Source organism: Clarias gariepinus, chromosome 28 (assembly GCF_024256425.1).
Source record: "Clarias gariepinus isolate MV-2021 ecotype Netherlands chromosome 28, CGAR_prim_01v2, whole genome shotgun sequence".
NCBI lineage: Eukaryota > Metazoa > Chordata > Actinopteri > Siluriformes > Clariidae > Clarias > Clarias gariepinus.
The window spans coordinates 13,043,922-13,116,010 of record NC_071127.1 but is presented as its reverse complement, the minus strand read 5'-3'; the positions used below and the strand labels follow the sequence as shown (position 1 = coordinate 13,116,010).

Here is a 72,089-nt window from a genome sequence, read left to right as displayed (position 1 = left end):
CTTCTAGTTACTGGCTTAGAGAAGCATATATATTTTTTAAGTCTAAATAGGTCAAATGGAAGATAGAAAGATAGATTGATAGGTAGATAGGGAATGGTTGGGAGGATGAATGGATATTTGGCCTATATAGATAAATAGATACTGTAGGTAGATAGATAGATAGATAGATAGATAGATAAATAGATAGATAGATAGATAGATAGATGTGTAGATAGATGGGTGGAATAATCGATATATAAATTGATAGATAGATGGATAGATGGTTAGATAGATAGATAGATAGACAGATTGGAGAGTAAATGGATGAATGAATATTTAGATAGATAGATAGATCAATAGATAGATAGGTAAATGAATGGATATTTGGCTAGATAGATAGATAGATAGATAGATAGATATAGATAGATAAATAGATGGATGGATAGATAGATGGGTGGAAATGGATATATATACTCAGCAAAAAAAGAAACGTCCTCTGACTTTCAACTGTTTTTACTTTCAGTAAACTTAATGTGTAAATATTTGTATAAACACTAAAAGAGTCAATACCAAAAACTAAAAATGTTTCACAATGTGTCCCTAAATGAAGAAAGGCTCAAAATCAAAAGTACCAGTCAGTATCTGGTGTGGCCACCAGCTGCTTGAAGTACTGCAGTGCATCTCCTCCTCCTGGACTGCCTATTGCTGAGCAGTCTGAGCACTGATGGAGGGGTTGTTTGTTCCTGGTGTGACTCGGGCAGTTGTTGTGGCCATCCTGTACCTGTCACGCAGGTGTGATATTCGGATGTACCGATCCTGTGCAGGTGTTGTTACACGAGGATGATCAGCTGTCCTTCCTGTCTTAGGCGTCTCACAGTGCGGACATGGCGATTTATTGCCCTAGCCACATCAGCAGTCCTCATGCCTCCCTGCAGCATGCCTAATGCACGTTCACGCAGATGAGCAGGGACCCTGGGCATCTTTCTTTGGGTGTTTTTCACAGTCGATAGACAAGTCTCTTTAGTGTCCTGTGTTTTTAGAACTGTGACCTTAAATGCCTACTTTCTGTAAGCTGTTAAGGTCTTAACGACCATTCCACAGGTGCATGTTAATTAATTGATTATGGTTAATTGAACATGCATGGAAAACATTGTTTAAACCCTTTACAATGAAGATCTGTAAAGTTATTTGGATTTTTACAACATTATTGTTGAAATACACTGTCCTGAAAAAGGGATGTTTCTTTTTTTGCTGAGTATAGATTGATTGATTGATAGATAGATAGATAGATAGATAGATAGATAAACAGATTGGACGGTGAGTGGATGAATGAATATTTAGCTGGATAGATAGATAGATGAATGGATAGATAGATGGGTGGAAAATAGATATAGATTGATGGATGGATGGATGGATGAATAGATAGATAGATAGATAGATAGATAGATAGATGGATGGGTGGAAACATGGATATATAGATTGATAGATGAATGAATATTTGGCTAGATAGATAGATAGATAGATAGATACTGTAGATAAATAGATGGATGGATAGATGGGTGGAAAAATGGATATATAGATTGATAGATAGATGGATGTATGGATGAATGGTTAGATAGATAGATAGATAGATAGATAGACAGACAGATTGGAGGGTGAGTGGATGAATAAATACAGTGGTGTGAAAAACTATTTGCCCCCTTCCTGATTTCTTATTCTTTTGCATGTTTGTCACACTTTAATGTTTCTGCTCATCAAAAACCTTTAACTATTAGTCAAAGATAACATAATTGAACACAAAATGCAGTTTTTAAATGAAGGTTTACGTTATTAAGGGAGAAAAAAAACTCCAAATCTACATGGCCCTGTGTGAAAAAGTGATTGCCCCCCTTGTTAAAAAATAACTGTGGTTTATCACTCCTGAGTTCAATTTCTGTAGTCACCCCCAGGCCTGATTACTGCCACACCTGTTTCAATCAAGAAATCACTTAAATAGGAGCTACTTGACACAGAGAAGTAGACCAAAAGCATCTCACAAGCTTGACATCATGCCAAGATCCAAAGAAATTCAGGAACAAATGAGAACAAAAGTAATTGAGATCTATCAGTCTGATTAAGGTTATAAAGCCATTTCTAAAGCTTTGGGACTCCAGCAAACCACAGTGAGAGCCATTATCCACAAATGGCAAAAACATGGAACAGTGGTGAAGCTTCCCAGGAGTGGCCGGCCGACCAAAATTACCCCAAGAGCGCAGAGACAACTCATCCGAGACCACAAAAGACCCCAGGACAACATCTAAAGAACTGCAGGCCTCACTTGCCTCAATTAAGGTCAGTGTTCATGACTCCACCATAAGAAAGACACTGGGCAAAAACGGCCTGCATGGCAGATTTCCAAGGCGCAAACCACTTTTAAGCAAAAAGAACATTAAGGCTTGTCTCAATTTTGCTAAAAAAACATCTCAATGATTGCCAAGACTTTTGGAAAAATACCTTGTGGACCGACAAGACAAAAGTTGAACTTTTTGGAAGGTGCGTGTCCCGTTACATCTGGCGTAAAAGTAACACAGCATTTCAGAAAAAGAACATCATACCAACAGTAAAATATGGTGGTGGTAGTGTGATGGTCTGGGGTTGTTTTGCTGCTTCAGGACCTGGAAGGCTTGCTGTGATAGATGGAACCATGAATTCTACTGTCTACCAAAAAATCCTGAAGGAGAATGTCTGGCCATCTGTTCATCAACTCAAGCTGAAGCGATCTTGGGTGCTGCAGCAGGACAATGACCCAAAACACACCAATAAATCCACCTCTGAATGGCTGAAGAAAAACAAAATGAAGACTTTGGAGTGGCCTAGTCAAAGTCCTGACCTGAATCCTATTGAGATGTTGTGACATGACCTTAAAAAGGCGGTTCATGCTACAAAACCCTCAAATAAAGCTGAATTAAAATGACAATTCTGCAAAGATGAGTGGGCCAAAATTCCTCCAGAGCGCTGTAAAAGACTCGTTGCAAGTTATCGCAAACGCTTGATTGCAGTTATTGCTGCTAAGGGTGGCTCAACCAGTTATTAGGTTCAGGGGGCAATTACTTTTTCACACAGGGCCATGTAGGTTTGGATTTTCTTTCTCCCTAAATAATAAAAACCATCATTTAAAAACTGCATTTTGTGTTTACTTGTGTTATCTTTGATTAATAGTTAAATGTGTTTAATGATCAGAAACATTTTGTGTGACAAACATGCAAAAGAATAAGAAATCAGGAAGGGGGCAAATAGTTTTTCACACCACTGTATTTAGATAGATAGATAGATAAATGGGTGGTTGGGAGGATGAATGGATATTTGGCTAAATAGATAGATGGGTGGTAAATAGATATATGGATGGATGGATGGATACATGGATATATAGATTGATGGATAGATGGATGGATGAATGGTTAGATAGATAGATATATGGGTGGAAACATGGATATATAGACTGATAGATAGATGGATGAATGGTTAGATAGATAGATGGGTGAATGGATAGATAGATAGGTAGGTAGATAGATAGATAGATAGATAGATGGGTGGGTGGGTGGGTGGGAGGATGAATGGATATTTGTCTAGATGGGTGGAAAAATGGATAAATGGATGAATGGATAGATGGATGAATGGATATTTGCCTAGATAGATACATACATATGAATGAATGGGCAGATCAATGAATGAATGGATTGATATATATATATATTGATATTTGGTTTTGCATATTGTTGAATGGATTAATGGATATGTGGATGAATGGTTGTATGAATGTCCAGATGATTGATAGTTTAATAGGTAGCAGGTAGTTAGAAACACCAGTGGTTGGATGCTTGTTGACCAGAAAAACAAATTATGATCCTGACCACCGAGTCTGGTGAGCCACACACAGTGTAGCAAAATTGGCTTAGGTCTCTGGATGGGTGCATGTTGTTACACTCGCCCCAGTCAATCACTATATCACTAGCCAATCGTGAATTAGGGCAGTTCTGATGAGGTATGTAGCATGGACAGTAGTATAAAAAAGATAGGATGTATGGTTTAAACTGTCTCAAAGAAGGCCCAAGCTAACCTTTACACTTCTTGGTTGGTCTACACTTCATGTGATGGGGAAGTAGCAGGCTAGTCAGTAGGAACTATTTGCTTGCTGGTTTGCGTTTAAAACACAATGGCTGAGGTGAGCACTGAACGGAAGCAGTTGTGTCAGCGTGTAGGCGGCAGTAATTAACGGAGAAAGAAACATACATTATTAATAGTAATGGATTATTATAATAATGGGCTGCTGCGTGATCTGTCAAGTCCACCACCCAAAGCCCTTGGCATGTTGATGTACCCACTACTGAGCATCAAGAGCACTCGGCTAAGCTCAGCTCAAATAAGTTGTGATGCTGTCAAAACACAAGACTCCAGGTTGTACTTAAAGAACTTAGGCTAATACAGACTTTTTTCTTTTTCTTGTACCTTGAAGGTCATATTGACCAAAAACAAAAAAAGCACTGAGATAGCATTTAGGCTGGTTTTGCTGACACCCAAAACAAACCTGTTATGTAAATACCCTTTGTGATTGCAACATGCTTGAATAGCCAGACATTTTTCTTCCCACAGTGGGAAGAAAATGTGAAACTGAGAATGTGAACTTGTCAGAATTTTTGTGACTGGAATATGACGCTAGTCAGTGGTCAGGTAAAACACATACAGGGACAAACACTGACAAAATTTACTGACGTGCATTGAAAGGGGTTAATTTGGTCATCTCTGGTAACTGCCTGGACAGGGACGCAGTGGAGGGGTTATTTAAATCAAACTGGGACTTGTTTCTTGTGATTGAAGGCGTAAAACAGACTGATATTTACATAAGTCTTCAACCACAAGTACTGTAATGAGACTCTTAGGCGCAGTAAAACATTTAGAAAGTGGAACGTCTGATCTTTCGAAATCAATGGATAACTTGTTGCCATCCTGCTGCAGAGACACGAGTGTCTGTTGAAACTGTATACACAGTGATTTATGGACACCATTTGCACATTACAGAAACTCAGCTGGGAGATATCGCCACATCATCGAACAGTTCTGACCTCACTCCAAGCCATTTCATTTGCATTTATATTTACATTTATGGCATTGGGCAGACGCCCTTATCCAGCGACCTGTAATGCTTTGAAGGTTCTATCAATAAATATATTATTACTGCCTACGGACTAGAAGCAACATCAGTGAAACATATTTGGAAATCTTTTTAGGACAGAGAGTGTTAACCCAAATAACAGACAGGTCGGGGTTAAAGGTTGCCAGTTACTATGCATCTAGAGAATGTTAATTCCACCAACTAGTCAGAAGAGAAAACAGTCTGAAGGCATGACTTGCTTGATCTTGGTTACTGGTGAGACTGGAGGACCAAAGAGAACATGGTGCCATGCAAGTTGAAGTAAGTGGATGCTGGGCTTTGGTTTTTGGGTTTGTAGGCAAGCATCAGTGTTTTGAATTTGATACGGGCAGCTACAGGAAGCCAGTGGGGGAGAGCGGAGTATTGGGGTGGTGGTTGGGCCATTAAAGGAGTTCCTGGGAGGCCAGTGGTTTAGATGCGAAGCAGGCGGTTTGATCATGGCTCCAGTGTACGTTCTACCTTAAAAACGTTTTACCTTGATGGTCTCAAAGCACTAGTGAGCAAAAAAAAAAAAAAAAAAAACATAAATCAAAAAGTCTCCACACAAGTTTTAACTGGAGTGATGATGTTGAGGTTGAGGAACTGAAATTCCCACAACATGCTGACAATGTTTTTTTCTCCCATGCGAACAGTAATATAGATCATATTTATTAATAATAATAATTTTCAGTTGAAATCACAAGCACGTCGGTTTTAAATATAAATATGTAAATATATCTATTTTTGTGGGACTATACAGATTCAGATAGCAGCATTATATTACACCCTTAATGGACAGCGAAGTTCTATTGATGTCTCATGAGCGGAAAAGCAGAGCAGATCCTATGTCTGCTGACGTACAGTCCAGCTGGCACCTTCACACGTCTGTAGTCAGTCTCAGGACCGCCAGCGGTAGACGAGCGCTTTAGCACCTTGCATGAACTCAAAAGACCAGCTATTATTATACACGTGTTCAGTTTCCTTGCGCACAGCAGGACTGTAACTAAAACAGACAAGCAGCTTGTGTGCTGTTTGATGGGTCGCTCAGGATTTCGGCGCTGATTCAGGAGACATTTCTCCAGCCTGCTCTTTTCACTCATACAATTCCCACCTCACACAAGATCTCTTAACACAAGCCAGATGTCTCCACTGGAATAAAGTCAAGGAAGGAAAAATTTTCTCTCGGTTTTTAGCAGTGTTGGGGGATGTTACTTTTTAAAGTAACTAATTAGATTACAAAATTACTGTCATTAAAAAGTAATCAGTTACATTACAGCGTTACTTTCTGATAAAAGTAACTAGTTCGAGTACTTTTCCATTGCAGAAAATGAAAACTCCTTTGTGATTCCTCATGCATGATGATTTAGTCAAGACCTTTTTAATTATTCTACCATCATCACTCAGCGAAGTTTGGTCCATAATCTGTTAACTTCTAATACCCCTATCTCACCTACGCGGTTTTGCGCGGTGGCTGTAAGTATGGTTCATCATGATTCACCGTGAGTTTCGGCGCTGTGCTTAGGTTTCCATCTTTCCACACAACGGTCCGCTCATAGTCAAACCGCATAGGTGAGATAGGGGTATAACAGCAGGAATAACAGGGGGGCGGGTTATCGAGGGCGGGGCTTGTAGGACGACTTTCACACAATAACAGATTGGGAATGACTGCTGTCTGGCTCACGGATTGCATAAATTGTCTGAATAACGGATTACATTTTTAAAAAAGGAACTAAATAACTGAGTACTTAAATGGCGGACATAACGCGTTAGATTACTCGTTACATCAAAAAAGTCATCCAAGTACTCTAACGCATTACTTTGTAGCCTGTGTTGCATTACACCCAACACTGGTTTTCAGGAGTAAATATTCTCCCCGGTTGGAAGGTAACTGGAAACAGCTGGAGCTGGATGAAAATGAGACGACAAATCCTCCTGCTGTTTTTTTTTTTTGCACTTTCTCCGTGAGGAAAAAGTAGATACAAAACCAGCTTCTGCAGTATTCATGATGAAAGAATGAAGGGAGTATAAAGGACCACCCTGCTTGTCTTGGACTCTTCCTCGATAGGAATGCGCATTTGCACGATCAAAGCTAGGTATAAAGAGAAAGTTTATAGTGTTTATAGCCTGTTGAACTGAGAACTAGGCTCCTAAACTGTAGCGCTGTACTTAAGTTGGGGCCAAAAGTGTAGGATGTCTGTATAGTCCATTATTATCAATGTGATGGCTCATAGTCTATCCCTGACTTAAAAAAAAAAATCTGTTTCCTGTTTCTACTCATACTCACACAAAGGGTCTTAAGAGATTCAGGAGGCGGGCAGCGAACCAGACTGATTCCCACCAGATGTTCCTTTACATCCTGACTCACCCAAACAAACACTCAGATTATGGACATGAGGACACAGAGCAGAGCTGAGTGTTCTTCGTCAGGCTCCTCAACACTCATCTCATCTCTTAGTGCTGGTGCCACCAGATGTCCCTTTATATCCTCTCCTGTACAAACAGGCACTTAAAAGTGACCCCTTCCTTCCCTAGGTCTGGAAATGAGCACGGGTTACCTGGAGCTCATCAGCATTGCTGTGTAAAATGTTTGGTGGCTTTGACTTGAGATGGCTCCAGAGTTTAATGACAGATTTGTATGATAGAGGCGGGCAAAGTGGAAGTGATGTAACCAAAAACAAATACATTATTTGGAAAACTTGATAATTTTTTTTTTAATGAAGCTTGCACTAAAGTTCTACATGGCATCTGGTTAAAAAGATAGTTTAGATTTTTTAGAAGTCAGAAAAATATTGTAACTAATTTGACCCAAATTCCGCAACCCTCGTTCTGAGCAAAAATGCACTCCAACATTTAGCCAAGACTCATTTCAAGCTTCGAGCTAAATCCAGTTGGTATCTTTTAAAGTTACTGTGTATCTACTGTAGCACAAATGTAAAACTTTTCCCCGTTCTGTGGAAAGAAATGAATTAAAATAAGGAGAAGGTGGTAAAAACTTGCATTGTACTCGCATTCCGGGTGACAAACTTTACAGTTGGTGTGCAGAACAGGAAAACGTATAATGACCAACAACCACTGTTGTAAATCTTAATGTTGATTGAATGTAGACTTCTAAGCCTGAACTATCCCTTTAAGAGTGGTTGAGTGGCGTGCACTGGAACTGGGATCCTGGTAAAAAGTTGTGCGAGGGGCTGGGAGGTTTTTACTTTCATGTCCGAGTGAGCTACCAGATATAATCCCGGTGCGACAATCAAATACCACATTTATTAACATGAACATACACAGAGGCTTAGTAAATCCCTAGTGAAGTTCATGACAGCTTAAATTAAGCTACTAGAGGTATAGCACTAAGCTACTTATATTAGCCTATTAGTATTATAATCAGTAGGACATATTGCAAGTGGGTATGCAAGTGAATGGGTTTTGAAATTTCTAAGCGATGAACAGTAGCCGAGGAACAATTAGAGTCACACTTAATGCTGACAATGCTGCCATTTCTACATTTTTTGTCTTTTCACCCCAGACTGCTTCTTAAATGTATATACAGCTACAAGCATGAATATTTGGAGTAGCAAGCAGATACATATAGAAATACAAAGTGTTTTTTTGTTGACGATTACATTAAGTTTATGCAAAGAGACGATATTTGCAGTGTTGACGCATCTTTTTCACGACCTCTGTAATTCGCCTTGGCATGCTGTACCATCAGTCCTTCGTCATGCCAACAGTAAAGCATCCTGAGGCCATTCATGTGTCGGGTTGCCTCTCAGCCAAAGGAGTGGGCTCACTCATAATTTTGACTAAGAACACAACCATGAAATAAAGACTGGTACAACAACATCCTCCAAAAGCAATTTCTTCCAATCATCCAAGAACAGAAATTTTGGGTCAATGGGTTAGGAAACTTTCCAGCCCTTATTGCCATTGAGAATTTGCGGTCAATCTTCGAAAGGAGGGTGAATAAACAAAACCGACAGATTCTGACAAACTTCAAGCATTGATTATGCAAGAATGGGCTGCGCCATCAGTCAGGATGTGGCCCAAAAGTTGACTTGACTGACAGCATGCCAGGGTGGATTGCAGAGAGGTTTTGAATGAGAAGGGTCAACACTGTTATACTTCAGTACAACATAGTGACATCTGGCAAAGAGATCTAAAAACATTCTGTAGTCTGTAATGTCTGTAGATTATGGTATTGCATTACGGCCTTGTCACATCAATGGAATGCAGAACGACTTTAAAAAAAAAACACACTGTTGATCGTACAGGAGAGTCCACAACTTTTTTTTTTTTTTTACAAATACTAATTTATATACAGCAAGCAAAGCATAAAAATAAATAAACAAACATAATTATCATGGCTTTTACCATATTGTGTCCATGTTGCATGCTGTAATGTTCTTCATGCTTCATAAATCATTAATTGTACCAATGAATACATTTCTCAAGCCAAATATCTGAAATGTAGCGTCTGAAAGGCTGGCATGTATGTATATATATATATATATGTCAGATTTATGTATCCTGATCCTCACATGACTTCCTCACCTTGGTCTATCATGTCATTGCATTTCAAGACAACAACAACTTTTTAAAATTAAAATCCAAGAAACTCTGGATCTGGTTCCCGGTTTCCTCATTCTCATAACATAATATTAGCTTAATGATTTCGCAATGTTTTCCATGTACAGTAGCTTCCAAGTACTTAGCAAACTGTTACTCAGTCCACCGAAATGGAGCACATAGGATAAATTGCGATATTTAAAACGAGGTGAGAAAATGAGTGGTTGCAGTATAAACTGGTTGCTTTTTATATAGTCACGCCACCCTATAAATACAGAGAAAAAGCCAATTAAAAAGCACACGGCATATCGCGCTCGCCTGGCAAAGTGTCACGCTTTAATATTCTCAGTCGTTGCTTTGATTATGATAGGCGATGAGGTGTCCGATTTATGTGTGGAAATGATTCCTCATTCTCCCAGAACCACTCTTTTTTTCCTAGGTGGTGTATATTACAATTTAAGCCTAATAGCATTTTAAATTAAAAAGCAATGAAAATATAAAAAAGCCATTTCAGTTTAAGCAGGCTTCATGAGCATGCACGTTGCATAAGCCTTAGTGCCAAAAACAATGGATATTTCTGTAAAGCTATGTTGTTAGTTAGGAATATGGATGAGATGTGGTCTGTATCTGAAATTCAACTATTGCATTAGAATGAAAACAAACCGTGGTGTTATTCAAGAGAAAGTTAATAAAAGTTCATACTCCATTGGCACACTCAGCTGTGGATGCAACACTGGGTTGGTTGCTATGTAATTGTAATGGGAACTCCAGTGCTCGCTTTAATCACTGTTATTCACCCACACGCAACTCACACACACACGTGGCGCGGTCCCGAACAATTACTCACTGCTATGAAACTGAAAAGATAATTGAGCATACGAGGAAACACCTTTCGTCTTAAGTCATTAAAACTCAAAGCTTTACTAGCTATCATCACCTTTTTTTTTTTTTTTTTCCGCTCACTCAAGGCCTGCTTGTGATGAACGTGAATGAAACATGCCGTATTTCCAGACTTACGCTCTCTTTAAAAGCAAACATTCTTCTTCACCCACAGACTACAGGCGCTGAAAGAACATTTATCCGTTTTACATTCGCAGCGTCTGAAAGGCTGCTCTGTTTGATGCCGACTTTTTCGCTGTGTGTTGGTTACAAAACAAAGGCAGAATGGCGATGTGATTCAGAAAGCAAATCTGTTTACTGGAATTTCCTTCCTAAATGAATAGATCCGTTCATTTGGCCTGGACAATACGCCTGAGAATCATTTCATTTTCTTGCAGACAAGACATTAATAAGCTTGCGGTTTGTGGACGAATAAAAGATCTGAAAGCGTAAACATAATCCAGCTGAAAGGATAGGATGTCAGATTACATTTATGAAACGTCCATGTTGGGTAGTACGGTGTAGGTGACGTCGTTCTTTCGTGCTTGAATCTTTTCATCGGGATCAAAAGTATTTGCAAGGCTCTGTTGATATCATTTTTCATGTTATACAGTATTGTGGATTAGTGGTAAGCACTGTGGCCTTGCACCTCCAGGATCCGGGTTCGATTCCCGTCTCGCTGTCTGCGTGCAAGGTGTTTGCATGTTCTTCCCGCGCTTGGTGGGTTTCCTTCGGGTACTCTGGTTTCCTCCAACAGTCCAAAGAAATGCAGATTAGACTAAGTGGCATTCCTAAATTGGCCGTAGTCTGAAAAGGATTGGCCCGTGATGTACACCACCTCGTGCCCCCCCTGCGACCCTGTATACAGGATAAAGTGGTATAGACGATGAGTGATAATGATTATACAGTAAATGCTTTTTTATCTGTCACTGGAATATTCAAAGTGTCATAGTGAAGTCTTCATTTATCTTCGCACCCTGCTTATCCTGTACAGGGCCTGGAACCTATCCGAGAAGAAATTGTGCATGAGGCAGGGGCCAAAATAGTGCACACACTTTCACACACTATGATCGGCTTAATTAAACTGTGGAGGAAACCCAGCAAGCATGAGGAGAACATGCAAACTCCATGGAATCAAACCCTCAAACCAAGTATTACAGCAGGTGCAAGCCGACAGTGCCATAACCACTACGCCACCATGCCAATATCCCAAAAATTGTATTTCCAGTATGTGGTGGCTCAGATATAACATGCCATGAACTCACTCCAGTCTGGCGTTCAGTTCAGTTTCAGGGTTCAGTTTGAATCTTTTAATTTATTTATTTTTCTTTATTTTGTAGTTTTTTCCGGCACCTCGTGTTTTTCTTTTCGAGTGTATGCATGTGTGAACATGAACTGCACTATGGACATCAAAATCACAGTTTGTTCAACATTATCCTAGTGCAATTTGTCGCAATAGCAACTGTGCAATAAGGACTGTTTTAAATCGTGCAATTCGTGTGAAAGTGTTTGAAACCATTGCATTGTTTTTCTTTTGTATTTATACACTGTTCTGTCCCCACTTTCTATTTGCATACTTTTTCCATGCTGATGAGACAAAGAAATTTCCCCACTGTCTGTGGGACGAATTAATGCATATCTTATGTTACATTATCATACGTATACTTTTCTTTTTATCAACCTGAACACCTGGACATCTATGCAATCAGCCAATCCACTAACACAAGCAGAATGCATAAAATCACCCAGGCTCATTTCAGAAAATCCAGCACTCTCAGCTCTTATGCGCACAACATAATTCAGAAGCAGAAAAAAAAAAAAAGATCTTCATGACTTTTCCTGTTGTGTAATTGTTGCTGTCAGATGATCTGGTTTGATCCAGACTGCTGATCTCTTGGGATTTTCGCACACTACACTCTCTAGAGCTTATATGAAATGGTGTTAAAAAAAAATCCAGTAAGTGCCAGTTCTGTGGTGGTAAATGTCCTCGTGACGAGAGAGAGATTCATGAAGAATTCCCAGCAGGAACGGAGAACTAACGCAAAGAAGTGGTGAGAAGAAAAGCATCTCAAGGAAAATCAAAACTCATTAAACCTCAACTGGCCTGATTTTGGTGCAGCTTGTCACTTTCTTTTAAAAGATCACAGATGACTTTTAGCAGTAAGGCTTGCGTAAGTATTTACCCCCCTCTTGACCTGGCCCACATGATGTTTTTCTTTTCCTTTAGTTGTGCTAGACATTCAGTATGTGTCAGTGTCCTTATTCTGGATCTACAGTATTTCCACGTTTGTAAATCAGGTGACTTCTGCTCAGTGGAACTGCTGGACAGTCAGTAAACACGGGATTCCCAGTACTTTCACAATCGGATGCTCTGGCTTATCATGAGCAAGCGAGTCACATCCCCCAGGCTTCTGATAACCGTGTATGTGTGTGTGTGCACTTGCCCTCAGAAATATTGACAAGGATGCAGCGCAGGCTGCTTTAGCACTAAAGTGTAATGTTTGTTCTCAGTAATGGCTGTCGTGTGGAAATGGGTTGCATTTGCATTTGCTTCCCTTGACAGCTGTTTTCTTTGTCCTTCTGCTCTCCAGACTCTCCTTTTTTTTTGTCAGCACAGGTACTTATTCCCTGCAATTATACTCCTCCTATAGGTTTATCCACACACACACACACAGAGGGGGTGAAAAGTGCACTGGCGTGAACTGTTTTACTGAAACGGCATAAATACGTGGAACATCTTGTTATTTACTGAAAGAGAACCATGCTATCAGATAGTGGATAGAGAACGGCACAAACTAAAAGATGTGTGTGAAATAAAGCATGAGTCACCCAGAGTCACTGTTAGGGCCTGTAAGTTGATTATTTTGCTATAACAGCACATGTTGTAGCGTTTATTCCTCTTACAGTAAGCCACATATTAGAAAATAAAATATAGCCTATGCCAACACTAACACGAAAAAATGGTGCTTTATACAGTTTATGCATTTATAATAAAATTATGTTTAATACATGAATATTTCTCAGCATTAATAGTTAGTTAAGAATTATAGCAGCCTTTAACAGCCGAAAACAATGCACTGAAAAAAACAAAAACAAAAACAATGCATCGAAATAAAAAAAAAAAAAAAAAGAATATGCAAAGGTTGCTTTAGACCTCCAAGGGAAGGGGCTTGAATCTCGTCTCTGGTCGGGTTACATGTGATATCATGTGGGTTTCCTCTGGTTTCCTCCCACAGCCCAAAGACATGCGGTGCAGATGTTGATTGGCCTTTTCAAATAAGTGCCATAAGTGTATGAATGGGTTTCTGAGTGTGTGCTTGTGTCTTGCATGTACCAGGGTGTATATACCTTCTCCTTCTGTTCCAGAAGACAGTCGAGTCCATACATTTTGGAACAAAGATAACTTATTTATTCTTACCTCTGGTCACCATACTGAATTTCAAGACGTCCAGCTTTACTTCAAGGGTATTTCACAATAACATGGAATTAACCATTTAGGAAATAAATCCATTTCCATACACACACTTATTTTAAGGACTCATAAATAATGGAACAAATGCATGACAAGCAGTTGCACGGCCATGTGTTGGCTGTTCCCTTCTTACTCTATGACTATCGAGAACAAAAAAAAAAAAAAAAAGCCAGGAGGTGATTCTCAGTGTGACAGTGCTGCTGTACATTTACATTTGGTAGCTGTTCAGTCAAACTCTCGACATGAGGTATCTCAAATATGCAAGTGAAGGAGGCCATTATCAGGCTGAAAAAATAAATAAAATAAATAAACCCACGAGAGAGATAGCAAAAACATTTGGAGTGGCCAATACAACAGTTTGGAACATCCTTAAAAAAGAAGGATTTAACTGTTGGCAAGCTCAGCAACAGTGAAAGGCTTGGAGGACCACAGAAGACAATTACAGTGGATGACTTGAAAGAAAGTGGATTCTGTCCATGGTTTAAAAAAAAAAAAAAAGCTAGCCAAGTCAACAACATTCTTGAGGAGGTAGGCGTGTCATTGTCACAGTCTACAGTCAAAAGATGACTTTATGAAGTAAATACAGATGCTTCACAATTAGAGACCGATTAGACTTTGACAGATAAAGTATAGGAACAGCTCAAGATCTACAGCATACCACATCATCCGTCAAACATGATGGAGGCAGTGTTACGGCATAAGTGTGCCAATGGAACCAGGTCACTTCTGCTTATTGATGACCTGAATGCTAATAAAAGTAGCTGGATGAATTCTATACTTTCCGCTCATGCTAAGCCAAATGCTGCAAAATTGATAAGATGCCATTTCCTATTACAGATAAAAAGCCAAAACATACAGTGAGAGCTACTCAAGGCAAAGAAATGGGTCTGTACTGGGCAAGCCAACCTAGTGAAGCATGCTTTTCAATTACTGAAGGCAGAAAGATCCACAAACAAGCAGCAGCTGAAGGCAGCTCCAGGCCTGGCCCAGCATCTTGATGGAGGAACCTCAGCATTTGGTCATGTCCATGGGTTCCAGATTTTAGGGGGTTGACTGCAAAGTAATTTCATAAAAGTGTTAAAGGCAATTCCTAACTTTGTAGTTATGTTAGTTCCTTACTTTATAGTTTGTTCCATTATTTATAACCCCCTCATTTGAATAATAAAGGCGTGTGTATGAAAAGGGCTGTAATTAAAAGTGAAAGACTTCACTCGCATTTTAAGGGTTTCATTTCACTTCAATGGCAAGGAAAAAAACCCCCTGCATGTTTGTTCCAAAACTTATGGACCTGACTGTATTTGGATAATAAATTGATGTATTATTATTATTTTTTTAATTATTATTATTATGCATTCCATTGCATTCAAACAATGTTATAACTGTAAGACAATAGTGCTCGATCTGAATGTTATAAAAAGAATTTCCTGAAGTTCTGAGTTCAATATTTGTATTTATTTCTCAACACTGTTGGAGTCAAAACAATTCTTGGTAATGGACTCTTTGACCTTCCAACAAGTTGCCATGTACTCTAATACACTATAACACTACAAAAGTCTAAGATGCTTCTGTTGAGTGTTGATTATTGACTTAGGACAAAATAAAAACTATTTGAAACTTTTATTTTATACTGTACCCAGCCCTAAAGTTGTACATCTAGCAACATAGGCATGCGTAAATAAATAATGCAGGTCTACACAAGCTCGGCACGAGCAGTCGTCTTAGGTTATATGCAAACTCAGCTGCAATATACTGACCTTTACGCTGTGACATTACGGTATATAATCGTGCCGAAAAGAAGGATCCTGACCATAAACGCAGCTGAACACCGGCCTTCAGTAACCTCTGGGTTGCACAACCAGACTTTCAAATGAAAGTAAATTGTGCAAGTGAAGGAGATTAAAACCTGTGACATCAGTGGAAAAAAAAAAGCAGTGGTTGTATGCATCTACATGCTCCCTCACCCCTTTCTCAGAATGCTGCTATTTGCTTTGGGCAAATGGGCCAATTGCACAACTGTTCAAACGCCTTCTCACAACAACCTGCGGTAAACAGAGGCACGACTGAAAGCAGTACTGATTTACACACAACTTCCTTAAAGCTAATTCTCATAACTATGCTGTTTTTTTTTTTGTTGTTGTTTTATATTCTTCGCTATAGAAGCAGGTCTTCAACTTTAACTCTGCAGCAAAGAGCGAAGTCCATCAAAGCATTACATCTGCGTGAGGAAATTTATCTATGCAAGAATGTTAAGGTTGGTGCAACATTTCCATGTAAGTGGTGGTATTGCATCACACAAATCCTTAACTTGGATTTTTTTTTTCTTTCTTTCTTTCTTTCTTTCTTATCGGCATGCTGTACTTAAAGCAACAGCTCTCTCTCTCTTTCTCTTTCACATTTTCTGTCTCCCCTGTGAATGAGTGAGAGTTATGCCGAACATCCTCCAAATCTCGGCAAGGCTGCTTGTAAAATTCTTGAAAGCATAAATAGGTGGCCTGTGCATTTCAAAAGAGGATCTCGGCCTGAATTTTTCCCAAGCAGACATTTATTATTACTCATGCTGCAAGGGTGGCATGTGGGATCGCCATCTTTGGTCTCGTCCATGTGAAAATCTCGAATGCTATTAGCCCACAAAAGCCTCTTTTATCACGCATCCTGTGTGACCCGGGCGAAGCGTCTATAGACGTGAATCACAGAATGCATAAACATAAATAGCGTCGTGTTCTTGGCTGATGAGGCCACCGCGTAGCTGGCGGCAGGGGGGCGGGGGAAAGAGAGGGAAAAAAAAAAAAAAAGTGTTGTGCAATCAATGGGCTTGGCTAATTACCATGGGATTAAATAAAGGCTCCATGGCAACCTCTCTACATTTTCCAAAACAAGACTCCCTTCCCTCTATCCGCCGCTGTGACACGGCCACTTCTCCTTCTCCTCCGCTGCCAACATGATTAGGCCGCTCTATTTATTCCTGACGGCCCATGTTTGGAGCTGCGGCGGCTCTGAATGTTGCTCCGAGACGAGACGTCCCAGTAGGAGCAAACCTCTTGACACTACTAATTTCAGGCATGTACTGAATGCACAGGACGGCTTTCTCGAGTGTCTGTCCGTCAAGCATTGATGGAGTGGAAATGTTTTCTTGGTGTTTGATGGCAACCGCAGGAAGCCAGCCCGGCTGCATGTGTGGTCGTAAGAAGTTGGAAACGTGTTCCGTGCTGTTGTAGGAATCCTGTGGGATTTTCCTAATTAGTGCTCTGTTCTTCGCCAGGAGTGAAACTATTGGGCTGTCATAATAAAGACGGTGGATTAATGGATCCATTTCCCATTGCAAGGCACAGTTAGACTTCGATGTTTATAGTCAGATTTACCTCTGTTGTTGTATTTATTCAGGTGCAGGTCCCTGAGGACATGCCTGTGAGAACCTCTGGATGTAAACACATGCTCATAAGCATTTGAATGAAAACTCTTAACCGCTCATGTTTATGAAAGCTCGAGCTTGTTGAAATGCACAGGAGTAAATCAAAGTGTATAATTAGATATTATACTCCAAGAACTGTTAAATTCTGAATCTTTTTTTTTTTTTTTCCCATGGCAGTAGCTCTGGGTTGTAATTCAAACCCTCCATCCATTCATCCATTATCTACAGTATACCACTTATCCTGCGCAGGGTCACGGGATGTTTATGGAGCCTGTGCCAGGGATGGGGTGGAGTGCAAACTAATTCATACCATCGTTGTATATTAAACCTGTTGTTCTTACTAATACATTAATGTTTCTATGGCAACAACTCATTCAGACAGATTTACATAGCAGACAAGCTACATAATCTAATCTAAGCCTAATAGTAACTCATTAGAGAAAAAAATTGGTGTTGTTAAACAAACAAAAAATTATATATACCGTATGTTGATATGATATTTCTCAAGTCGATGCCTTTTTTTTTTTTATGTTTATGGAAGAAGTCCTCATCAAGTATCATAACAGTGAAGAGCTTCCCACTCTTCCAAGGAATGAATCAATTTATTGTTGTGTGAAAATAGCACCAGAGCTTCACGGTGGGCTGGATCACACCACCCCGTGGTGGATTATTTCCTTATGCGCATCATGTTTCATTTTGTACTTGATCATTAAACAGCAGCAACATTATGCTAGGAGAATTTGGGAAAAGAGACGGGGGTAGCTCAGTGTTTTTAGATGGTACTGTAGATTACTGATCAGAAGGTCATGGATTTAAACCCCAGCACCACCAAGTGGTTATTGCCAGGTCCTCAACTGCCAACTCCTCAGGACTTGCCATTAATGTTGAAATAAAATGCAAAAATTAGGCTAGCCGTGCATAGGCAGGAGGAATCTATTACATTTTATCACAATTTATCAAACCGCCACATTTAATTAATTTGGTCACATTTTGTGCATTTAATATTACAAAAGGTGTTCGAATCAAACTGGGACTTAAATGAAGAAGTAAAACTGATTGACATTTACAGAAGACTTCAAGAACAATACGATAATGAGACACAAAACACTACCTCAGAACATTCAGCGGGTGGAACGCCTGATCCTTGAAAATTGATAAATAACTTGTCGCAAACTTGCGGAAGAGACGCTTCCGTCTGTTGGAACTGTACACACAATCATTCAACAAAACACCACTCGCAGATTACAGGAACTCAGATGGGAGTTAATGCCACATCCCCGTCCAGTCCTGACCTCACTGCAAGCCATTTCCACATGTTTAGGGCATTAAAGGAGTTCCTGGGAGGCCAGCGTTTCAGACAAGAAGCAGTAATTTCAATCACGACTCTGACGTACTGAGAATTTGTTCTACCTTGATGGAATCCAAGCACTACTTAAAGACTGGGATAAGTGCATTAGTGTAGCAAGAGAATTTTTTCTGGAATTTCTTCTTGACTTTTTTTTCATTTCCATACAGAGTGCTTCCCTACAGATGCACTTTCGCTGTACAGATGTTCGAGCAACACAGGTATGCATAAATGAACCATGCAGGTCTACACAAGCTCGGCATGCCAGATGTACTGAAATGAGATCTAAACTTCGCAGCAAAACCTGGTGACTTTATACCACGACACAGGTGGTCATCTGTCTGACTGCTTCTAATGAGGGACGTGTAAAATCACCCTTTAGCAACTTCATGAAAAACGGCAGGTCTGGATTGGTGCGCTCTTGGTTTCTCCAGGCTGCGATGTCGTGCGTGTGGACTGTAAGAAGCTGTAAAACACTTGGAAAGCTGGAATTACTGCTAGAGACTTTTTATAGCCGCGCATAAATGGGTCACCTTGTTTTTACTGCGACACTAAAGCAGGAGAAAAAAACAAACAAACAATCAGGGAGAAGCGAAGCTACTGTATGTGGAAAATGATCGAGAGAGATGAAGGCTTCATTATGCACAAAATGTTAATAAACCAAAAAAGCATGGCAAATTTTTGAGTAGTGCCTGTTTCATCCTTCAGCCTGTGAGACGAGCAGGCAGCGAGCTTGAGAGCTCAGATTCTCTCGTGCTGAGGTAATCCTTTCACAGGCCGTTGTCACCTTTTCATTATCTTGCAATTTTCGAACCTTATTTAGGCTTTAACCGAGATATCCAGACTTTTCTTCGGACTAAAATTTCTTGCACAGCCCTTTATTTCCTTGGTAGGAAATTTCTGAGATATGCTGAATATTATGTGTGTCTTAATTTGCCCGGCGCCCCAGTGAGATTGAGGAAGCATGAGGAATCTGTGTGTTAAACAAACTTTGACACCACACACAAGGACACACTTTTAAGCTGGTGGTGTGGAGCATATGAGGTCACAGCTGACACAGACAGGTGCCTAGTTTGTCTTTTACACTGCCAGTGCTCTTATGACCTCGAGGCCTCTCTGACAGATCATATTAGATAAGCCCTTACGCAACAGTTCTTTGCTTTAGCCACGATGCCTTTTGGAGGCTGATGTCGAAATCATTAGCAAAAAAAAAACAGCCTTTGCGTGACAACAAGAGCATGAGAACAACCCTGGGTTACATGCCGAGCGTCTCCACGTTGGTTAATTGTTTTTATTGCGTAACCAAAAAAATGTACCTAGAATTAACTTATAGGTTTTTTTATATCGTGTCTGGGAGGTATAAAAAAAAATGCTAACTAAAAAAGAAGAATTAAACCCTCAGAGCTAAGCTTTCTGTGACATTAGCTCTATTCAGAAATAATAATAATATTAATAATAATAATGATGATGGTAATAATAAGAAGACAAACTCGAGCTCGTTTTCTCTTTCTCTCTATATCTGTCTCCGCCATTAGCATGGCTAGTGAGTCACATGGACACACCCTGCCGATGCCGCCACTGTTCTATGAAACCACAGAGCTCTTTCCCATTAAGGCTTCTGTAAAGATGAGTCAGAGGGTGAGGAAGGAATCCCTGCCTTCAACCCTATTGACCTAACTGAAAGCCATTGAAACGGATGGAAGTCATTCACGCAGGTGCGTCTGTCACAAAAGCCTTAAATAATACCTTGAAAGTCCTTCAAAGAGAAAAACATCGGAGCTGCAAGCGTCTATAGATGCATTCGGTCGTCAGTGTTATTTTGAATATACCTCGGATAAAGAGTACACGTAGCTCATTACTACAAGAGAATAAAAAAAAAAAAGAAAAAAAAAAGAAAACGTGACATTAATGCAGTATTATATTTAGTGCTTTGGAATTGTTAAGAATATAACAGATAATATACAGTATGAATAAATATGATATGAATATATAATTTTTTAAAAATATATTTTTAACTCAGCTAAAAGAATAAAGCACATGGGATACGACCTAATGTTAATATTAATGCTATTATACTGTATTCATTATCAAGTTCTTTTTTGTTTTACACTTTGTTCAGGTGTAATCTGAGTCCGAGCAGAACAAGAACAAGCAGTGTAGTTGAATCTCACGTCTTGCCTCCATGCCTCCAGCGACCCTGAACAGGATAAGCGGTATAACGAATGAGCAAGATTAAGTGAATCTAATGCTTTCTTTCAGTCAAAAGGTCAGGAATAATAATAATAATAAAAAAAAACTCCAGTAAACATCTTGAACATTACTGTACCCAAGTGTAATTAGGAGGGTGTGTGTGGAATTTAGTTTACAGTTGAAGCGACCCAAGGCTGATCGAGCATCACAAGGGTTGGTCGTCTTCTTCAGGTTGTTTATGATTTGTAATTCACACACAAACCCCGAAAGAGCTGTTTTTACCCCCTACTAGTGCCCCCTAAAGGTTATACAGGGTAGGCAAATATTTAATTTATTTATTTTTTTGCTAATTATATAACAAATAAATTGATTATTTTTCTCAGGACGAAACCCGGAGCACACATTTACAAACACATGCTGTTACAACACGTGCTCAGCTGGAATCCGGTTGGCCAAAAGGCGATGATTCATTTTTCTATTCCAAAAGCAGGTATGACAGAAGCGCTTAGTTGTTTGTTTCGTATGTTATTGTTGCTATAGTAACAGCTCAATTACGGTGACTTATATGACAGATGCTGTTGATAATAAAGGCTAGTTGGAAAAGGAATTTCTTTTTTCTTTCTTTTTGTATCGTGTTAAGCAACAAAGGAACGATGAAGTTTTTTTGTCATTTACGTAAGGAGCTTTCAGCGTAGAAGAGTGTTTACTCAGTAGCTCTGCATCACGCCATCATGTCTCAGGTGATTTATTAGTTTTTTTTGTTCCTATAAGACTCCATGTTGTCCAATCACACATGAGCAAGCATTGTTCGTTTTCATCACTCTGCATTTGTTTCTATATCAAATAACGGCTTTTGTTTGAGCGAGTGAGTCACTATAGTTTGCAGTTTGGGCTCCAAAATACAGGCAGGACGAAAAAAACAAACAAACAAACAAAAAAAAAACCTTGATAAAAAGGTCGGAGTCATGCCTGCTTTTGATCAATCATCACACGAGACTCAGTAATAATTAGCAGAGGGTTGATAATTATATTATATTAGAACAATATTTTATCATAATACGCATCTCCTGACTGTCTCCACCAGTCTGTCCACTGACCACCTGTCTCCATACACTGCATCCGGTCAGGCTGGATCGACTGGCCGAGTTACAGTGAGTCATTCGGTTGATTTCCATCTCTCTATCACACACACACACACAGCGCCACTGACTCACAAAATCGAAGACTGGCCTCTCTGTCTCCATGTCCTTGTCTCAGATGAGGGTTTGGACATGCATATTTTATTCACGCTCCTGACTTAAAGATGAGCCTGCAGCAGCACGCTACATTATGGAGAATGTCAAGATACGGCACATTATATGCACACGCAGCCCACAGCAGTATGTATATATGTGTGTGAGAGAGAGAGGGAAGGGCAGGAGGGAGAGAGCTGATCCTCATTTCACTCTGCCTGACTCATTCATGACTGACACGAACACCATAAAGAATGGTGACGCAGAGCTCGGGGTGGGTCAGACCGACCTGAAGACTAGCCTATCAAGTGACAACAGGTCACAGTGATAATTCATAAAATTATACAGATACAGAATCGAAAATAATTCTCGGGACCCATTTGGAAAGAAGAAGGCTGGGAACAATACACCTTAGAGAAAGTAGAGAAGTAGATTCATCTCCTTCATATTTGTATGACTGTTGATCAAAAAGTCATCGCTTATTTTTTAAAGTTTAAAGGTTCCTTCACATGCCATTAACAGGAATGTACATATTTTAAATGGGGAACATTCTTAGGCAGGGGTGGGTCAGTGGTTTAGGTGCTGAAAGGTCCCAGGTTCAAACCCCAGTACCACCATGTTGTCACTGTTGGGCCCCTGAGACGTTAAGGGTTACAACATGGTGGTACTGGGGTTTGAACCTGGGACCTTCCAGCACCTAAACCACTGACCCACCCCTGCCTAAGAATGTTTGAAACCCTGAGCAAGGTTCTTAACCCTCAACTTCTCAGGGGCCCAACAGTGACAACATGGTGGTACTGGGGTTTGAACCATGTTGTCACTGTTGGGCCCCTGAGCAAGGCCCTTAACCCTCAACTGCTCAGATATATAATGAGATACATATAAGAGAATCTGCCAAATGAAACTATATTTTCCAGGAGCGTCAATAATTGTGGCACTTTTTTTTTTGGTTAAAAATAAACCGAATATACCTTTTTTTTTGTTTTTCTCTGAATTATTTTTTTTCAATTAAAGATTGGATTTTTCTTTTTTTTTTATTGCGAAAGTAGACTACTTCTCCAAAAAGGTAGAGGTTTCTAATCCTTTTCCCCTCACTAATCTTTACAATGGTTAACAATAATAATTCTGAAGGGTACCGTAGACAAGCTGAGTTGAGTCTTTAAGAAAACGAAGTGACTCCCTTGCCCCCCCCACTTGTCAGCTGTCCAGTTTTGTTGATCCACGAGTGTCTTATGTAGGCATAACGTCTTCTGCTTACGTCCACATGTGTTGCTCAGAAATGATTTATTTTCAACATAAGTTCCCCAATGCATACACTGTATAATTACATCATTGGGTATAATGGTGTCACTAATAAAGTAATAAAGTGGCCAGTGCGTGTATGGTGCCCTGCAAAAGTATTAACACCCCTTGACCGTTTCCACATTTTGTCACAGTACAATCACACATTTTGTGGTAAATGTGTTTTATTGGGATTTTATGTGATCGATCAACACAAAGCGGCGCATAATCAGAGGAGCAGCTCAGGTGGGAGAATCTGTCCACAGCACAACTATTAGTCGCGCACTCCTTAAACCTGGCCTATTTGGAAAAGTGTCAAGAAGAAAGCCATCTGAGATATATATAAATATATATATATTTTTACAACCTAACCCCTGTACTTTAAACTTTATCCCTGACCTGGCAGTTGGTTCGACTGGATTTTTAGTTAGGGGTATTACACTTTTTGTAAAAAATGTAGAAACCCCTTTATCGCTTTCCTTCCACTTCACAATTACGTGACACTTTGTTTTGGGCTATCACATAAAAATCCCAATATAATACATTTACGTTTGTGCTTGTAAACCGTGGGAAAACGTGGGAAATTTTAAGGGGTATAAATACTTTTGCAAGGCACGGTATGTTTTATAGAACTTCTAGGAACTTCTGCAGCGTCATTTTGGTCTTCGTTTTCTGCTCTGCACACTTATTGTGCAAGGTTTGATTTTACACCATTGAGCAATCGTTCAGAAATAACACAACAGGGGTTTATTTGGTCATGTATTAAAAGTTTTAAATCGATACGGTGAATTAACACTGCACTCAGAAACAAACACTGTTGGCACTGAAGTGTGAAAACAACAATATAAAACGTTACAAAAAGCAATTGTTTACATTATACTAATAATAAAGCTAATAATTACTGCTGGTTAATTAAGGACACATTAGATGGCTGTGCGATGGAAACATATTAGTTACAACACTGTTTAAAAAGAAGAAATACTATGGCACAAGAAGCAGTTGAGCAGGTAAATTATTTCTCATCGTCTGTAACTTCCTCCAAATCGTCGTCGTCATCATCATCATCATCATCGTCGTCGTCGTCATCATCATCATCATCTTCCTCCTCCTCCTCTTCTTCCTTTTTCTGTCCTTTCCTTGACTGTTTCAGAAACAAGCAGTTTAGCGCTGTTATTTCAGTGTAACAAGACTGACACATGACACTGAATCATCAAGCAAAAATTTGCAAGGTGTTTGTCATGTCTTTATGATATCATGTGAAAGAAACGAAGCATTCGACACGAGCAACGAATTTCCCCTTTAAGGAAACTCCCGAGTTTCAAGGAACTCTGTGTGAAAATGTTGGTCTGCTCATATTACACCTCACTGCACTGGCTACCTTTTTAACCTGGACTGCGTTCAACACTTGCTTTCTAATCTAGTTTACCCTTTTTTTGTTGTTATGAGCTGATTCATACCACTTTCACAATTTCAGGACTTGTACTACTTCAGCAGATTTACAATGCACTCTCAAGCACAGATCATGCTTTTTTTTTTCTTCTTTCTCTCTCTAACTATATTCACTTGACTGCGATCCAAGCAAGTTTTTTGCAGTTTACAGTTTAGCCTGATTTTTGATGAAGCTTTCATCCAAAGCCACGTACAGTTGGGACAGGAAGCAACTGAGCTATTGCACGCCTGAGGGCCTAACTCAAAGTGACAGCTTGATGGTGCTGGGATTTAAACTCCTGACCTTAAGATCAGGAGCACAGACTGCCTCCTGTCATTGCTTTCAAACTCTGTGTGTGTGTGTGCTTTTTCCAAAACTACAACCAAGTATCATATACTGTACATTGTTAGGTTAGATTTTTCATTTCAAGTGTACTAAACAGTAGCAGACCCCCAATTAAATTAAAAAGGTATGGTATATACACGAGGCACACCACAGCAGCATGACTTTAGAGTGCTATAGACTGTGATCAGGCCCTTTCCTTTTGATTATTTAAATGTTTCTGGGGTAACACGCTGATATCAGAAGCACACCTTGTAGCTGATTCAGGGATTTCGCCAAAAAATGTTTGCAAAAAAGCCTTGATTGACCAGGACACTCACTATGGTATCGGAACAACTAGTAGGAAAAAAAACCCTCACATAACTGTGGTTCTACAAAAATATAATGTTTCTTTGTCATGCTGAGTAATTTCCAGAGAAAGATGGCAGTATAATGGTGGTATTTGTTGCAAATACTGTATCCCACATCACTGCATGGTTTGCTTGGAAATTTGGATATACAGTATATTCCCAAAGAACATTACCAAGGGCGATGTGTAATCTGGGGTTCACAAGAACCAAGATTATATTTCTATTAGATTTACACAGAACACGATAGTTGGTTCTATTCAATCTAAATACACACTGCCCGACTACCAAAAAATAAAAAGGCGGGGTACACCCTGGACAGGGTATCAATCCATACCAAACCACAAAGCTATTCCCCATTAGTTACAAATATTCTTAATTGTTTTTGGTCCTTAGTGCAGGCCAATAATTTTACCTTTCTGAAGTTGTGACTTATTTTTTGGGGGGGCCGGAGAATGTATTGAAATTCAGTGTCTCTGATTCTTTGAAAATTCTAGTATCAAGATTAACAATGTCCTATAACGTCTACTGAACACTGTGGGCAGACTGGATCAGAAAGACTAGACATTAGCATCCCTTTTTGAAAGCACAAATATTTCACTGTTTATCATTGTATGAGATGTAATGAGATGATTATTGGTGAATTTCAGTTAGAGAACTGATAGAAACACTGTGCAAGAGCAGTTAGAAAAAGAAATTTACTCGCAGAAACAGAAATGCTAGAAGCTCTAATTGCTGAGCAAAGAAGCAGGAAGCTCTATAGCAGAAAAAAATAAGTGGTTTATGAGAAGCAATCCAGTAATTAAGTAGTTGTAATCAGCAATAAAGTGATATAACATGCTTTAAACCTTGAGTAACATTTGATGATGGTGATATTTACTTGTATAACACTCACCTGCAAGGTCCCTGATTTACTCATGGACGTCCCGGTCTGATTTAAGGACGTTTTGGAATTGGCACGAACAATGTCTATGCGTGACTTATAGTCAGGGGGATGCAGGGTGCTCCTGAAAACCTGCCAACAGATAAATTATGGTTTATATACTGTATATAAAGCTTTATCATACCCGATCGGTTGTGTGAGCAAACCTTGCATGGACAGGATATGTAGATATTCATATATTCACCATGGGCATATATTTCAGGTTTTTATGTACAGAGATGCCATATGTTTAAGTGATTACATTACCGTGTTTGATGTTGTCACGTAGTTAGTACCTACCACACACTGACTCGATTGATAGAAGTGGCATATTAATAATTAAATATAACAAACACGATGTTACAGATTGTTAATATAAGCAGCAAGGATAATTTATTTTCCATTAAAGACTTAATATTAGTACAACAAGTGGGAGAACCTGAAGCATTGTTGGTTTTAACAACCATGGTTCGGTTATTTCAGGAACTTTATACATAACTCTCTAGAATTCTTATCCAACTGTTTAGGAAAACATAAAACTTCAAGTGAGCAGAACTTCTGTGAGTGAATTCAGACAAGTCAAGAAGAAACTAACAGACTGGTTTAAACTGACAGGAAGGCTGTGTTAACTCGAATAATCACTCTTTATAACCATGCTGAGCAAAAAAGCATAAATAAATAGATAGATAAATTTGGTTGATTTCACACTGATTGCCACTAATTGGGTAGAAGTCTTCCTAATTCCCAAAATGCACAGCGAGTGTGTGTGTTTGTGTATATTGTTTTTATTATTTTTTTAAAGAATTCACTCTTGCCCACAGAAGTTCTGCTTACTTTAATTTTAATTTTATGTTTATCGAAACAGTTGGATATGAATTCCAAAGACGGTTATGTATGAAGTTCCTGAAATAACCAAACTTAAAACCAACGCCCATGCTACAGGTTGTCACACTCATTGTACTTATTGTTGTTAGTGGTCTTAATGGCCGTTCTTTGAAAAACAAAATATCCCTGATGCTTATATAAACAATCTGCAACATCATGTTTGTTATATTTAATTATTAATATGCCACGACCTGTAATAATCTATCAATCGAGTCATCTATCAATAAAAACCTGAAACATATGCCCCTTGAATTATAAAATTTAATTATACCAAATCTACATATCCTATGCACGAAAGGTTTCCTATATATATATATATATATATATATATATATATATATATCACAGGCACTTTATATAACACCCTGTGTCACTTTATTAACCTCTGTTAAATATTATTGAGAGTCAGGCTATAAAATATACAGTAGTGTACACGTGCACACCCTTCGTATATTTCAAAACATGTGGTCATACTTAAAACGTGCCTACTCAACCCTAGGTGACCTAGGTGAATATTATAAGTTTCAGTCTTCACCCGGATAATAATAATAATAATAATTTATGATGTCTAACTGTAAGAAAAGCCAACGTTAGATTACTAGTTTAGAAACTGGTGATTACACTATTAGTCATTTACTTAGCTGTATGACGGCAAGTTCCGCTTTCCTCTTAAACCACTTTCAGGATTATATTAATATCACTACAGTGCCAATATTATATTTTCCATTCCACTACAGCTTGTGGTTGACATGCTAAGTGCATGAGGTCTGGGTACAGATTTTCCTGGTCGCAATATGAACTGGGTAGCGTGCAACCTTAAAACCTTAAAAACACTGATCGCATCTCAGAAAGCCCTGCTTTTCAATAAAAAATGATAACTGCCAACTGTAAGATAAGTTTGGTAAAAAGATAACCCTTAACAATACAGGTCTGTCCTTATCTTGAACTGAAGCAAGCTCTGAATTTTTTTTTTTTTTTTTTTTTTTTTTTTTTTACTGCCATTGCAACAGTGCTGACTGGTTTTGGTTTTGACTCACGTTACAAAAATCCTCATACCGAAGCCATTATTCTTGAGTTTGGTTTCAGTGCCAAAAACAGCAGGACAAACTAGATACCTGCCAACTAGATGCTATAAAGATAATACAGAGGATATACGGTTTTATTGTATAGGACTTAAATGGATGCGTTTCTAAAAACAGAGCCGGGTTACACATAATCTCCTGATTCATAGGCTATTTAAGGGAAGCTAATAACGTGTCGAGCCCTAGAACAAAACATAAATCATAAATTGCGTCCTATTAACCATTCATCACGTGTAGAGGCAATTATGTTATAGCCTGCACGTGCATGTATGTTGAGAGGAAGGAGCCATTTGGGATTTTGCCCTCTGGCTTGACAAAACACCACAACCGTAGAAACAGCCATAAGAAGGTTTGATGTCATTGATGTTGTTATAAAGATATGTGCATTACAATCAGGTCTTAATGATTTTGGAGACGTTTTTTGAAACGGCTTTGAAAGCCTGAAAATTACAGCCTGGGGATGCTGCCAAAATGGCCACTATGTAGACAGCCTTGATTACGCTTTATTCAACTCAATTCACCTCCAAATTCAATTCGAAGGAGTAAAGCTGCCAGTTCCTGTTAAGGCTAACAAACACAGCATCTTGAGAGTCGTAACATTTCAACAGTCCAAATCAAGAATACATAAACACCACAATTTACCAATAAAAAAAAAAATTAAAAAAAGCTCACACACTCCCAAGAGTAATGGTGAGCATGTTTTATTAAATTATTTTCAAACTGAGAAATGGCTGGGAAATGTATTTGAGGAAACAGGACCACTACTTGTCATTTATTGAGGTGTACAGCCGGTGAGTGGGGATGGGAATCACCAGGGACTAACCCGGTACAATATCATCATGATACCTAGGTGCTGATTTGACATGTATTGTGATTCTGTAAGTATCCCTTTTTTATTTTTAGATTCTGCTACCACACAGGATGCTGTGTTTCTTTCTAATATGTAAATAGTTTAGAGCCACCTATAGGGTCCTCAGGGAACTGCAACATTTTACCACCTTAAATGAAAACATATGCCAACAATTGAATGTTTGGACACACCTTTTAATTCTAAGATCTCTCCTGATTTAAATTTCTTTCTACATTGTAAAACAATGCTCAAGGAGTCCAAAATGTGCAATAATTTCCTCTGAACAGTTGCTGTTGAGATGTATCTGCTACTTGTGCTCTGCAAAGCCTTCATAACGGCTCTAATCTAAGGTGCAGTTTATTAGTGATCTTGAGGCTGGGAACTCTAAACCTCTGGTCTTGCTTTCCTGGGAAGGTCAGTTTCATCTGAGCTGAGAGCCAGTTTCATCATGGTGCTTGATAGATTTTGCAAATGCACTTAACAATACTGTTCTTGCAAGAACTATTCCAGAACAGCTGACCTTTACTGTACGCCTTAAAACATTGCTGGCTCGGTGATAGGTTTCTTGCCAGCCATGAGGAAGGCCTGGGATTTACCCTATCTCCCAAATGCCCAAACCCCAGCCACTGGATGTAGCGGGATCCCAAGCCTGTATAAAATAGTGGCAAAAAGGGCATGTACAAGTTGTGCTGCGGATCAGATGGTCCGCTTTGGTGACCAGGAGCAGCCGAAAGACTAACAACAAAATGTAATTTTTTTTCTTGGAAAAGTGCACATTGCATTTCTAGGGTTAAAATACAAACAAACAAACCAACCACAATGAATACTAAATAATTATTCTTAGTATCCTTATGCAAGTCAATCTGAATTAAGAGTAATACCTCTAGATCAGCTTCATCGTCCACATTTTGGATGTTCTGATAGGCAGTAGTGTACACCTCCAACGCTTTGGCGTGAAATGCCATCTCCACAGTCACAAACTCCCCAAATATTTTCTGCAAAGAGGAAAAGTCGGCCGTATCTTTTATCTGCAGAACAAATCTATTCAAAAACATATCACTGTGTTTTTCATTCGGATCAAAGTAAATCAACTATGCAGTAAACCTGAGGAATTTGGATGCACTGTAAGACTACCATAGTGTACTATTTGATGGTCTTTATATTACCTATGCAGTGTTTACTCTGCCACACAAGCCCAAAGCCAAACAGATGCATCCTCATGCTTAATCCTTGAGTCTTAAATTTTTTTTTATAAATTTATTCTCCAAACATACCTTCATTAATTGTTAATGTTCTACTTCATCGATCCATAGCAGCTGTTTTCAAAATGCCTTTCAAAAAAATTATGCTTTGTATATTTTAGATAATGATTTTTAATAGGATGACATGAGTAAGCCTTCCTTCTGATGACTCTTCCATTCAGATCATGTTTGGGCTTTGATAACTTTTATGGCTTGTCTTGTATGCATCATTGTCAGTTAATTTTTAAAGACTTTTTTAAAGAATCAGTCATCTGCTAAGAAGGGTAACTGGTGGCTAGAGTTGAAAAAGACACAACTTAAGCAACGAAAATACAGAATATATAAGAAGCGCTGATATTATCATTTGAATTGGACATACACTACTACACTTAGGAGGTGTGTTTCCTTTTTTTTTTGTAAGAATAGCAAGTTATAGCTAGAATAGTAAGGCTGTTGCATTATTGTCATAAGCTTATGCAATGTCACAACATTTTTGTCCAGACGCATTAATTACAAGATCTTTCCAAGATCTTGTATTGAAAGATCTTGTATGGAAGAGTTGGACTGATATGTAAATAAATGCCTTCTCCAACACATCCCAAAGATTCTCTGCGGTGGCCAATCCATGTGTGAAAATAATGTCTCTCACTCCCTGAATCACTCTTTCACAATTTGGGCCTGATGCATCCTGGCATTGTTATCTTTTATCTTGGAATATGGCTGTGCCATTAGGGGGGGGGGGGACCATTATAGAAAACCTGCTTATTCAGTAAATTCAGGTAGTCAGCTGACCTCACTTTTTGGGTTCATAACATTGCTTAACCTAGAACTGAGCACCTAAAACCACCCCAGATCATAACACTTCCTTCAGAGGCTTGTATGGTAGGCACTAGTCATGATGGGTATATCTTTTCACTTGCCTCTCTTCTTACCCTAAAGCGCCCATCCCTCTGGAACACGGTAAATTTAGCCTCATCAGCCCACATGCCCTTTTTTGTCCTATGCTCCACAGTCCATTGAAGACTTTTTTATATTAGCCTCACTGATTAGTCCTTAAGGCTAAACACAGCTGTTTAGTCCCAGTCCCTTGAGTTCTGTTTACATTGTGCATGTGGAAATGCTCTTAATTTCACTATTAAACATAACTGTGAGTTATATATATATATATATATATATATATATATATATATATATTTATAAAATTATTATTTTTTTAATTATTTTTTTATTTTACTAAGCGACCACATTTCATCCTGAAGATGATGTGCCACCATAATCCTTCCAGGTTTATTATTCATGCATTGTACAACTATTAAAACAATTTTAATGCAATCTCCTTAGTTGTTTTCTTTGCTTGATGCTGGACAACAATTCTGAAATAGAGAGTCATATATTTGCCATGATCACAGGATATGTCATCTGATGTGGTGGTTTAATAAGAAATGACAAGCTACTCACTGCATCAATTAGGGTTTAATAACTTGTTGCCAGCAGAACCATATTAATCACTGCAGTAATCATCTAATGGAAGACACTTAATTATTTGCCTAGTTAAATCTAAGTGGTTCAATTTATTTTTTTTGTCTGGGCTTTGTAAAGTATATACACTGTATGTAGTGTGTCCTTTTTTTTTTTTTTTACTGGTCGCGAATGCCATCATGTATTTAGATACTGTACATGCCCAATTCCATTAAGGATTTCTTAAACAGAAAGTAAGTTCAGGTGATGCATTTCTGCATAGTACAAGCCACATTTATATGAATCTCTTTTTTTTTTAATCGAATGTCAAATACAAAAAATCCAGTTCCTAGTTTTGTATCCCACCATAGAGCTGTAGAACATTACGACGCAACCCTTTTCACCCGCTAGACAGAAAAATTGTGCAATCTCAGTAACCTTGATATCTCGGATCTTCTGCCTTTCAAAGAGGTCTATTGTCTCCTCGAGTTGGCGAGTCGTGCGTGTGGCGTCCATCGTGGCTCGCTGCAGCTCGCTCTCAGCCTGTCACGACACAACTGACAGTCACGAAGCAGAACTAACTGTTCACTCATGCAGTCTGTTCTCGTGTCAGAAAAAAAAAAAATTCAGTCCAGTTCTGAGCTCACTACCAAATGCATTGTAATTGTTTACAGTTATTCTGCACAACTGGAATACACTCAGCTCCGATGTAAAGGCCCACCTGTGACTGTGAAGAAGCTGTTAAGGAAATCACTCTATAGGAAAAAACTGTGATAATCAGGCAACTTTGCTAATCAAAGCTAACTTTCATTAATAAAAAAATCCCTAATGCCTCGACTACTCTGCGTTAACATGTTCAAGCCATGGTTTTGCATGCTCGAAAGAATCAAATACTTACTCACTTATCTTCTATACCGCTTTATCCTGAATTCAGGGTTGCGGGGGCCTGAAGCCTATCCCAGGAGGCTTAGGGCATGAGGCAGGGTACACCCTGGACAGGATGCCAATTCATCGCAGGGCACACACATACACACACTTACACATTCATTCACACACTACAGGCAATTTGGGAACGCCAATTAGCCTTACCTGCATATGTTTGGACTGTGGGAGGAAACCGGAGTACCCGGAGGAAACCCACCAAGCACAGGGAGAACATGCAAACTCCATGCACACAGAGACGGGAATCGAGCCTGGCTGGGAATCGAACCCGGACCCTGGAGGTGCAAGGCGACAGTGCTAACCACTATACCACCGTGCCGCCAGAATCGAATACTAAAGAACTAAAATGCTAAAGAAGACATTAACATCAATGCTTTGCGTTGGATATTTCTATGTTATATTATGTCATAAATTATATAGTATTTTTTTTTTTTTTTTTATGAAAGCGGTGTCATCTGGTGAATTTATGAAGAAAAAAAATGCAGAACCGTGCTCTCTTCTCTGTGAAATAACTAGCAAAAATAACAAGTGAGAAGTGAAATGTTGAAACTGTGAGTTTCGATCGATGATGCATAAACATTTCAAAATGAAAGCATTCAGGCTACACCGCAATTGCGTGGAAATTGAAATCATTTTAAGCTGACGTTGACTTTGGTCTTGTATTACTCACTGTTTTATGGAAGTGTTTGTAGGGTTAATCCAGTATAATATTTATAAGTTATTGATTGTAACGTCTGCGGTTCAAGCCCCAGGTTAACTCTGTCTGCTTCAGGGGCGCCGTCTAATGGCTGACCCCGTGTCCTGACCCCGCGCTCTGACCCCAGCCTACTAACAAAGAGCTGGGATGTGCAAAGAAAAAAAGTGTGTAATGCATAATGTCTGTGCAGTAATGAATATGTGACGAATATGTCCTATCCCTAGGTGCGTTTTTAAATCGGTTAAAATGGGAATAATTTCATTAGAAGAATGTGCCTGTTTTCCTCTAACAAACCAATCCACCTTTGAGTATTCCACAATATTAATCGCATGACCTGGTGCAGAACAAGCCTGAACCTGCGGCATTTGTTCTTATGCAGTAAAACAGATTGAAAAAAAAAAGAAGAAGCAGAAAGGAAGGATACAATGATCTGTCTGTCGGAGGGGTTCCTCTGTCTCGTTCTCTCCAGCTGCTGCATCTGCTTCGCCTCTCGGTTCCTGGCGGTCTGAGTAAGTTTCAGGTCCTCCTGTGGGTTCAAGGAAAGTGTGAGGAACAAAAATGTGACGAAAGACGACGTTGCTTTACATTCCTGACGACCCAAGAATAAAACAACACAAAAAGAAATTACTTTAAACTTCTCAACTAACAAAAGATGCACTTAAGCAGCTAGTTAAAAAAAAAAAAAAAGTAACTATGACATGATCATGATCACACAAAAATAACACATACTATGCAAAAGAAACCAGGAACAATGAATAATCTACAAGTTATCAGACGTTATGAGTAATAAGCATCTAAAATAACCTTATTATTTTTAAGTAAAGTACAGTAATGTCTAAGCGTCCGAAGCAATCAAGGGCTCTAAACCTTACACTTACATCATGCTGAGCGCCATCACAGAAGCACATTATTGTGCACCTCGATGAAGCTTTTTAATATCATATAATAGCAGAAAACTACTAGGAATTTGGGAAATATGAATATCAATCAGAGTGCACACATTATTATCACAAAAAAAAAAAAAAAATCCATTACCCTAAATGTGAAATGTGTACAAAAGAATCTTGTCAAGCCACACACACACACACACACTAAAAGAATGTGTTTAAGATATTAAGACAGCTGAGGCCTTTAATAGGATAAAATCTGCTAATAAATGTTCATTTATAAAGCGTATACACCCTTTAAAATTAAACCAACAAAAGGTAAAATGTCACAATAATAAAAAAAAAAGACAACACTGATTTGTCAGTAATGCAGACTTTGCCATAAATATCAATAATGTATAATCATCTTCCACCACTCTTTACTAAATCCTTGCAGGTTTGACGTTGCTTGCGAATTACCGGGAATGATGCTGGTTACTTGGGTTTCATAACCTAGTTTCATACGGTGGGAGACAGGAAGTCCCTACTGTATACCAAACCCTACAGATTTGCATAAAGAGAAGGTCAATCAATTCCATCCTTCTGTCATCCATATTACTTATCCTATGTAGCGTTCCGGAGGGGGGTTAAAGCTTATCCGAGGTAACACACATGCACACATTTGCGAACTGGAAATGCCAATTCACCTACACAGCATGTCTTTGGACCCACAGAGCGGAGGAGGAATTCGCACCCCCTATCCGGAACGTATTCGTGACGGTGCTAACCACAAAGCCTCTGCGCCGCCCAGGTCAACAGATTGATTCCGCTAATTTAATATTACGACCTTAAGTACAGAATTCAAGATTCAAGGTCACCTCATGCACTCCATGCTTATTGCCAAAGCAATTATTTTCGGTCAAAGTGAAACTAGCAGAAAGGAAGCACACGTTTCCCTTCACAGACGAGTTGCTTTGGTGGGGTCTGATATCTGCAGGTCCTGAAACTCAAAAAGGTCATGTCCCACCATGAGAACTTGTTATCCATGCGATGTCGGGACCCAACGATCTGATGCAGCCGGTGCCAGATGGGCAATGTCTTTTGTCATAAGTGTCGTACTCTTGTCTCATGAGACAGGCAGGAGACATCTGCTGGAGGTTTGAGAAAACAACTCTCCCCGCGCATAAGTGCTGTATGAGACAGTGTTTCCTGAAAATATGGAAATCTGTTCTGACATGCTGGTTTTCCTGATTGTAAACCTTGATTCTCTTTCATTGAGGGATTCTTTGGCTGCTGAGGCAGTGTTCACCCGTCCAGCACAGAAGCTTGTGTTAACGGCACCTGGTGCTATCTGTAAACCAGGTAGCCGAAAGGTTGTCGTACTTTCCCCCTTTAAAGTAGGATCCAATTCAGTGAATCACCTGCATGTCCTTGGACTGTAAGAGGAAACCCACCAACATGCAAACTCCATGCACCCAAGGTGGGAACCCTTAACCCTGGAGGTGCGAGGCCACAGTGCTAACTACTACATCGTTGTTCCAGTTTAATCAAAATTTTCTAGTTACTGGCATGTTGAAACAATCTCAGTACATGGCAGTACAAGATGACTAAGAATAGTAGATGCTGTACAGTTAGAGATGGATGATGAGTTGTTGCACTTCAAGGACTGCGCAGCGAGCAGTGCATGGTACGGTGAGAAAAACCAACCAGCCATGCTAAAGACTTTAGAGACTGCAATGTTTAGCCATTCTGAGGGAGAAGCCGAGGAAAGAATCTTCTCTAAATTAAAACTTAAACATTCATAGCAGTGCTGTTTGTTTGGTTGATCTGATAATCCGATTAAAATCCTTGCCAACTTAAGGGAAACAAATATTTAATATTTATATCCCTGATGTTTTTGATGGTGTGGTCAAAACCCTCATTTGAGGAACAAAGAACAAAAAACAAACATCTATAGTTAAAAGTCAAGTCAGACTTTTATGCTAAAAATATATGCAGTGTTTCCTGCACATAAAGTAAACTTGGGTAGGCCCAAGTATTTATATGCCCTCCCTTTTTAAAAATCTGTTCGGGAGAATGATGCTATCCACGATTGATTAACCGGGGTACTGACAGACAGTAAACACAGCGGATTCCAGCTACCTTAAAAAAAAAGGGAAAAAAATTCTCTGCAGAGAACCACAGTTGCACACGGTTTATGGGCTTAAAAAAACCCTCCTAAAACCAACACAGCATTATTTGTGCATTAGCATAACCGAAAAAATTTTTTGGTAAAAAACATCTGCATATACAGAAGTCCAGCCGGTGTGTTTCGATGAGGGAGACTGTGCATGTGTTTCTGGTATGTCGCATAGAACCTATGGAAGTTATCACTTCTTGTAAATGTACAAATTTTACAGTTGGCAGAATATGGGAATGACATTGAATGTTGGAGGTTTCATGGCTAAATTTGAACAGCCTGGTGGCCAAGCTTCACTGATTGCTCTTACTGATGGAATTTGCAGTGTGTAAAGGTTTAATTAGCAGAGCATTAGAACAGTTTTGCTTAAAATATTGCTATTAACTCTGATATGTCACCCATAATTAAACATTATGGGAGACATATCAGAGTTCAAAGATGACAAATTGTTGGTGCTCGTCTCGCTGGTGCATCTGTGACCAAGACAGGAAGTCTTTGTGATCTATCAAGAGCCAAGGTATCCAGGTTAATGTCAGCGTATCACCAAGAAGGACGAACCACATCCAACAGGAGTAACTGTGGACGCAAGAGGAACCTGTCTGAAAGGGATGTCCGGGTGCTAAACCGGATTGTATCCAAAAAACATAAAACCACAGCAGCCCAACTCACTGCAGAATTATATGTGCACCTTATCTCTTCTGATTTCACCAAAACTGTTCGGCGGGAGCTCCACAGGGTCAATGTTCATGGCCGGGCTGCTATAGCCAACATTTGGTCACTTGTGCCAATGCCGAACATTGGTTTCAATGGTGCCAGCAGCGAAAATCTTGGGCTGTGGACAATGTGAAACATTTATTGTTCTCTGATAAGTCCACCTTCACTCTATTTCTCCTATCCGGGAGAGTTACGGTGTGGAAAAGCCCCAAAGGAGCGTACCACCCAGAGTGAAGCATGGGGATGGATCAGTTATGGTTTGGGCTGCAATATCATTGCATTCCCCAGACCCAAAACTTGTGCTAGATGGGCGCACCACTGCCAAGGACTACCGAACCATTCTGGAGGACCATGTGCATCCAGTGGTTCAAACATTGTATCCTAAAGGCTGTGCCGTGTATGAGGATGATTATGCACCAATACACAAAGCAGGACTGGTGACAGAGTGGTTTAATAAACATGAAAGCGAAGTGAACATCTCCAAGTTGAACCAGGGCCTGCACAGTCACCAAAACGAAAATATTATTGAGACACTTTGGGGTGTTTTGGAGGAGGAAACGTTTCCTCCACCAGCATCACGTAGTGACCTGGCCACTATTCTGCAAGAAAAATGGTTTAAAATCCCTCTGGCCACCGTGCAGGACTTGTATCTGTCATTCCCAAGACGAACAAATGCTGTATTGGCCTCAAAAGGAGGCCCTACACCATACTAAAGAATTACTGTGGTCTAAAACCAGGCATTTCAATCCAAATCATCCACTTTGGTATCTGTGTATATGTTTGCGTTGATTTCACTTCAAGGAATACACCTCTCAATAAGGTGAAAAAAAGGAAAATAAATGCAGCTAGAATAAACTGATAAACTCAGCAAAACTTGTTTACACTCAGAGTGTACTGTGCAATAAAAGCTACTCGTGACATACACCGTTTTTCAAGACGAAAATATAAAAGCAAAGAGATTACAAATAAACAAGCATTACATAATAAAAGATCAATACCCTGTATGATTATGGGTTCTATTTTGTTTTAAAGCTAAGTGTTCTAGTCTGATAACATTACCTCACACAGTTGAACAGCCCTGTTCTGCGTGTTTGATGTAATACTGCCCTCGTGTGATCGGTTTGAGTAAAAGGCACAGAGGTGTCGGATGTGATCTATGATGTAAATGAAAGGTTACAGATGATCACACAAAACCAAACATACCCTTTTCAGTTTCACGATAGTACCGTAGGCTTTCAGGGGCTCAACCACTTTGGCATCAAGTCTCTCCACCTGCGAGCAATGATTACACACAGAATAAAAAGACTTACTTTCTAAGGAGTTTCAGCACAATAAAACATAGTAAATAATTATCACCATCCTTCATACAAATTATTTAAAAGACAAATATATAATGAGTAACATGCATTTGCAAGTGTTTAATAAAAAAAAAATGGGGGGGGGGGGGTTCCCACCGATTTTCTCCCTAATTTACATTTACCGTTTACATTTTGAAACTTATCTATTTTGCTTTACTTATTTTTATTTTATTATTTGCCTTGTGCAGGTCAATATTTAACTTTTTAAAAAATACATTTTCAAGAAATTTTCTGCTTTACGCAACAAAAGGCAAAAATATATATTTATAGACAATTGAGATATTTATAATATATTTATATCATGATCTTTGAGATTCTATAATCATGAATTAGTATCATGATAATATCGTACCATGTGGTCCTAGGTGAGTCGCATCTCTACTACTACACAGTTTCGTCGGTCATCATTTAAATTCTGGATTTGACTCTATAAATATAATGTAACTAAATAATATAATGAACTCACCTGGGCTTGTCTGTAGTCCTGAACTTTGGCAAGCTGATCTGCAAAATTCTTCAGTCCGTTTTTCAGGTGGGGTGTCTCCATGTCTGCGTACAGGCTGATCTCTCGGACTAAGAGATCGGCCTTGTCTCGGACCCGTGCTGTTTTACGTACGTACGCCGCAAAAAGCTGGCAGAGCTCCCCGAAATGTTTCTCCACATGCGTGATGCTCTCCTGAATCTGCCTGGTCTGGGTGTCTCTTTAATAAGCAACAAAACAGCATTGTGCTAATTGCATGTCATAGATATCAAGATTTACTAGGAATAGTAAAAAGTTGTAAGTTGGATTTTTGCATTAACAGTATAGAGGGGGAAAAATCTATTCAGTTATGATAATTTCTTGTTTGGCGATTCATGTACCGCCACACTGACTTTTGTTGTTGGTCTTTCGGCTGCTCCCAGCAAGGGGTCGCCACAGCGGAATACCCAGTCCCCACTACAACTTGGAACTAGCCACAGGTTTTACACCGGATGCCCTTCCTGATGCAACCCTCCCATTTTATCCGGCCTCAGGACCAGCACTGCATCCAGTGGCTGGGGTTTGGGCACTGGCTGGGAATCGAACCCGGGCCTTCCGCATGGCAAACGAAACACCTACCACTGAGCCACCAGTGCCCCAAACTGACTCTAAAATCTAAAATTATTTTTACATTTATAATAGATCAGAATTGGCTGGTTTTCAGATCTACTGGCTTTGACCAAAAATGACTTTTTTCTCCAAACTCTGTAAGCGAATTTGTCACAAACTCACTCGTTATACACACTTACACCAGTCTAAAAAAAAAGCAAGTCGAAAGTTGTGTGCATTAGAAGCCCGACGCACTCGCAGCCACTTGACCCGCAACAGACTGTTCACGCTCACTGTTGAGTTGAGTTTTGGGACTTTGGAGGCATTTGTGGCGGTAACACGTCACTGTTTTTTTATAATCGTACATGTGGTACACTCTCATCATCTATAACGCTTTATCCCGTATCTATGCTAGGAGACTTAGGGCATGAGGCGTGGTACACCCTGGACAGGGTGCAAACCCATCACCGGGCAAACACACTATGGGCAATTCGAGAACACCGAAAACAAGCATGGTTAGAACACCCAAACTCCTTGCACACGGAGACGGGACTCGAACCCAGACCCTAGAGATGCAAGGCGACAGTGCTAACCACTAAGCCACCGTGCCACCTACGCTGGTAGGAGTGAATAGTTTGCTTAGTTTGTTTATAAATAATAATTATTGTGAATGACAAAGAAATACTGGTCAGTTAAATACTGAACTCTTGTATTTGAAGTTATTTTGTATTGGTTAAATGCTGTGCTTGGTTTTTAAGTGAGAAAACTCATGTTATAACAAACGGACTGCATTTATTATAATATTTATTGTGAAACGTTTTAAAACATGTTTAAAACTATGACAAAATTGGGAAAAAAATTTATTTCGATATTTATAAAATCACAATTTGAATGGAATTGGCACAGAGGTAATATGGTATCGGGAGGTGACTTGTGATCGCATCCCTAATTCACAATGACATCTAAGAGGACTGAACTTAATGGTGAATCTATTGTTTTTTATTTATGTATTTTCCCTGGTTTCAACTAGTTTTATCTTCAGCTGATAAAACTGTTTATCCTGATGTAAAATATATAATAACTGATATAAAACTATAGATACAAAGCAAACTAGTTAAGGCCAGCCTAAACAAAAGTCTGCTAAGACTAAAACTAAACCAAAACCCAAAGTGGTATGTTATCTGATTCGTTTTACAGGATTACCGGCTAACTAGCTAACAAACATTAGCCACCTAGCAAAAAAAAACAAAAAAAAAAAACAGCAGTATTTACCTTGCGCGTGCATCCGGGGTACGACTCATCATAACGCAAAACGAACGACTCGCTAATCTGTAATCTAATGATAACAAGAAGAAGACTTTAGAATTGAAAAAAAAAATTCTATTTAATGTAGTGTTTTAAGGTATTTAGCGTTAGCTTTAGCTTATTGGCTAGGCAGCGAAATATTCGAGAAAAGCGTGCGCCGTTTCCATGGAGTCGCGCGAGCACTTCCGGCGGAAGCTGGTCGCTCAGTTTAGTGACGTAAGAGTCTGGGATGGTGATTATTACAAAAATAAAAGTGTTTTAGATATGTTTTAGATGACAACACGTTTTTTAAAATAAAAAGTCCACAAACACCCTAAAATTTTTTGGTTTGTTTAAACAGTGGGCATTGTTGCAAAGCAGCTTCACAAAACCCAGAAGGTAAAATTAGGAAATGAATATGAAATATGTGAGGATATATGTCGGTCTTTTGGCTGCTTTCATTATGGGGTCGCCACAACAACAACCTGGCGCAGGTTTTTACGGTTTTTACACTTTTACTGCCCTTCCTTATATATATTAAAAAAAACTCCCATTTTATCTGAGCTTGAGACCGATATTGTATCCAGTGGCTGGGGTTTGGGCATTAAACACAAAGCAGATAAGAAACCTACCACTGAATTATCAGACTGTTCCGATGAGCAAGCGGAGGACGAGAGTGGCAAGGAAAAACTCCCTGAGATAACAATAGAAAGAAATCATGAGAGGAACACTGAGAGAACCCTTGAGAGAATCAACAGTGAACCCATCCTCATTTGGATGATATCAGATAGCAGGGATTGATCTTCAGTTGTACTGTGTGCTAAAGGCCCGGAAGTTCAGTATAACCGGAAAATTGCATAAGTGACACAGTTTTGAATTCTTTGCTCAGTCACATTTGTATTGGTTAAAATGAACTAAAATTCAGTTCCTCATATTTATCTTTGTTTATTATCAGCAAAGAGAACATATTTAAGATTTTGACCAAGTGCATATAAAAACAACCATTAACATATCAGTGATAGTCGGGAAGATTAATTGAGAGTCGGGAAGGCAGCTTCCAAAAATCTTTCCAGTTCACCATAATATTCTACATCCATGGGTCCCCTAGATCTGCTCCTTTACGTAATACATATCTCTTTACAAAATGCTTGGCTAAGAAAATAGATTTTAGGCCTAGACTTAAACACTGAGACTATGTCTGAGTCCCGAACATCAATTGGAAAGCTATTCCACAACTTTGGGGCTTTATAAGAAAAAAGCAAAAAAAAAAAAAAAGTAAGTGCAATTCCCTAAGTGTTTTTTTATACTACAGCAAATTGCCTGCTTTTGTTTTTTATTAAACAAAAACATACAGTACTTTAAAAAAAAATTAATTCATAATTACATTCAATGTTGTATGGGTGTCTACATAGTGTACTTCTTGCTCTCATAGCTCCGCCCCTCATTCACACTCTGCGCCTGCGCATAAACCCGGTGTTTACTACTTGTGCTGCCTTGTTGGAAATAGTTATTGTGCTAGTACAAAATGATGGCATTGATCTTAAAAGGCATACACTTATGATGTATATACCTACAGTATGATATGCCTTTAAAAAAAAAGTATTCTTACAATGAACTGCAAGAGTGTGTTATACTTTGTGTCGTGAAGTCTTCACAGCTTTAAAAGGTCTCCTGGACCTAAAGAAAGTGCCCTCTATATGCCCTCTTTTTCTCTATGACGCTAAGGATGCTCTGCAATCATTGAAAGCAAACCATGTATTTGCCTTTCATTTTGAACACAGTAAGTGCTCATGGCATCTGCCTTTGACTTGCAATTAAAAACTGCCTAAATAAATAAATAAATGCTGTGATGTATACGGTACTGTGTATCGACATTTACCATAAAAATACACAGATACATACTGTGCAAAAGTCTCGAGCCCCCTCATTTCTTCATATTTAATAAAATAAAATGGAGATTCAATTAATGAAATGGAAACAAATGATTCACTTTGACAATTTGCAAAGATCCATTTTATGTAACAACCTCAGCAGCAGCCTCATTTCCCCTCTCATCTGTTCCAAACACAAATCATTTAGCATAACCAGTACACTAATCTGATTTTCAATGGTTATGATGTTTCATTTCCAACACAGCTAGGAGAAATTAATGTATATTGTCGAACGTTTTCCATGGCAATGCTTTATGAAACTATCTGTGTATCTATTAGTGACGTCCACAGTGAACAATTTGTGTCCTCATTTATATCAGTCTGCTAATGTACACTGACTGTACATGGGTGGTAGACCATCTCTGCCATCTGGTGAATTATTTATCTAGTTTGCTTATTACTTTTCTAATACATGTATGACCAAAGCATGTTTAAAGGTTTCTGCATGCCAACTTGACTGCCCTGTAGGATTAGTAATGTTAAGCTCACATACAGTACAAACGTCTACCAGCATTTACTACACCCGCATACAGTACACACCCTAATCCGAAATAAATAAATAAATTAATAAATAAATAAATCTGCATGTATGCTGAGTCTGTTTTGCGGCTCGAATATGATTTTTCACAACTCATCCTCTGATGCTTCTCCTCGGCCACTTTTACAGGCTCTGTAACATTGCCAGAACACGTTGACATTAATGGGAATTCACTGTGACGCGCTGTTTCAAATGCATGAATGTCACCAGCTGCTCTGTCTGTCTCTGTGGAGGATGTCCAAAAACCTTAATTATCCTGCTTAATCATCCATGGAATTGAAACAGGGGAGATTCCTCTGCAGCAGATTGTATAAAACACAGCTATTCGGTTTTTCTGGAATGCCATTTATGGGGCAAATTTGCACACTTGATAAATACAGATTTATTTTCATAGCTATTAGTAATAATGTTTGGGACATGTTTACTAAAATTATAGGGTGATCAGGGACGTAATAGTCATAATGTAATGCACAAATAAAAAAATTGTTATAAATGATAAATATAGCAAGTAGTTGGATATACAGTATGCTGTATAAATTGCTTGACATTTACAGTATATGCAGCATTATATATATATATATATATATATATATATATATATATATATATATATATATATATATATATATAAAACTACAGTGTGTTATGGAATGAAATGCCACTGGGTGGCAATCTGCCTCTTTTTATTAGATCTTCAACTATTTTTTTTTTCCCCCACTGAAGTTCTACTTTAAATTGTATATTGTATTGTTCTTTTTAACTATACTGTATTCATCAGAAATGACCATGTAATATCTCAAAATTATAGAAATTGCTTTCGTGCATAGTTTTGAGAGTTACCAATGGGATCCTGGAAATGTAATAGATTAAAAATGAAGTATAAAGATGAAGATGTTTTTCAAAAATGAAATAGTAAATTTTATGTCCGGTAGTCAATGCAGATTTTATTATTCTTTGCCAAATTTTTTTAATCTAAATACAGATATTGATAAGCAGATATGACTACACTTTAAATTAAAACAGTGATAATTTTTCCCTTTTATTTTCCTTCATCCCACTGCCGAGGACTGATGCATTATTTGTCTGGTGCATAAATTTATTTTGTTAGAGTGTGTCTTCCTGGAGTCTGACTTTCTTAAAGAACAGATGGTGTTATTACAAAAACACCAATTAGCAGGAAGCGCGTCGCATCCGTGCGGCTCTTCCGAGCTTTGTTTTGGTGGCCGTCTGCGCCTCGCTGACAGATTTCATCTCTCGCAGAACAGATCGGGAGTGACATATGTCAGCAGGTCCAGTGAGAGCTACCAAGGCCGGTGAGCATCTCTCCTCTTGCCTGCAGGTGAGAAACCTCAACAGTGTCGCAGCCCATGAGGGCCCTGAGGCCATCTCCTGCTCGGCAGTGGCAGCTCAGCGATTAAGACTCTCACATGGGACTGAAAGGTTGTGAGTTTAAATCCCAAATCTGTCAAACACTGAAGGGGCCTTTAGCAAGGCCCTGGACCCTCAACAGTTCAGCTTTCATACTCTGCCTCATTTACTCGAGCTGGGAGTGTCTGCCAAATTAGGTTTTACAAATTACACAGAGGTGTAATAGCCTTGTTTTGATAGTCCACATGTCTGGAATGTCTGGATATGATTATAATCGTTATTCAATCTCTTGCACTGTGCTGTATTTAAGTTCAATAATCTAAGTTTAATATATCTGTGAAGAATCTTCAGACCTGGCTTATGCCAGTATCTAACCTCATTTCCTGAGAAGACGGTTCATAAAATTAAAATAACTAACGTGTGGAGTTGATGCCTCAAAGGTTGTCATGTTTTCGTTTTTTTTCTTTCCTAGCGTCAAGTTTCAGGACAGAAGTATGCTTATTGGTGTTGTGTCTTGATCATCCCTTGCCTTTAAGCATGAGAAAACAATTACATTTACGGTATTTGATAGACACCCTTATCCAAAGTGTCTTACATTTTATTTAATTATACATCTGAGTAGTTGAGGGTTTAGAGCCTTGCTGAAGCGCCCAACAAGGGCAACTTGGTGGTGCTGGGGTTTGAACCTGTGACCTTCCGATCAGCAGTCTAGCGCCTTAACCATATACGGTTTAAACCATATATACTGTCTATATATACAGTGTACATATATATAGTGTCTATATATATATATATATATATATATATATATATATATATATATATATATATATATATAAAGCCACATACAGTATATATACAGTAAATATAGCAGTCTAACGCCTTAAACATATACAGTATAAAGCATATATACTACAACCATGTACATTCTGTGTATATACTTTATATATAGCAGACTAAAATAATGCAGACTGTCCTTTAAGACAGGAAGATTAAGTATGCTATGTTGTATAACTATGTATTATGTGTACAGTATGTACTATACACTAAGGCTTATTGGCAATGAAAATCAATCACTAAAGGTTTTATTGTATTCAGTATATCACATTTATTGGCTATAAGACTGAACATAAAATATAGCTTAATATAGCTAAAATAAATAAATAATAAAATAAAAACTGTGAAGTTGAAAAAACGACATGAAGCAGAAATGACAATACAGTAGTGACAGAAATTTTTATTTTTTATTCGCCATGCATAAGAACTATTAAGATAAAATCGTGATATTTGAATGTTGTGTAATTTTCATGCTTTCAATTACCTTTAAAATGAATGCATTACCATTCTGTACATTGTGATACATAACAGACGAGTATTTTGATCACGGCTCATATGCGACATACAATATTGTATTAATGCCTGATATGATTATTGTCTCCAATTATGATGCCGTAATCTCAGATCTGTCTGCAAGTGTAAGAATACTCCACGCTGTTCATTTGAATCATCTTGTCTTCCTTAAGACCCTCTCACTCCTTTAATACTTGATCATTACGTTACTATTTATTATTAATCTCAATAACCACACTTCAGCATTCTTTCTGTCATATTAGTGTATTTACCATTAATGCATCTCAGAGTGGGAAATGTTGCCAGACAGCTATTACCCAGACACAGATACATCTGAGTACATCTTTAATGCACATTAACCTCACAACATCTATCGCTTCCCCAGAGAGGCTGTTCTGGACCTCATCCAGCATTATGCATCACGCCGCAGACTGCAGATGACTTCAGACACACGCTTTATTCTTTTCTTTCAGGTTCGGCTCTACGGCCTGTTCGAAACGTCTTGCGTTCATGTTATTTCAGTTTATGAGAGACAATATATGAGTGTTGCAATGGACTGGTCTTTCAAATAATGGAACACAAAGGAGGTTTTAAGGTCTGTTACACTCCCTGCATGGGTTTATTTGCATTCGCACCTGTGCACACACCTGGCATCCAAAAACAAGATTCATGTCCTTATACAACAGTGTAGTTGAATTCTTGTTTATCTGATTAGTAATTATTAATGCACTCATTTTATTATGGTTTCTATTCTACCAGGTCTTTCGGAGAAACTTTACGCCCAACTAAATCTCTGGTTAACAATAAACAAAATTTAAAGTTGAAATGTTTTCTGATCTTTTTCTGATGTGTTTTTGTTCTTTTTACCTTAAAAGGAAGAACATCAAATGCAACTAGAAATTAATAAATAGCACAATGTATTTAATGTGAACAAATTACTGTTATATGAATGGCGTTCAAGTCAAACTGAGACTTGTGATTACATTTCTAGTAAATGAAGACCCGATGAGCCCACTGCAGTAATTACCATAGACATTCATCAAGGTGGAACGCTTGATCTTAGAAAAGCGATGGATAACTTGCTGAAGAGACGAATCTGTAATAATTACCATATCCCCCATACAGTCATGACCTCGCTTGAAGCCATTTCCATATGTTTGGGCTATTAAAGGAGTTCCTGGTAGGCTAGTGTTTCATTAGTGTTTCAGGCATTACATAGAGAAATAAAGGGAGTTTTACTCTTGTTCTGTTAAGGTGTGTTAAATTAACACGAACTCTGGTGTGGTGTGAATGCTCCCCACCAAGCAAGCCAACTTAGATCACTTGAAAAGGTGGGTATTACTTCCAATTAAACAGTATGTAAACAAACCAAGCCTGCTGTTCTACTGTAGTATGATCCTATAATGATGACTGTACCTCTAGGACTGTACTCAGTATCTGTGCCATTAAATGTAAAAGAGGCAGCGCTTGGATAGGTAGAGAGTGAGTAGAAGTCCTAGTTACATGTACGTCATGCACATTAGTTCGCACGGCACTCGGATGTGTTTTGTAAGCTGCGAGATAAAAAAAAAACCTAACATCATTAATAAATTTATTATTACCAAATTAAATGTTAAATTTAATGAGCTGTCAAGGACATTGGCTACTGACAGCGCACGTGATCGTTTTAAATAACAATAGCATTTGCGAACATACGACAGTACAGACAGAATAGTCTGATGAAATGTTATAAGTTTTTGACTGCTCTCGTTATTGAACACAGCCCTGCTGTACTGTCACACATGGTCCTGTGCTTTCGTACCAGGCAGTCAGTCACTGGATCAGAAAAAATCGCTGCTGGCCTTTAATTTATTATAGATTTATTTGTTATGGGGGATGGTGGCTCCTGGCAACCGTCTGGATGAAAGCTAGTCGCAAAATAAAAACATTGGACGCATCGGAGACCGTTCCATTCGCCGTCTGGATCCGTGGTTGTGTTCTCAGTGGATACATTTTTATAAAATCGTCATGAGTTTTCAGCTGTTAGATGGATAGATGTCCAATCCACATGATTTCTGTTGTGTCTCTCGGTCTATGTCTCTCGGTCTATGCCAGAGTGAACGCTTGAGGATCATTTAATGGTTTTGATCCAAACCAAGAGAAACGTACTATAAGTGTGAGCACACCCTTTCGCAAAAGTCTCAATTTGACTTGTATTAAAAAGTAGGGTAACATTTTTACAATAAAATGTGGATTAATTTCTGATTCCTTCATCAACCCGTGGTATTTTATTCGTTATAAAAAAAAACTCCTGTATCTCTTAAAACGCAGAACATTTTAGCCATTTAAAAAAAATTACCATATACATACATACTGTACTGTAGGGCTCAGGATTGTGCAGTATAGAGTGACATATCCTTCTTTTAAGCAAAACCTACTGTAGGCAATATGATAAACTACATTTGAGTACATTTTAACCAACTATACAAACACGTGGTTTGTATACAAAAAGTGGTTACATAGGCAAAAAATTAATATGGATAACTTTATTTCATATTATTGTCATTCCCGGGCACAGAGTTGTGCCATTTGACTTTTAAAGATTAAAAAATGATAACTGCATTATGTAAAAACAAAAACAAACAAGAAAGTGTGCGCTGATGGAATGGAACAGTGTAACACAGACGTTGCTGGTGAAGCCGTGTAAAAGTGCTGAAGGACTGTGTTTTCCTGAGTCGAATTTCAAGGCGTCATTTCTCCTACATTTCACCATAGCCTTGCAAGAACTGTCCTTATGTCATCAATATGCAAATAAGCAAAATGGTTAAGAGCGGAGACGCAGATCCCCGAAGTGCATTCATTAGAAACTGTTAGCATAATTGATTCCCAGGCCTGCCATAAAACTGTTCACTTTGTGAGTCGCTCTAGTCCTATGAGAATGCACGGAGAGGTCACTAATAAAACAGAATAAATCACTGAGTAGCTTTATTGGCCAGTCGATGGTGTTTTTCCCTTGAGACACACACACACACACACACACACATATACATACAGCAATATTCTGCTGTGCATGTTATAATGATGTGACAAAAAAAAATAAAAAATCCGTAACCTTGAATCTTTACGCTTTGTTTCATAAACCTGATTAGAGCAGTATTGCTTTTCTCATTTTGCGTCCTATATTTCCATATTACGTGTACATCAGTCAATTTAGATGTGTTTGTGATTCCTACTTTGTATGCATTGTTTGTAAGATATTTCATTCAACACACATCATGGCGAGGTACAATAGATAAATCATCTGAAAGAGCGATATAACAATTCTCATTATATCACAATATCTGTTTGTGAGATTGACTATAAATGACACACTGTATATTCATTCCCTGATTGTGCAAGTGTTGCGTTATTTAATTAGAGAAACGGTTATAATACTTTTAAACTAGCCTTATTAAGACTATGTTTTAGCTGGCATGTTAAGGGGAATCATTTCTTAACATCATTATTAGAGTAGTTTTATTTCATTAAGAATATTTTTTAAAGAATGTATTTGGCTTCAATATGAAATAAGACACATTAATAAGACGCTTTGTGCGACTGTAAAGGTACAAAATAAATTCATAAATTAAAAAATAAATTCACACATATAAAAGTTAAGTTTTGCTTTCCAAATGTGCACAACATGCTGAAAGATCGATATTAAGCAAATTTATACGAAGCGTGTAAAATAGCATGATGTCCCTCTATCATTAAACAGTGTTCATGCTACTTTACGTCTCTTTCTTGCACAATCTGTTATTGTTCGCCTGCACAGAGTCAGCCATGCTTCTTTATCAAATACTATAGTGATCCCTGGTCACTTGATGTGTGTGTGTGTGTGTATATATATATATGCTCTAAAATGACTTGAACCATGCATACACATATGAGAGGTGTTCAAGTCAAACTGGGACTAGGTGGCCCCTTTTTTTTTGAGCAGTATATATACCAGAATATATCATAAACTGCATATTAACTGTTTTTTTTTTTTTTTTTTTTGGAGGGATTTGGCACGTTACACTATTTAAAAAATGTTAACTAAATATTGTTAATACTGTTATTATAATAATAATAATAATAATAATAATAATAATAATAATTATTATTATTATTATTATTTTAAAAGAGTCTTTTGTGACTCTTTGAGGGAAAACGTAAGCCGAACACATTTTAAGTTCTTAACATTAATTTACAGTAAATACTATATATTTACTATGTATACATTATATACTGTATAATACTTTATTATAGAACTATACCTGTTTTTCTGGTAACAATTCACTCAATAGTGAATCAATTAAAAATAAATCTGGTGTCACCTGGTGAAAAATTACTTGTGTCACCAGTTTTATTATTTTATTATCCACTATTATTATTATTATTATTATTATTATTATTATTTGATTGGATCTGCCATCAACACAGCGGATCCGGAATTTTTTTTATTTATATTTCTCCATTCTATTTAAATAATTTAACTAACCAGTAGACCTATGCTGAAGTAAACACCACCTCCATTATCAACAATCTAAATTTGTGGCTTTACCTGGCTAGCAACATAGCTTACCCAAATACTGGTGTAGTTTTAGTAGCTTGCTTGGTAGATTAGCTAGCTAGCTTAAATTAATTCATACATGTTTCTAGCTACATAGTTGGCTAACTCAAAGTTGTAGCATCATTTAGATATACAGCAGAACCTCAGCTAAGCTAATTCATTCTGGAGGCGAGTTTTGAGAAGAACATTTGTATTGGAATCTGAATTTTAACATGAGAAATAAAGTAAATGCAGATAATCTGTTCCAGCCACCCAAACAATCAAAACATTTAGAAAAACATATATAAAATATAAAATAAATAGACATTAAACCATACTTCATCCTAATTTATGATTCTAAAATGTGTGAAAAATCATGTAGCGTTTTAGCGCCAAAGCCAACGTTGGTATCGAACACAACAAGCAATAAGTATCAAACACAGAATTTAAGAAAGACCTGGCTAACTAGCCTACTAGCTAATGTAGTGGGTAGCTAATGAGTAGCTAATGGCTTGCATGCATGGGATACAGGATCATGTTGTTTACTTTGTAGCAGTTAAACGCTTAAATGAAAGTAAGTAGTTGGAAATTGAAATATTTAAAATTACGCATGATTTAATACTACTTCGTTTTATTGAACTGCATACTCCAGTACTGTAACAAACGTACACGTGATTTCTGACTTTATACCCCGTTTACCATCAAGGTCTAGAAAATGGACCATGTTTTCCATTAAGGTCTGTGACGTCTACATAACACCGTGTTTATTGTGTGAAATAATTAATAAAGCTTCCAGCTGCTGTAGACGCTGAAAGCACTTTTAAAAAATCCATACACAACCACTCAACGCTCATTAAATACCCATTATATTTAAAAACACGTATTTAAAGGCGATGCTTAACTTGTTCATGATGGCTTTCTTAATGTAAGGCTCATTCTTTAGAACCTCATCAAGATGTTATAGCATGAGATAATATTATGTTTTATTAATACATTTAGGTAAAAAAAAAATTATGTTATTAAATGGCATTTTTTTTCTCTTCCTAGGGTTAAGGTCAGAAAGCACATGAGGCTTTCAACGTTTTTTTTTTTTTTGTCTACGTCTTTAATAGAGCATGTATAACATGTACGTGTCATCTCATTAACAATTTATCATGCAGTGGAAAAGCTGAGCTAAAAGCAGATGTGTGTGTGTGTTTTTTGCTTGCGTCCATTGAGAGCAAGTGCAAGATGATATGTGTGTATGTATGCATGTGTGTGTGTGTGTGTGTGTGTGTGTGTGTGTGGAGGAAGGGGGGTTATGGGTGGATGGTCCCACTGAAGCCCATCCTTTATTTTCTAATTAATCCTCCAGTTTCTGTGCAGCACCTCTGCGCAGACTGGAAGGGGAAATTCATGATGTATTGCCGCTTCGCAAAAAATAAAAACGGATCCATCAACCTCCACCAGCCATAACCCAGATGGCCAGAAAATTGGCTTTGCGTACAGCCGTGGATTCAGGCATGAATATTAATAGAAGACAGATGTAAACGCATATTAATGCCCTTTTGCTTTTAGCACTGCCTGAAATTATAATGCAGCCACTTAGGAGTGGGGTGAAGTTGCACCCGATGAAGCCATTCACCTCTAACAAGATGTCGACTTATTGGTTTGTGTGTGTGCGTCTGAAATGTTGAGTGCTTTTAGACAGCGGCATTGCTTATCTGTATTCGTAGCACAGGTTGCATTCATAAAGGTGAAGGAACAACTGCCGAAGGAACAAGTAAACCGGCAAGCACATGGAAACTAGCTGCTGTGTTTTTGTATTATCCGAGTCCTGTTTTGTGTCTGAATCATGCTAACACGTGCATGCTTTCGGTTCTAAGCCGGCCTGCCTGCAGTTAATTAACCGACTCAACATGTGTGAAATTGCTTTGAGACATCCAGTTTTCTCAAGTGATCAACTCAAAAACAGAAAGGGGACGACGATATTCTTCGGCATGGAGTAATCAGTATTGTTCAGGGGGAGATATTTGAGATAGCTGTTCAGCCATTAGAGTTGTCGATTGCGCCACAAGATGGCACTTCAGTTCCCTTTTTTGGGAAAAAAAAAGCTCTTTTCATCAAGCACAACTGCTGAAGGATTTTGGTGCATTTCGTGAGAAACATATGCTTCAATTTGGTTTTATGGCACAGGATTATCATAGTGATTAAAGCTGATCTTTTTGTCTATAAATTCGGTTTATGTTGTAATGATACTAGAAGAGTCAATTAAGCATGTGCACCTTAAGCCTGGTTTACAGGTTTTGGTCAGATTTCGCTGTCACAGGCAAATGTTGTTGGTGGTCTTTCGGCTGCTCCTGTCAAAGGATCGCCCACAGCGGGCCACCCGAACCGCACAACAACTTGGCACAGGTTTTTACGCTGGATGCCCTTCCTGATGCAACCCTGCCATTTTATGCGGGCTTGAAACCGGCACTGCATCCAGTGGCTGGGGTTTGGGCATTGGCTGGGAATTGAACCCGCATGGCAGGTGAGAAACCTACCAGTGAATCACCAACAGCATTGGCATCGTTATCACAGGCTAAGGGACAAAATTCTTAGACTGCGTTTATATTGGCACTGCAAGCAAAAAAATAAAAATAGAAACAGTGATTCAAAGTTCTGGTGTTTCAGACTTCTCCAATAGGAGGATGGCATAGGGTTATGCAAAACAAACAAGGTAGGGACAATGGAATGGTATAAGATGGTATAGAATTCTGCTGAGGTTTAATTCTGCTACTCTCAACCCGGCGTAGCAAATAATAATCTTAAAAGACCAGTCTAGCATTAAACCTCTAAAGCTTTCGTGAAATCCCAGGACGGCACGTAAGTTGGCGCCGACCGTTTTCTTCCTCACTTGTAGGTCACTTTGCATAAAACTATCTGCCATATGAATAACTGTGGATGTCTGTGTTGGCTGTTGTTTATAACCATTACACCAGCACATTATTAAAATGGCTCTGCAATTCCCCGAGCAGAGAGTATGCTTCGGAGCTGTTGAACTGGAACACATCTCCTCTTTGCACTGGTGTGCCAGTATGATGAACTGAAGGCCTTAAATAAAGAAGGGTGCTAAATTAAGCCCCATAAATGTCGGCAGGCTCAGCCATGATGGGCGACGGTGGCGATAGGACTAAATTATCATGTTAATTTAATTCCCACCCTCAAATGAACTAGAAGGCCCAATAAAGGTCAATTAAGCAACTAGCCTCCCATTTCTTTAGCAGTTTTATGACCATATCTACATTATGGCTCTCATGCAGTTAATGGGGTTCCAGAAATAATCTTTTGGACGGGCTCTTTCAGGCTCACAGTGTGTGAATTAATCATAGACGGAACAGTAACATGTATCTCACATGTTGAACAATCTTGTCCTCTTTGAAGGTGTATATAGATTAATGTCAGGACTAACTCGCACATTCTGTAATGCCAACCCAGGTATTATCAGTTACTGTATAGTAAGCTGGCACTGTTTATTAAAGAAGCCATTAAAATTAAAACTTGAAAACATTGGTTTGTGTCATATGTTAATTTTTAGTTTATTATAAAGAGCAGATGCTTTTGTAAAACTTTAAAAACTTTACATAAAAATTTAACATTAAAGTAAAATTAATTTTACACTGACACAGATTTCAACTTATGCTAGGTAATTAACCTGGTGGAAGTCTAGCGCAGGTCTGCACATACCAGGTATGTTCCACTCAAACCAGGACTTTTGATTTCACAAAATAACAAAATAAGGTTATAAAAGAGAAAAAAACAACAACACCTTTATTTCTCTACATATTTCCAGCATGTATCCCAGTTGTTAACTATCACTTGGATACCATCAAGGTAGAAAGCTTTTTCACTTAGCACTTTTTTACACTGGCCTCCCAGGAATTCCGTTAATAGCCCAAACATGCAGAAGCGAGGTCAGAACTGTACCGGGGATGTGGCATTAACTCCCAACTGAGTTCCTGTAATGTCCAAGTGGGGTTCCAGCTGCTACAGTTCCCACAGACAGATGTGTCTGTTCTGCAAGTTGGAGACAAGTTATCCATCGATTTTCAAGGATCAGGCGTTCCACTCACTGAAGATACATGGGAACAACTGCTTGGGCTCCGAGCCACCTCAGTCGGGATCAGCCCCCACGGCTTTCTTTAAAACTTTTGCACTATTAAAATGATTTATTGCGGCTAAGAGTCTCATCAAAGTCGGTTTCATGCCTTCATTTACAAGAAATTCCATCACTAGTCCCAGTTTGACCTCCTGTATTTTCATCGCTTGCTTATTACACAGGAAGTGAAATGCATGATCAGTATAGTTCATTAAAAGCTGTGCAACAGACCAAACTCGGGAATTGATTGAAGATCAATAAGCAGACGCGTTTTATTAGAAAATCCAAGCCAAAACATGAGACAATGCTTAAAATGGTGAAATCAAAAAACATGATTATGATCAAACATGTACAATTATATAATCAAGATGATGAATAAAAGACATTTAAAAGGCAGGAAGCAGAACTTAGTCAACCCAGGAAATGGCAAGAATTTGCAAATTTAGGCTCAAACTGTTGATTTTATGTAATCAGGAAGAGAACTGAATGTGCTGGTGGGGCGGGGTAATGTCCTGGGCTGATGTTACAGGGTTGGTTCTGGTCCTGAAATGATTTACATGCTTTTGCTGTAATATAAAGCACCACTTACAAAGGGAACAAATTCCAACAGCATCCATACATACAGTACATGATGCTACCACCACCATGTTCATGCAAAGTCGAAAGGCAGAAACATACCTTTATCCGGACTTTCCCCAGTTAATCACTGTGATGCTGAGCATCCTATACATCTAAGGACAATTTAATCCAGAAAAATCTTTAAAATAAATAAATAAATAAATAAATAACTTTGTAGCAGCATAATTTTCATTGTGCAAATTGCTAGAGGCATACACACAGTACCATTTTTAACTTTTGTACTTTATCTTCTTGAACATACTGTAATTAATAAATATTATATAAAGTGTAAGGTACAAAAAAATGTACTTACAATGACTTCGGGTTATGCTTAAATTGATAAAAGTACCAAAGCAGAACAATGAACTTTTTTTTTTTTTTTTACCTGGTTAAAGTGTAATAGATCTATTTGTAGCCTATTTTCATACTGTATGTACTGCTTTTACTGAATGTGCCTTTGGGGAAACTAGATATGTATTGATTTACCTTTTTTCCTTTTTTTGTCATTGCTGCTTCACTTGCGTATCGACATGCCGTGATTCCGAGAGGTTCATGAATAATACATTTGGTAGCTGTCAGTTGAATCAAGATAAATTAATTTAAAGATTTAATTAGTGCTGACCCTTTGTTTACTGTCAATCTGTATCCTACAATCGCGTTGTTATGTGAGACCCCATCCTTCATAGCCTGTACCTTGTTGAAATGCTTGCCGTGACATTTGCACGCGCTCAGTACAATTATCTCAAAGTAGTATTGGCATGACGGTGTACTTACGGCGACACGTGTCTATGATATTGGTTTAAAAATGGAAGATAAGAAAAAAGAGATTGAGTGGACTTGTAATGGTGATGTCATTCCGGTGAAATGTTTAACTCACCAGAGATCAGTGTCTGACCCCTTTGCCACATAATTCAGCTTTTAACATGCAGTCTTCTATATGTGTGGCTCATACAGTAGATATGTGGACTTTACCTATGCATTGCCTCCTAGCGGACAAATAGCTGTGGTGGTGATATTGCATCCTTGCTCACACTAAAACACGCCACATCTGGACAATGTCTGGATAAATTACATGACTGAATGGGTCAGTGACCCACATTTTCTCACGACTACTTCTTTTTTTTTTTTCTCCCCCAGAATATGACAGAGCAGATGCTCCAGGAACAGATGTTCCGAAGCTGGAATGATTTTAAATGATAGTTGAATTGCAAGCTGACAGTACAAACACAACACAGACATTATTTATGCTTTGCTTTCCCAGGCCCTTTGCTTCGCTTTTATTTTACTCTAGAAATCATTGACACAACGTTCACATTCGCAAAAGGCCTTTGGTCTTTAAGACTCCAGATTGCAGACATTAATGACTGAATGGCCTGCCATGCCACTGGCCAAATACTGGGCATGCACAGTGGAGCTAGCCAGTGACCAGCCTGGCACAGACATCAGCAAAGATGGCTGGCTCATAAAGGCAATCTGTCTCAGGCTCCCATAATGACCATCTGTCATTCCCCAGAATCAATAGAAATGACAAACGAGGAGCAGAAGCCCTGCTGACAGGTGGAGTGTGTAGTCCTGAACCACACTTTCCATAGCCAGTGAGTGTGTATGGCAAATGGGAATGGAATGGCATGTAAAGTTATTTAGTAGGATAATCACACGACATAGTGTAATGGTTTTTGGTGTATGATTACAACTTTGCAATTTTAAAACCGGCATCATTTAGCGTTATATGACAACAGTAGGGTAAGTATTGTTAAGGCTTGTGTAACATAAGTGCCAATCATTTCAACATATTTCCCTGTACTGAAATTAAAACCCCAGAAAACACTTCAACTTTAAATGCACATGCACATTTTATGTCATTTTAAGTCTTCTGGAAATGTCAACTGTTTTAGAAATGTCAAACGGTTTAAAGCACTGTGCTTTGCAATATACAATCAGGTCGATAATTATTTGGAGAAAAAAATAAATATATATATTTTTGGTCTCTGTACACCACAACAGTAGATTAGAGATGAAGCAATCAAGACGTCTTTCAGGTTTAATGCAAGAGGTGTAACGGAAATATTGAATTAACTGTTTAGAAATTACAGCCATATATATATATATATATATTTCAATTTTTACAGGCTCAAAAGTATTTGGACAACCGACTAATTTATTTAATGGTCAGTCGTGACCAGAGGTGGTGGGTAACTTATTATTTATACCTCATTACCCTACTTAAGTACATATTTCATGTCTCTAAACATAAGTAGTATCGTTAGAGAACACTTTTACTCTGCTCAAATGTACAGCAAATAGCTGTACTTTTACTTAATTTCATTTCTGCATGACATTGTGATACCTAACCACAGTGGTGTGTAGAGTCTTTGAAGTGGGAATTTCATTACCTGCTGACTTTGATATGTAACTGTGTGTCTTGCCTTTCCTTCGAGACACATATAAAATGTAACAGGTGTGTGAAATCAGAAGCGGAGCTGATTGCAGACAGGGATGAAAACAGTACGTTCACAATTGGGAAGGGGAGAACGAGAAAGAGAGTAAGTGAGAGATCTTTTTTTTTTACTATGAAGATGGCTACTGTAAACTTATACAAACTTTTAATACATACTTAAGTGAATTTGAAGGTGAGTGCTTTTACTTTTACACAAGTGCACAAGTAAATAGAGGACGCTAAGGAATCTCAACTTTCACTCAAGTACAGGATTTGTGTTCTTTGCCCACTTCTGGTTGTTGCCTGATAATAGTTCTTTCAGAAAAAACAACTGTGTTGATTCCAAATGTTGAATTTGTATTTGGCAGCTGCTTGTGGGAATATGCAAAAGAAAGACACTGCAAGTGTAGGAAGCCGTGAAAAACAAAAAAGTTAGACCTGTCAGAGAGATAACAGAAACTTTAGAAGAGGCCGAATCAAAAATTTGACGCAGTCTTAAATAGAAAAAGAATGGTGATCTCAGCAACACCCAATGGTCTTGAAGACCACAGAAGTCAACTGAAGTGAACAAAGAATTTTCTACTTGTTGAAGAAAACAAAAATTGCACTTCACAACGCCACACAAAGTCAGGAGCACTCTGAAAGAGGTAGGCGTATCATTGATAAGCTCAACCATCAAGAGGTGCTTTCATAAAAATAAATACAGATGGTTCACTTGAAGATGCAAACCACTGGTAACATCCAACAACAAGTTAACTAAAACTTAACAAAAAAAAATCTCTAAAAATACTGCCAAGTTCTGCTACAAGGTTACTTTTACCAGAATGATTAAAAAAGAAGAATATGGAGAAAGAAAAGTAGGGCTCATGCTCCAAAGCACAGGTAGTCCCCAACTTACGAAGGAGTTTTGTTTCAGAAGCACGTTTGTATGTTCGATTTGTTCTTAAGTCAGACAAAGTGAATCTTATGTCTTTGGCATAATTATACAATGTAAAACATATCAGTCCACTCGACTAAATTTGTCCGCCTTCCCCCAAACTGCCATCATGAAATGATGTAAATACCATAATCACGCCTAAGGCAATGAATCTCACAGTTTAATGTAATTGTCTTTACGGCTTTAAATCATTTTGTCTCAGAGCTGTTTTCCACTGTATTGGACTGTTCCAGAAATTAGTATTAGTATTGTTCAACATCCGGACAGTCATTTTCTATCATCATGCTTCTAGCCTGATTCACTGAAACTGGAAAGCTTAGTGGTGTTTACTGATGACCTACCTGCTGACAAAAGTAGCTGGATGGATTCTTAAGCATATAGAGTGGATTTTATTCAGTTAAGTGTTGCAAAACATTGCTTCACAATACAGAGGAATAATGACAGAAAAAAAACCTGTTACAAAAGCAACACCAAAGAATGTTTTCAACGGCCCTAAGTCAGTCACCCGACCTCACTGCAACCGAACATGCATTTCTCTTACTGAAGGCAAAACGAAATGCAGGAAGACCCACTAACAATCATCAACTAAAGGCGGCTGCAGTTAAAGGCCTGGTGAGGGAGCTCAAGGGGGGTAATTCAGCATCATGTGATTATCCATGGATTGCAGACTTTAGTCAGTCCTTGAGTGCAAAGTTTTTGTTTATCACTCACTCATTGTCAATACTGCTTTATCCTGTATTCAGGGTCTCAGAGGGCCTGAATCCTATTCCCCGAGACTTAAGGAGACAGGGTGCCAATCCATCGCAGGGCACACACACTAGTGATCGGTCATTCATGAACGAATCTTTAACATGATTTAGATGAACGAGTCGTCTCGGAGAGTGATTCGTTCATTTTCTATTGGGCGCGCATGCGCAAAACATCGCAAATCCATATGTTAAATACAGAAAACAGTATTGAATGATTCTCAGCAATGAGTCTTCATGTCTCGAGTCGAGAGCCCATAGACGCTATGCAGTGCAGTACACACGAAACAGAATTGAACGATTGTGCTAGTGAGTCTTCGAATTCGTTCTTTTGACACGTGACTCCCATAGGCGCTACGCGGTGCAATAGATTAAAAAGAACGAACAACTCAGATTGGAAGATATGAGAGGTGAGCTGCTCATTCTGTTTATTATAATATGTCCTTGGTTGCATTGTAATATTTTCATAACTGGAAATATAGCCAAAATTTGTGTATGTAGATGTATTGGGGGTATTATTATGGAAAACGCAACATTTTAATTTATTTCTGATCAAAAGAACGAAATGACTCAAAAAAAGATTCGTTCATTTTGATTTTCAAAGAACCGAGTCACTAAAATGATTCGAACTTCCTATCACTAACACACACATATACTCACATACTACGGGCAATTTGGGAACTGCAGGTCTTTGGAAGAAAACCGGAGTACCCGGAGGAAACCCACCAAGCACGGGGGAGAAAATGCAAACTCCATGCACACAGAGACGGGGATCGAGTCTGGTCGGAAATCGAGCCCAGACCCTGGAGGTGAAGGGCGACAGTACTAACCACTACACCACCAAAAAAACCTAAATGTTCTATCCTGATTCTTGACTTATGTATGCTATTTGGACACGATCAGAATTCTTATTCTTACTTAGCGATGCTGGATTTCAGAAATATATTATCACATGCAGCCTGGATAGGTGTAGAAGGAGACTTGTGGTGAACTGTGTAAACCAAGGATGCTGATGTGCAATCATGTGAGGATTTTCAAAGCACAACCTTTAAGACTGTGGGATTAGGGTCTGCAAGCGTGCTCGGGGATCCTAAACACCACTGAATGTGCAGTGCTGAGAAATGAGGCGTGTTTGATCCTAATAAGGAAAAGACACATAAAGATCACGTCGTTCACATGCTAGTGTGACAGTACAGATAGTTAAGGCTTCACTTTGTGTATTTCATACCTTTTTTTCATGTGTAGACTTTATTGTGGCATGCAAATGGTGTTTTTTCTTTTTTCCTTTTTTATTTTTTACATATCATTCTTTATTCCTATCATTAATTTACTTTCAAATGTTTAGTTTTCACATTAAATTTCATTCACATGTCTGTTATTTTTACATTTTTGCTTAGGATTCATTAATTTTCATGTGATTTTATATAATATGTTTATTTTAATGTGCAATTTTTGTGCAAATATTTTTTTCACTAAAAATAATTTTCAGATTTTAAAATTACACAGTTTGTGTTTTTTTTTGTCTGATTATCCTATACTTTTTGCATTTTCTGATCAGATTATTTTAACGTGTGACTTATTCTATAGCAGAAGTTTTATTTTTTCATTATTTTAATTGTTAAATGTATTTTTTTTTAGATTTGTTACACATTCTTAATCTTTTTTTAATCTGTCTTATACAAAACAATATGTTTTATATATCAGTTTTTCACATGTAGTCTATACCTGGTTTTAGTTCTTGCTCACTTTCTAGTCTTTCAACACTGAAAAGTGTTAATATGTATAGATACGTGTTTTATCTTACCTCAGATCCAGACAATATGTAACTGTTTTTTACTTATTGTGAAGAGCTGGATAGACATAAACACACACACACACACACACACACACACACACACACACACACACACACACACACACACACAAACACACCTGTGCATACTGTGCACTCGTGCAACAGACATCCGGACGAATGCCCCTGCACCTCTGTGCGAAAACACACACGCGGTGGGATTGTGATTGCTTGAAAACAGCACCTGCTCCTCCATTTGAAAACTATTTAGGGAGGCATCAAACTCTATCAGAGCAGGTCTGATTGCGGCCAGCTCTTCACAATCCTCCAATCACTCAGGGAGTCAATTAGCCCCCAGACTGCAGGCCTCCTCAGCTGCGCTCTCGCGGCGCGAGAGGGAATCCATTCAGCACTGCCGAGCAACACCTGAGGCCCCCCTGGCCTTCCTCCCTCTCTCCTCTTCATCCTCCCTAAACAGCTAATGGTGGAGCTCCAAGGGCAAACAGTACTTGAAGGCATTCAATTCACCCCCATTGTCCTTCTTTACTCCAGTCCACCAGGAAAAGCTTCACGAAAAAGCCATTTAGTCAAAAAAAAAAATAAAAATACACACCAGCTGAGTGGAAGAGAAGCTTTGAGTACCCCTTGTGATATTGTTAATACGTCCCTGGGTTTGTTTGCCTTGGATCCATGCACTCTGTGTGTATGACTCTCTGTATGGGGAGTTGGGTAAAGAGAGACAGAAAAAGAGAGATAGAGACAGGGAGACGGTGAGAGAGCGAGCTCTGCCACAATTTGCCGTTTCTTTGGGTGAGTCTGTGCGTGCAATCAGTTATTTATTCAGGCCTCTTTTGAAATAATCGAGTTGACACATCTGTCAGACGGCAGCAGGAGGAATGCTAAAAGGTCACGGCGAAAGATACCAGCTGCTGCAGACGAACCTTTCCTGCCTCCAAATAGCACAGTCATTACGCCCCAACAGATGGGGTCCCGGAGCTTTCATTTCGCTTTCCAGGTACGATAAACGCGACCGGCGAGGTCAGCTCGAGTTGTTCAGCTCACCCACAGCCGACTGCCGCAGTCCCACACCGGGGCAGAAGAGAAAAGGGAACCTGTTGTGCCTGGAGCTTAGCTAATTAGTGTGATGCTTTGCCTTGTGAACAGTCAGGCCCAGGACTGAATCCAAGCACATGTGTGATTGGTAATTATTTTATTCTGAAAAAAGAAAAAAAAAAGCATTAGATAAAGAGCTGGGAAGCAGAGAAACTGGTGACATATGAAAGACATTTAGCAAATGCCTTGGGCTGTGCCTTAGGACAGGATCACATGAATATTAGAAGGATCTGTAGAAATAAAATCATCTTTGATATGCGTTGGCATATTCTCATATTCTGTTTTACATCAATGACAGCATATGGCCGTCATAATCATGTTGAATCTGCACGAAATATAGAAACTGTGTATTTTCTTTTTTGAGATTCATGAAAGTCTTTAGTGGCCTCAGTGCATTTCAGCTTCAACAAAGCAAAGTGTTTCATCTATCGTTTTTTTTTTTTTAGATATATATATATACTGTATGCATTAGTATGTTCAGCATATAAGAATATGAAATGGTTTTATGCAGCCAACAGTGTCCAGGGCGTTTAAAATTAATAGCAGGCTTTGACCTCGGCGCTGGCTGTTACGGTCTTATGAGCGAAAAAGCCAAGTCAAATGCCTTGTAAGTGATATCTTACACAATCAACCAATAAAATGGAATGTAATTGTGTCTCTCTGATGAGCCAGCCAGTGTGTTGACAACTTTATGCGTCCTCTGGAATCTATTTAACACAACACGTTCTTATCTTCAAGTCTGTCTGGCTTGCCGTTTCTCTCACTGGCTTTCCATATGTGTCTTTTTTTTAAACATATATTTTCTTCAACATTGTTAAGATTAGGTTTAACACAGGAAAATTCCCAGAGAACATGGGAGATGGTAGACATGCGGAATTTGTCATGTTGTTTTCTTGTTGTTGAAACCTTGACAAGTGGTAGACTCAGAACCTGTTTTATTTCCTGGTATACACTGATCAGCCATAACACCACAACACAAAAAATATATTTTTTAGTATTATGCCAACTGGGGCCTTGGGACGTGACCCCACAGGATCTCTGGTGGCGTGCTGTGGTGTCTGACACCAGGACGTTGGCAGTTGATCCTTTGGGTGCTGTGGGTTGCAGGGTGGGCCTCCATGGATTGGGCTTGTTTGTGAATGCTTGATTGGATTGGGATCTGGAGAGTTTGGAGCCTGGCTCAGCAACATTGGGCTCTTTGCCTGCTGAGCCCCATGCATGGCAGGCTGTGGTGCATGAGGTGTTTAGGTGCTATCTATCATGACCTGCATCAACTTTTTTTTTTGCAATTTGTGCTACATTGGCTTTTAGACAGGTTGGCTTTTGGTCCCGGTTAAGCATAGGTGAGCATTGAGTGCCCATGGTCCTGTCTCCAGTTTACTGGTTTATAATTAATGATACATTTTAATATGTTAATGTTATAGTCTGTTTAGAGATTTTCAATCATTTATTTGTCCTAATTAATCACCTTATCCCAGCTGGACAGGTACAGATCCTGAGCCTATCCTAAGAACATGGGGAACGAGGTGAGAATGAGACACCAGTCCATCACAGGAGACCAAACACTTAAGTGCAATTCAGAGTCACCAATCTAAACATACATGGTTTTGGAGGTAGGAGGACACCCGGGAATCTGCAGGAAACCCATCAGGTACACCTGAACAGCAAGGGACTTGGTTATTTCCCAAGGCTGGTTCTTTCCTTCTTGTTTAATGCCGGTAGTAATATTATTATATATTACATAGTAGTGGCATGGTGGCTTAGTGTTTAGCACTGTCGCCTTGAACCTCCAGGTCCTGGGTTCAAATTTCACATCAGGTCTATGTGCATGGAGTTTGCATGGTGCTTGGAGGGTTTCCTCCGGGTTTTCCGGTTTCCTCCCACAGTCCAAAAACATGCAAATTAGACTAATAGGTGTCTCTAAATTGCCGTAGTGTGTCAATGTTGATTGGAAGTCCTACAACCTTGTAAAAATAGAAATGAATACAATGGTCACCATTGGCCTCCACTGTCCCTACAGAGGTTCCTAGAGGGACGGATGGATGTCTACAGTGGTGAGAAATTCACCAACTCAAATAAAATTCAGACTCGTCCACATAAAGCCTTAAACAAATTAAGTGAAAGAGACTGTGGGATCTGTAACAGGTATCTGCGAATGAAACTAAACCAGCTTGTAGCAGCAACACATCACTTCCCACTCCGGAACATCTGTGCATGCTTCCAACTGCAAAAATATAAATGTATTCATTTAAGGGTTCAGACAGTGACAGATATTTAAAGCTTTTCTCTATAGCAGGCTAATTTGGTTTAATTTATTTTGCAATAATACATATCCTGTCTATAATTTAGTTGTTTTGGGGTTTTCTTATGTTTGTTTAAATCAGTATCACTTTCAAATAATATTTAGAATGATGTCAAATTTTATAATGATATAGTTGTAAAGAAATCGTACTAATATGTTTAAGCCATACGTGTGTTAAATGATTCAGTAGTAATATCTGTTATGTTTTTATAAGCTATTAATGTTTGCATAGATACTAATAAAAAAATAAGGCAATTACTTTAAATGCATAGGTAAACCTTTAACTCTAGTAAAAGCTGATGTTAAAAATACATTTTAATGTCAAAAACAATTTATTGGTCAATACAACACCAGTTGTAATATTCCTTAATGGAAGCGGGGCAAACGATGATAAATTATTCATAAAGGTTTATGCATATTTTAAAATATCCAGAGCAACATTACGAATCCTAGTGACTTCTAATATATCACAAGCTTGGAGAATAAAAAAGCTCTTATCTCCAGTTGGCCTTATCCAGGAGTTCATTTGTCACACACATATGTGATCCATTAACCTGAGTTCGTGGTAGATGATGCATGTGAGGTGGTTCTGCAAGTGTGTTTCTTTAGATATATCTCATCATTGGTTAAAGGAAATATTAAAAACAGACTTTAAGAAAAATTTGGGGACTATAAGAATGCTTGATATGCTTACCTGCATGAATTTTTTATGCTTTTATATCATTTCTTCATATTAAATTTAATTACATTTTGTAAATAAATATTTATCTTGCAACAGACTGTGCTTAAAAACAGGATATTTATTTAACAACTTAAGCAGCAACCTCATTTCCCCTCTCCATAATCTTCACTTGTTTCTCACTGGATCATGCGTTAAGTTAGATGGTTTTTATGTTTGAATGATTCATACACCATTGTGCAACTTAACAAATTAAACATATATTTTTTAAACTGATCGGGAAGAGGGACTGCACTGAAATTGAGAGAGAAAAAACTTGCAAAAAATTGGAGGTAGAAAAGAAAAAAAAGTCCTTGTGGAAGCCTGGAAAACTATTCTTCAAAACAACATAAAAAATACAAGAAAGTCTGTTACTGTACCTTTGAAAAAAATGTATTCTCCTACACTCATGCTATTATGACTTGAACATAGTTTTTGTAATACTATCAAAGGCTATTTTAAGGAACACATAAACATAAAGGGTCAGCATTGCCACCTCATAGCTCCAGGGAGTGTCACTGTCTTTGTTAAGTTCATCATGGTCTTCTTGTTTTCATCTAGGTTTCCTGCAGGCTTTCTTGTTCCTCCCACTGTCCAAGAACATCCATGTAGGTGGATTTGCTACACTTCATTGCCTCAAGGTGTGAGTGGGTATATGTGTGTTGTTGTGTGTGCGTGGATGGTGCCCTGCAATAGCTTGGAATCCTACCTGGGAGGAATATTCTCGCCTTATTCCGGGACTCATTGTGATCTTGACCTGAATATGACGACATTAGGAATGCACTGCAATATACTGTACATTATAAACATGACCTTCATAGGAACCTTCATGATGGTGTTCTTATTTTTGTCATAAAAAACAGCCACAAACAAAAACTTGTAACAAAAATCAATTGATCAATCACTTAATTGATTGATTTTATAATGTTCCTTACCGAATTAATCCTTAGTAACCACATTATCCTGGTCACAAATACATTCAGGATCTGTGCAGCTGTGCAGAATGCATGCACACATATTATAAGATGCGTTCAAGTCAAACCGGGACTTCTAATCTCATGAGCAGGAAAATGAAGGCATAAAACTAATTAGCATTTACAGAAGGTGAGTGCACATGGGGTGACAAATTGACTCTCTGCCTTTGAGCAGCACAGGATCTGCTGTAAGTTTTTTTTCTATATGGAAGGCCAGGATGTCAGTTCATAGGTCTGATGTACCGAGAAAACTTTCTAGCCAAGCACTAGTGAAACACTGGGATAATGAGTAATAATACATTTATAATTTTTTTTTTTTTAAGAAATAAAAGTAGGTTTTACTCTTATAACTGTGTTTTGTCATTCTGCACAATCAAAAGTCCTGGTTTGATTTGAACGCCCCTTGTACATGTATGTACATACATTTAGGGGTGGTGGTATGTCAGAGGCTCCCCTCACCTCTGAGACAGAGCACTAAGCATAACACATCCGACCTAGTTTACGAGCTGAGCCGGGGCCATGCCGGCCTACAGATTTATGACGCTTTACATATTAGCCTCAAGCTGGAAGTGGACTGGATAATGAACGTGACGGACAAGCAGCTGGCAACGGAGAAAGAAAAGCGCTGTGTTTACTGCATTAATGGAATTAACAGACTGGAAAATGGTTTCTGGATTCAATTAACAGTTATTCGCTAGCACTTTTACTAACAGTCGACAGGACAGGGGAGGTGGGACAGGATGCATGTTTATATCAAGGCAATAATTTCTTAAAGAACTTTCTGAAGGGCTACCATGTTGTTGTTTTTCGCTCATAAGTCTCTTTTACACATGCTTTAACTTCAACTTCGCATTTGATATACTGTATAAACCAATACACGCAATTTGGAAAACGCCAATTAACTAACCTAATCTGCATGTCTTTGGACTTTGGAAGGAAACCAGAATACCCAGAGGAAACCCACCAAGCACACAGATCCTAGGCAGGGAATTGAACCTGGGCCCTAGAGATGCAAGGCAACAGTGATACCCATTACACCACCATGCTGCCCTACAGTATATTACTGTACAAGTATGAAACAATAATGTTTTTTTTACAGTCTGGTTTTAGGGTATCTATACTGTATTTTTCATCCACCTACTATATTTCTCACTTTTACTTTCTTACATTTCCAGAGACATTTTCCCCACCTACTTGCTACATTTTTAAACATCACTACATCTCTCTTCAATCATAATTTTGTAAAGTCACAAGGTGACATTTTTAGCATTGGACAGCTCCAAGGAGCTCCAACTCCTACCTAATCTACACTATAAAAGCTGTGAGAATGAGAATAAGACTTAATCACTGTAATCTCCCTGCTGCTACAAGCACTATTGTGACAGCTAACGGTTAGCATTCAGCTAGGACTTATAATTGGGGGTCTAATTGTGCTAGCAAACATTTAAGAAATTGTTGTTAGTCAGGCTTAGCTAATTCCTAAGCTCTGAATTCTTAGCTAGTTATAAGTATTCAGCTAGTTACATTAACATTAATCATGAGGTTAGCATTAAAGCTACTGTATTATTAGCTAGGTAAGTTTAGCTAACAGTGGTTACTTGGTGACTGAGGTGCTAATATACCATCAATAGCATAATTGTTTGTGAGATTTGAGTCAGATGTCTTTCTTTTGTGAATCATTATTTTATTTTCTCTTTACTTTTTTTTTTTTAAGAAAATTTAAGTTTGTATTTTTTTTATTTAACCTAAGTGATGAATTTGAAGTTTTAGAATGTTTAACAGATTTTATTTAGATTTAAATTTAATTTAATACTCCCAAAAAAGTAGCATGTAGCAGTTTATGCTAACACTAAAACACACATCCTTCTCTGCATGCCTGTCAGTATCTGAGTCGCCTGCAGATGAATAGATGTGGTTTGTCAGATATTAGATCTGTGTGCCCTCAGTCCTAACCAGCGATCACTACCGGTTAAAGTTTTAAGCTTGTCACCTCATCAGTCCCCTAAAACACTGTTTGTTTTCCCCCAGCTGCAATGCTGTCTGTCTCTCTTTACTCTGACCCCATGATAGCATGTGACAGTCCTGTGTAACTTCTGGAATCAGCTTTTAAAGCTTTTTAAAAAAGGGTTTACAGTAGTGTGCATGATGTGACCGGATGATTGAAGAGGTCTCTGGCCTCTGTCGCACACTTTATTACAGCTTGGCCCTGGATTGTTTATGGCTTTGTTCCTGTGCTCTGCTCTTTCCCCACTGGCGGTGCTCTGACAGGGATCCTCACTGCTCGGCCACTTCCGTTCGACACAAACTCATAAATCTTCCCATGAAATAGTGTCGAGTGCACTGGAAAATGGTCCCTCTGAATGGACTAATGTGTATGAATTCACACTAATGTGTGTCAGTGGAGGCCTCTGTGTGTGCCTGTCTTTGTGTGGTAGGACACGGGCACTGACTTATTTTAAGTACTGCTGTTGAGTTTCAAGCAAGGGTCAAATGACAGGCAAATAACTTTAAAAGAACTCTCTAAACAAGAACGATTATCAAGGGTCAATTTCACAAAAAGCAGAACTAAATTTATTGATTGAGATGCATGCTAAAATTTAAAGGGATAGACAGAATAATGATAAAATCAATAGAAAAAAAGATTTATGACTGTACAATAACAGTGGTGTCAAAAGTATTCACATTCATTACTTGAGTAGAAGTATAGATACTACTAAATAATACTACTAAAAAGACTTCTTTAGAAGTTGAAGTATCAACTCAAGCTTTTTACTCTAGTAAAAGTGTAAAAGTACTGGTTTCAAAACTACTTAAAGTATAAAAGTAAAAGTAACGTAAGGGGGAAAAGCATTAAGGATAAAAGCTTAGGCTGTGCCACGGGCCTATATACTGCACTAACACGTCATAAAAAAAAGAAAAATGTGTTGTTTTTTTGTTGTATTTTTTAACGGCCGTAGTGATTTGGGATACTGTATATGGCAATTGAAAAGAATGCATTTTAGTACAATGCAAATTCATTAAAGACCCGTATATGTGTACTACTGAGCATTAACATGTTTTATGAAGAAGAAGATATGATAACTAGTTGCCTATAAGTATTTTAATGGTGCAAAAAGTTCAACTTTAGAGGCGTGTCATCGGTAACCTTTATTGGAAAGTAAATGTCATCCAAGCTTAGCTGCAGGAATCTGTGAGGCAACATACAAGAAAATTAGTGTACCCAGGGCAGGCTTAGTAACAATTACTCCTGTATGGTTGTTTACAATAAACATTAGTGCTGTCAGAATGAATGATTAATCCAAGTGATTAATCAAAAAAAAAGTTATATATATATATATATATATATCTTATTCCTGTTACCTTCCTGGTGCTGTTACCTTCCTCGCTGGTGCTTGGTTGTGACATTTCGCTCGAATCTTGAGTCTCTATCACGGACATCTTCGTCTACTTATCACAACCTTATCAACCGAAAAAGCTATTTTATTCAAACGTCCTTGCTGGAGTGTGTGACGTGACGTCATGTGCAGGTGCGGTGGATCACGTACCAACCAATAGGGTGTCGGAATGGTATGTTTATACTTCTCATTCAACCACAATCAAATTTGCGTCATCCGGATGGAGCAATTTATCCAGATGTTTTTTTGTTTGTTTGTTTTTTAAATGACAAGCTGAAATAAAATAGGAGTAACAAGGGTATTTTTAAAATGTAAGGAGTAGAAAGTACAGATAATTGCCTGAAAATGTAAGGAGTAGAAGTAAAAAGTCGGCTGAAAAATAATTACTCCAGTAAAGTATAGATACGCAAAATTTCTACTTAAGTAAGGTAACAAAGTATTTGTACTTTGTTACTTGAGACCTCTGTACAATAAACAGGCAAACACATTAGGATAAATCAACAATGGGTAATTCGGTACCTGATTGAATTTTTATTTAAGTGTTAATTTTTAATAAGTATTAATACTTATTTAACTTTCCCACACTTCGGCATGTTACAACCACAAGTGTAAATGTATTTTATTGGGATTTTATGTAATACTGTAGAAGGTGGCACACAATTGTGAAGTGCTTTGACAATAATATTGGTTTTATAAAGGGGTGATAAAGGGGGCTACAGTAAATACAAATGCACAGCACACTTCTGATTTTTGTTTGTAAAAAATGTAGAAAAACCTGTATTATTTTCCTTTCACTTTACAATTATGTGGCACTTTTGTGTTGGTCTATCACATGAAATCCAATTCGAATATATTCACGTTTGTGGTTGTAATGTGACAAAATGTGAAAGTTCAAGGCGTATGAATACTTTTACAAGCCACGGTATGCCATGTCTGTTGATTGTTTTGCCTTTTTCATGACTTTTCTATCTTATTTTATTGTAAACCTTTACAAGATTGCCCTGCAAACACTAACTTTTTGTCTGAGGCCTGTTTTCTGGTGTTGACCCATATATCTTTTCTCAATTTTTTTTAATTATGGGTTATTTCTATTTAACTTTGCCTTAGTGTTTGAGGCCCTGCTGGGCCCTCTGATTATAATTATCATATTTTTTTCCTATGAAGCTCAAATTTAAATTAAGTTTATGTACTTGCTTCCTGCCTCTCACTGCATGTTATTGATATACATAAATTTAACACAAAAAAAGCTCTTTTATTACTAAATTTACAGGTCAAAATTTTCATAAATTAAGTCATTGCATAAAGCAAAAAAATCACAAAGGCATAAAAATGCGGATTTAGAGGCGTCTACATGGTAAAGGGTAAAACAATACTGCTGAATCTTACTTTTAGCTTGTATGACTGAATAATGGATGTCTGCTACTGTACATGTGTATCATGACAATTGACATTCAATCTCACGGTACTTCTAGTAGTCATGTGACATACAGTGCACTCAGAACCAGACTCGTAGTTTTAATATCATGAGGAGTAGGGCCAGGGGTAGCTCAGTGGTTAAGGCTCTGGACTACTGTTCGGAAGATCCCAGGTTCAAACCCCACAACTACCAAGTTGCCACTGTTGGGCCCTTGAGCAAGGTCTTAACCCTCAACTGCTTAGATGTATAATGAGATAAAAATGTAAGTCGCTCTGGATAAGAAAAATGTAAATGAGTAGAGTCGTTTTTAACTTTCATTTTTAGTCCCTTTACGTGACTTGTTTCAGAAATAAGGAAAAAAAACTAAAGCCATGAACCGGTGAGAAAGAGGTGCAGATGATCAGGCCTGTGATTAGGATACTGGTGATGCTGAATGCTGAGTGGATGCAACAGAGGAGAGGGGAAATGAGGCTGCTGCTAAGGATGTTACATCAACAACTAATTTGTATTTTTGTTATATGGGACAAAAATATACAGTTGAAAAGTATCACCTACTGTAGAATGCCTTTGAAAAAAATGAAAAAGGCCTTTTTAGGCATAAA

The 72,089-nt window shown here is 38.4% G+C and overlaps 1 protein-coding gene across 1 annotated transcript; it reads right to left on the bottom strand.

The window, feature by feature from the left end:
• Positions 1-24,143: 24,143 nt before the first annotated feature.
• On the bottom strand, positions 24,144-41,359 carry cibar1 (CBY1 interacting BAR domain containing 1). The gene is made up of 9 exons (XM_053489775.1): positions 41,168-41,359; positions 39,293-39,527; positions 38,672-38,740; positions 34,134-34,235; positions 32,792-32,797; positions 32,509-32,613; positions 30,253-30,366; positions 26,528-26,647; positions 24,144-24,655 (listed from the first exon to the last, which is right to left on the bottom strand). Exons 1-9 carry the CDS (start codon positions 41,197-41,199, stop codon positions 24,527-24,529), a joined length of 912 nt encoding a protein of 303 aa, XP_053345750.1. The 5' UTR covers positions 41,200-41,359; the 3' UTR covers positions 24,144-24,526.
• Between the last annotated feature and the right edge of the window lie 30,730 nt (positions 41,360-72,089).

What these genes read in the sequence shown, in the direction of transcription:
- cibar1 (XM_053489775.1), bottom strand. Translation starts at nt 41,199, where the DNA reads ATGATGAGTCGTACCCCGGATGCACGCGCAAG. An exon ending in ACCCCGGATGCACGCGCAAG is followed by an intron (nt 39,528 to 41,167) that starts GTAAATACTGCT and finishes TGCTTATTAAAG; the next exon opens with AGACACCCAGACCAGGCAGA. An exon ending in AGGACTACAGACAAGCCCAG is followed by an intron (nt 38,741 to 39,292) that starts GTGAGTTCATTA and finishes CATTGCTCGCAG; the next exon opens with GTGGAGAGACTTGATGCCAA.